The 69,838-nt window shown below is 48.0% G+C and overlaps 3 protein-coding genes across 10 annotated transcripts in view; 2 read left to right on the top strand and 1 right to left on the bottom strand.

The window, feature by feature from the left end:
* The window catches only part of PLCH1 (phospholipase C eta 1), a 55,069-nt gene extending 44,087 nt beyond the window's left edge, over window positions 1-10,982 (top strand). Inside the window, exons 13-24 of one of the 7 annotated variants that reach the window (XM_039713905.1) lie at window positions 1,658-1,752; window positions 2,386-2,486; window positions 3,171-3,350; window positions 3,441-3,548; window positions 4,042-4,166; window positions 4,597-4,681; window positions 5,143-5,289; window positions 5,692-5,771; window positions 6,319-6,378; window positions 6,846-7,206; window positions 7,650-7,678; window positions 7,988-8,127. In XM_039713905.1, the coding sequence (XP_039569839.1) occupies window positions 1,658-1,752; window positions 2,386-2,486; window positions 3,171-3,350; window positions 3,441-3,548; window positions 4,042-4,166; window positions 4,597-4,681; window positions 5,143-5,289; window positions 5,692-5,771; window positions 6,319-6,378; window positions 6,846-7,206; window positions 7,650-7,660 (1,353 nt within the window). In that variant the 3' untranslated portion in view covers window positions 7,661-7,678; window positions 7,988-8,127. Of the gene's footprint in view, window positions 1-1,657; window positions 1,753-2,385; window positions 2,487-3,170; window positions 3,351-3,440; window positions 3,549-4,041; window positions 4,167-4,596; window positions 4,682-5,142; window positions 5,290-5,691; window positions 5,772-6,318; window positions 6,379-6,845; window positions 7,455-7,649; window positions 7,679-7,987 lie in introns of those variants that run through there. The other 6 variants (XM_039713900.1, XM_039713899.1, XM_039713898.1 and 3 more) reach the window with 6 other exon arrangements.
* Window positions 10,983-29,566: 18,584 nt separating this feature from the next.
* Window positions 29,567-33,440, top strand: STRIT1 (small transmembrane regulator of ion transport 1). Its single transcript, XM_039713741.1, has 3 exons — window positions 29,567-29,579; window positions 31,519-31,648; window positions 31,970-33,440. Exons 1-2 carry the CDS (start codon window positions 29,567-29,569, stop codon window positions 31,611-31,613), a joined length of 108 nt encoding a protein of 35 aa, XP_039569675.1. The 3' UTR covers window positions 31,614-31,648; window positions 31,970-33,440.
* A 1,818-nt stretch (window positions 33,441-35,258) lies between these two features.
* MME (membrane metalloendopeptidase) lies at window positions 35,259-65,610 on the bottom strand. Of its 2 annotated transcripts, none has more exons than XM_039713772.1 (23): window positions 65,288-65,610; window positions 61,797-61,966; window positions 60,681-60,716; window positions 56,997-57,158; window positions 56,011-56,091; window positions 55,228-55,323; window positions 55,008-55,126; window positions 54,238-54,303; window positions 51,555-51,689; window positions 50,103-50,204; window positions 48,416-48,552; window positions 48,222-48,315; window positions 47,474-47,602; window positions 46,730-46,828; window positions 46,154-46,234; window positions 45,441-45,544; window positions 45,208-45,266; window positions 43,134-43,253; window positions 42,757-42,890; window positions 41,747-41,812; window positions 39,586-39,681; window positions 39,111-39,187; window positions 35,259-36,602 (listed from the first exon to the last, which is right to left on the bottom strand). In XM_039713772.1, exons 1-23 carry the CDS (start codon window positions 65,392-65,394, stop codon window positions 36,503-36,505), a joined length of 2,370 nt encoding a protein of 789 aa, XP_039569706.1. In that variant the 5' UTR covers window positions 65,395-65,610; the 3' UTR covers window positions 35,259-36,502. The 2 variants fall into 2 exon arrangements, with proteins under 2 accessions (XP_039569706.1, XP_039569707.1); XM_039713773.1 differs by lacking the exon at window positions 65,288-65,610 and adding an exon at window positions 62,182-62,295.
* Between the last annotated feature and the right edge of the window lie 4,228 nt (window positions 65,611-69,838).

Below are 69,838 nucleotides of genomic sequence, written 5' to 3'. Positions count from 1 at the left end.
TTCAAAGAACTTGATCAGTCACCGGTCCACCTGCCCTGAAGCCAGCTAGGAACCATCAAACATTCCCTAGGCAGACAGTACCAGGACTCCTATTCACACTTCAATTCCGTGCTCCCATCCGTTCAAGTGCTCGTGTTTCCCTCAGCACCCCTGGCTCAGTGCACGTTCCCCCCTCAGGGTGGGCTAAGAGCCCTGGGTACCCGTGAGCGTGGGCACTGCCCCTGGCACCCTGTGCTTGCTGCTGGCCACACACGTGCTGGGAATGACATGTCACAGGCAAACGTCAGCCACTGGACTCTGCTGCTTCTGCTGAGGGCTGGAAACTCTGTCAATAATTTAATTACTGCAGCCAGTTATCCTCATGGATGTAGCAGGTTGGAATGCCCATTCATTTCATCTCTGGTGAAAAAAACCCGGGTATATATAGATTAAAAAAAAAAAAAAAGATTGTATTGTAGACTGAGGCAACAGAGACATCCTTAACTGCTCCCTGCTGCCTTTCCAGCTGAAGGGATGCCTGGGAAGACTGGTTACTATTGATCTTTTTGCAGATACAGAATTATCCACCCAACAATATTGACACACGACATTTTCAGCCAGCTCTTGTGTCAAAAGAATAAACTCTTTAAAAACTACTGGGGAGGTACAGAGACACTAAAGCTGGCAATTCCTGAAAATTAACTGCATGGAACATGCTCAGTAGAGACCTTCAGCCTCCAAAGAGACCCATGCAAATGATTTCCAATATAGTCAACTTCATGTCAGCACCAAACACAGCAAAGTGAATTATGTCCAATAGGGTGTATGACAAGAGGAGGAAAGGAATCTGTGCTCAGTGAGCCACATCCAAAAGGATAAGGAGCTCTCAGTTATATTAATTACCTCTTGATGGAAGGGGATTAAATAACTCTCATTTGAAGCTGTGCTTAGCATTACAAAAGATGTAATGTTGAAATTGGAAACTGTTAAATCATAGGTGCTTATGAAAAAAGGGGATTTTGAGGTTAATCTTTTTTATCATAGCTATTTTCTTTATAGTGTAATAATTTAGAATCACTTGAATATTTGTATGTGGCTCAAAATAGAGCAGGAAGATGATGTTTGAACATTTTGCCCAGACTCTGTTTACACCTTCACTAATGAATAATGTTTAATTTTCTAAACTGGGGGAGACACAGGTGGGCAGAAGGAGTGCTCTGTATATTTAGACCCTGCTGTGTGTTGCTCTTTGTTAAACGGGACACAATCCACTGGGACTTCAGCAGGAGCAGTGCCCTGGAGCCAGGGGAGCAGTGTTGTCCTCTGGTGTTGGGAGGGAGCAGGGCAGGTGCAGAGCACAGAGTGGCCTGTGCTGGACAGACCCTTGGCACAAGTAACACCCTGAGGCCTGGCTGGGCTGGCAGCACACACAAATATCCCCTGAGGCCTGGCAGACACAGAAATAATGCTGTGAGACCCAGCAGCACACAGAGCTGGAATCCCTGCCGTGGGGTGCACTGTGCTCTGTGCTGCCTTTCCTTCTGCCCAGCAGGGAAACTCTGCCCAGCCCAGGGGTCAGCTCTGTCCCTGGAGCTGCAGAGGCCAGCTCAGCCTCCTGCCCAGCCCCAGGCACAGCAAGGGAGCCCAGTGACTGACCTGCCTGGCTCTTTCCCCACAGAGAGCCGCGAAGGCAGCAGCCAAGGCTCCCAGTGCCTCGGACGACGAGGACGGCCAGCAGCACCCTCCGGGCAAGGAGCCAGGGCAGCCCCACAGGTGAGCTGGAGCCCCGCAGGTGAGGCAGGGCTGTTCCGTGCCGTCAGGGTGTGGGGCTGTGCCCAGAGCAGTGCTGTGGGGCTGTGTGTCACGTGTGACGCGTCTGTCACACATGACAGCTGTCAGGTGGGTTTGCTGTGAGCCCGGTGTTTTGGCTGTGTCACCTGTCACAGGCTGCAAGCAGCAATTAACTGCAGAGAAGTGTGACAGCACTGCTGCTCATGGAAAGATGCCAGGCCCTATTTCACCTGCTGCAAACAGAGCAAACTGTGCAGGTTAAAGAAGGTGCATCACAGCCCAGGCAACTTTATTGCATCTGAGAATGGGGAAAATGCAATCAAAAAAGTGCCACTGAGAATGTGTCTGCTCTCACTGAAATGCTCCTTGGTTTTGTCTAGAACAGCCATGGTGCAGCTATTTCATTATGTTTTAACTGAAAAATTTTGTTTGTGTGGATGGGCTGTGGAGGCAGAGGCGAGCAGTCATCCCTGAACCCTCTCCAAGGAAGTTTGTTTGCCACACAGGGTCCCCTGCTCACAAGTCTTCATTTCCTTGTTGTTGAAAAGAACAGAAAGGGGCATTGAAATACACCTTCAATCCTGCAAGTGCCTGGTTTTGTTTGCTTTCACCCAGCAGGCTTGCCCGCCGCAGGAAGACAGTGAAGCTGTGCCGGGCCCTGTCTGACCTGGTGGTGTACACCAACTCCGTGGCAGCTCAGGACATCGTGGATGATGGTACGGGGCTGGCACAGGGCTGGCACGTCCCCTGTCACCTGGAGAGGAGGGGGCTGGGTGCTGCTGTCAAGGTGGCACAGGGCTGGCATGTCCCCTGTCACCTGGAGAGGAGGGGGCTGGGTGCTGCTCTCAGAGTGGCACGGGGCTGGCACGTCCCCTGTCACCTGTGAGAGGAGGGGGCTGAGTGCTGCTGTCAGGGTGGCACAGGGCTGGCACGTCCCCTGTCACCTGTGAGAGGACGGGGCTGAATGCTGCTGCCAGGGTGTCACGAGGGCAAAGCCAGAGCCCAGCAGGGCACTCCCTCCCTGGCAGTGACTCCTCTGCCCCTGCTGCCAGCAGAGGATTTTGCTGCAGGTTCCCAGAGCTGCCACGTCTGGGGGTCTCCAGGAGGAAAGGCCCCAGCAGGAGCTCTTGGGCTTGGGCTCTTTAGCTGGAGCTCTCCCTTGGCTTTCCTTTCAAGTCTGCAGACTTGGGGGGAGAACAACAGACCCTCCTGGAAGGGGGAGCTGGTGCCCTGCAGTTACCCAGGGTGCATGATTTGTGTAAGACTAGACAATCTATCCTGGAACACTGGACCAAATCTCACATTGCCCTTGATCAATACCCAGGGAATGAGGGCTGGGCTCAGGCCCCGTGCCCTGGGATGGTTTGTCACCTGTCTCTTGGTTGTTCTGTGGCACACAGGCTCCACAGGGAACGTGCTGTCGTTCAGTGAGACCAGAGCCCACCAGGCAGTGCAGCAGAAGGCTGAGCAGTTCATGCTTTACAACCAGAGGCAGCTGACCCGGGTCTATCCCTCAGCCTACCGCATCGACTCCAGCAACTTCAACCCTGTTCCTTACTGGAACGTGGGCTGCCAGTTAGGTAGGAGCTGCACGAAAGCCCTCCTTCCCTTTTGGTGGGTACGTGCCTAATAATAATATCTTTATTAATGACACCCCACTTCTCCTTCAGTGGCCCTGAACTACCAGTCTGAGGGACGTGTGATGCAGTTAAATGAAGCAAAATTCAGGGTAAATGGCAACTGTGGCTATGTCCTCAAACCTCAGCAGATGTGCAAAGGTAAGGTTCCAGTCTAGTTATCACTGTAGCTGCCAGGCCTTTCACAAAGTGTCCTTCACAGTAAAGGCACAAGAAATCTAGAATCCTCCATGTTTCCATGCACGCATAGCTCTTAGACTTGTACCAGTGTGCAATCTCTTACTGTGATCATACATATATATGTGTATTTTGAGTCTTTCCCTATTAACATGAGTTTAAAAGAAGAAAGAGGGGTCCTAGGATGACCAGCTGCAGGAAGGTAGAGCAAGCTCTGCAGTGCCCCAGAAGCAAGTATCCAGGGCTTGGTCTAACTCTGACTTGGAATCACAAAACCAAGGGGTTCTCCACTTAGAAAAGGTTGTAAGAAAGAGGAGAAATTTAAAATGACTAAGCAGCTGCTCCATACTCATATTTTCTCATTTCTGACTGAATTAGTCTGTCTGTGTGTGTCTTGGGGGGTGATATTTATTATGTGTATCTTCTTCCTTACAATCTCATTCCTGCCATCCTTCAGGCACATTCAACCCCTACTCTGCTGATCCCCTTCCTGCCAGTCCTAAGAAGCAGCTGATTCTGAAGATCATCAGCGGGCAGCAGCTCCCCAAGCCTCCTGACTCAATGCTGGGGGACAGAGGAGAGGTGAGATGCTCTGGTGCCAGCAGACACTTCCAGGGGAGCTCCTGCAGTGACACAGCAGTGTGTGACTCAAACCTTCTCCTTATTCAAATGCAACAGGAAATTTCAGATACTGTCAAGCATTTGGTCACTACATACTATACTTCCCCCAGCCTGTATCCTACTCATGATGTTTAATAACTGATTTGGTTTGTATTTTAAAGGGTGACTTTTATGAAAATGAGTCACTGCTGTCCATAGCTCTTGGTGCAAACCATACATCAATATGGACTTCATGGAACCAATTCCCATGATAATGCTGCTTGAAAATGCATGTCAATCAAAGGGGTTTGAATTCTCATATGAATTTAAATCAACTCCATTAATTTTTAAAAAGTTCACCTTCATTTATATGACTGGCTTGCTTTTAAAATCTTGTGTTTTTGAAAAACAGATTATAGATCCCTTTGTTGAGGTGGAGATTATTGGGTTACCTGTTGACTGCTGTAAAGATCAGACCAGGGTGGTGGACGACAATGGTAAGATAATCTAAGTGATTTCTTTCTTCTTAGAGTAAAATATTAAATAAGTGTAAATGAATTCGTGTCTGTTATTGCTTTCTAAATTGCAAAGCATCTTATCTGATGAAATAAAATTATTGTATTTTAACAAATTATTTCTTCTTCCCAGAGAGAATTTCTGGTGTGGAGTTGTTCCCCACATTGTCTTTTAACCAAATTGTTCTTACATCTCCTTTATGCAGAAGTTCAAATCTATCTGTATCTGTATCTGTATCTCAGTGCTTGCCTGGGTATCCCTGGCAGCTCCCAGGCAGACCCATTTTGTTTTTAAAGCGATCCTAGAGGCAGATCTTTCACATTTAATGACTGACGTGATGGAATTGTCACTGCTGCTGCTGCCTGTGTCCTGCTCCTCCTGGAACTGAGGCAAGCACTGGCTCTGGACTTGTTTCCCAAAGCGTGTCCTGTTTGTCCTGCAGGGTTCAACCCTGTGTGGGAGGAGACCCTCACCTTCACCATCCACATGCCCGAAATTGCCCTGGTGCGCTTCCTGGTCTGGGACCACGATCCCATCGGGAGAGACTTTGTGGGGCAGAGAACTGTGGCCTTCAGCAGCCTGGTGCCTGGTGAGTCCCCCTGTTCTCCTGGGCGTGCAAATCCACCCTCAAACCCACGAAGGACGTTGGCAGCACGAGATGATAGATTTTGTAAACCTTTATCTCTGTGACTTCATGTGAAGCTTGGACAAATCTTCTGTTCTCATAGGGTGCTTTATGCACCATTCCTCAAAGGAGATTGGATGTCTGTGCTTTTAGACATTACTTCTGGTGAGTTTTTTATAACTTGGATGCAATTTGTTCTGGGGCTCGAAAAACCTGTGAGGACACCAGAGAAGTTTTCTAAAGGCATCAGATGGCTTCCTGTGTATATATCACTTTTATAGACAGTCATTGCTAGCTGGGCATAAAATGCAAACTGCTGGTTCTTGGTGGGTTTGTGTGGAAATATTTCTACTTCTGTTTCCCCAGGCTATCGCCACGTGTATTTAGAAGGACTGACAGAAGCTTCCATATTTGTTCATATAATTATTAATGAGACCTATGGAAAGGTAGGTACAGCTGGAAATTTACATCTTCCTTCTGATAAAAATGGATTTAAATGTAGCTCTTGTCCAGATCCTCTCCCAGCTCCACTTCCTTTCTCCTCCCTAATCCCATCGGATCACGGGATGGGATCACATGTATTGGTATGTGCACATCTGGGCATATCTGTGAGGTCACATCCCTTGGGGACGGTTTGCAGGGCCTGTTTGGCTGCTGCCCTTGTAAGAACAAATGTGCTCAATAAAACCAGCAGTGTAACTCCAGAAGGGAGGCAAGGGCAGCAGGAGGGGACACCCGCTGGGACTCCATCTCTGTCCCTGGGTCTGCTCCCCTGGTGCTGCTCTGAATGAATGATGGGCTGCACTGCTGTTTCTCATAGGCTCAGTGAGATCTGCTCAGTTCCTGGGGGACACACATTAGACTAAGAAATAGCTTTAAATGGTTTGCTGTAGAGTGGTTCTGTTTACAGCTGATGTACTGTTACCTTATTTGCTTGTGTGGCAGTCTTGAAAACATTAGCCAAATGGATTTGCATTTCTTTTTGCCTTTCAGTGGAGCCCTTTAATCCTCAATCCCAGTTACACAATAATGCACTTTCTAGGAGCCACAAAGGTAGAGCTCATGAGCATGCACTTTGCACTTGCTGGGCACAGACTTTCCAGTGGTTCCCAATCGCATGATCTGCAACTGCCAGACTGGAACCATTCTCCATGCAGGCTCTGAAACATCTGAATATTGCTTTGATGAAACCCATGCATAGAAAACTCCACGTTAATGTGCAGCCTGTCACTGCCGAGCACTCCCAGAGCCTTGTCAGGTCCCATTAGGAGACTGAGCAAAGCTCTCTGGCAACTGTGGCAGGCTGCCATCCTAATGAGGAGAAAGGCAGGCATGCATGAATCCATGGAGACCCGTGCTGGGAGCTCCTTGCTCAGAGTAGCTGCGAGTGGCTTGGTGTGAATTTTGGCTTTGCTGCGTTTTGAACTTTGTCCTCATCACTCATAAGCACTGTGAGAGCAGCTCCTTGCCTTGCGAGCGAGCGTGAGCTGAGGCCAGGCTGTGCTGTTGTGTCCCTGCAGAGCAAGCAGCTGATGGGGCTGCGAGGGCTGTTCTCCAAGGCGCCCAAGGCGGGCGCGGCCGAGGCCAGCGCGCACCACGCGCGCAAGCGCTCCATCGGCGAGCGCATCCTGCGGCGCACGGCCAGCGCCCCGGCCAAGGGCAGGAAGAAGAGCAAGATGGGCTTCCTGGAGGCTGCTGAGATGAAGGACAGCGCCTCGGAGCCAGCAGACCTGAAGGACAAGGAGGGGGTGGTGCGGCGGCCGAACCGCAGCTCGCAGGCGCGCCCCGCGTCCATGCCCGTGGACAGATTCCTCATGGTAGAGCTGCCCTGCCCAGCAGAGGACACTGCCCAGCAGGCCACGGGAGAGGAAAACACTTCTGGTAAGGTGCTTCCAAAATTACTTTTGGTGAAAGGTCAGGGCTCCCCTCGCTTCTTCCACGAGTACCTGATTTCTAGCAATCATTAAAACCAGTATTTATTACACCAAGTTTGCTTCTATAGTCCCTGCTTCATTAAATCTCCAAAGGAGTGAGTCACAGAGCTCAAATCTGGCATAGAAAGACAAGAGGATTTGTGGAGAAAACATCCACTATGTGTTTTTCGAGGAATTCAAACCCTTGTCCTTGTGAATGCTGCCTGCTGGTAGAAGATCCAAATGAAATCCCTGTACTGTAACACTTTGCAGTAACCACATGTATAAAGCAGTCTGGAGTCCATCTACTCGATGCTTTTGACTCAGCTTGAAGCATGCATCTTGTTTTCAAGTGTTGTGTGTTTTAACAGAGCTGTTTTGTTCTGTCTTTATTGCCACGCTTCTTTATAGTACAAATGTGACTAGGAACACAGCTGAAGGTAATGCCACGTGCAAGCTATGATGTGGTACCTCATTAACATTACTTACAACAAGTATTACATCACCTGCTTGATGTAATAGACATTCCAAGGAAATTTCAATGAAGTGCCTGCAGTTGTGTCTTTCCATTTATCCATGTCACTCAGATAATTTGTACTAAGCCTGCACAACCCCATGATTAAGTTCTGTCACAACTGTACCTAGTTTTGCGTTCTCCATTTGTCTGTCTAAGGACGAAACTGCTGTTGATAAACAGAGCCACTAATATGTTTCTTGTATGCCACTAATATGTTTCTCATTTAATTTAGCCAACAGTGATGACAATACAAATGAGAAGGAAACAAGCTTGAAAGAACTGGGTTTTCCACATTCAGAGCAAAAGTCAAATGCTTCAAATTTAGCATCTCAGTTCAAGAAGGAGAATGACCAGAGGGATTCTACAGCTGACTGTTTAGTGCCACCTCCACAGGAGCAACCTGAACGTTTGGTTTTTGCAAATGGTGTAGCTCAAGCAAATCACCTTGGGGATTACCAGGAGAATAATCTTTCTGATGGAACTGTCCCCCTAATGCAAGACTCTGACTCTGAACTTCTCACAGAAAAATTACACCACAAAAACTGTGCAGACGGTAAAAAGGAAGATGACACAAAAGGATCTAAGGAAGGGAAGATCAGTCTCATGGGGACTTGTGTTTCTCAGAATGCAGAGGTGGAGGATCACAAACATGACACGAAGAAAAGCACTGCAGCACCTCTTTCCCTTTCTTCTCCCGTGTGCTCTGAGGGCCCTGACTGTCACTCCACGGTGGCCCTGCAGGACAGTGACATTTCTCACCTCATTGATGAAGTCTCTCTCTCGACTGAGGGCGAGCTGGACAGCGCTGTGTCCGCTCTCATCGGGCAGCTGGATGGCACAGATGACCCAACTCCCCTTCCCCCTGTCTCCAGCCCCCACGGCAGCAGCAGCCAGACCCCCAGGGTGGGGGCTGCAGGCCCACACGTGTTTGCTGCAGACCTGAGCAGCCCCTGTAGGCACAACTTCACTCCCACAAAATCCAACAAATCCTCTTTATTCTCCGCTCCGGACACAGCCATGTTCCCCAGCCTGGAGGATGCAGAGTATTCCACATACACAATTATCCACGAGGCATCTCCAGCTTCTGAATGTACGAGCCACAGGGCATTCGTTTGCAAGAAAAGATTAAATAGTCTAGAAAGTAACTTGACTGGCTCTTGTTCTTCATCCCTCTCTTTGCTAAATGCAAATCCCAAAAGGAATTGTGCTACAAAATCTGGACCAAGCTGGGAAGCCCCCGAGCCTGCCAGTTCTTTCGGTTCCAACAGCCTCATCTTTGAGGAGGCGCTGGGGCCCCCTGTCCCGGGGGAGCACTCGGCCAGCAGCAGCCTGCTGGAGGTGGATGGGGACTGCCAGGACCTGCTGGTAACGGCCTGTGAGTACCGCCGGGAGGACATGAGCCAGCTGGCTTCTCCTGTGAGCCTCAGGCAGAAGCAGGACCACGGGCACAGGGGTGACAGCACCTCGGGGAGCAGCTCCAGCGCTGCTTGGCACTGCTCCGAGACCCCGGGGGCTGCGGGGAGCCGGCTGGCTTTCCCCGCGTGCGAGAACGCCGGGGTGTGGTGGCAGCAGCCCTCGCAGGGGCACAGCGCTGCGGTGCGTGCCCCCCAGGCCGGCGCAGCCTGCGCCCCGCGCCCGCCGCCTCTGCCGTTCCCCCCACACCCGGCCATCCAGCAGGGCAGCCCCTGCAAGTCCAAGAGTCTGGGAGACCTGACCTCGGAGGACATTTCCTGCAACTTTGAGAGCAAGTACCAGTACATCAGCAGGAGCTTCATCTCCTCGGGCCTGAGGGACAGGAAGGCGGCCATGCAGGGCGTGAGGCCGCACTCGACGGACGCGCTGACGGAGCAGCTGCGGAGGCTGCTGTCCCTGGAGCAGGAGGACAGCCGGGAGCCGCTGTGCCCCAGGCAGCCGGACGAGGACTGCCCGCGGGCCCTGGTGAGGAAGCTGTCGTCCCGCAGCCAGAGCCGGGTGCGGAACATCGCCAGCCGCGCCCGGGAGCGGCAGGAGGCGGCGGGCAAGCCGCGGCCGTGCGGCGGCAGCGCCGTGCCCGGCGTGGTGCTGCGGAGCAAGGCGGCGGGGCCGCCGCACGCCGCCAACCGGCACTCCACCGGCTCCTACATCGGCCGCTACCTGCACGGCTGCCCCGGCGAGCGGCGCGGCGCGCCCGAGGGCGCCTGCTCGGCCCTGCCGCACGGCTGCGGGGAGCTGCCGCTGCCGCCCGGCGCCCCCGAGCAGCCCGAGATCTATTTCCTGCTCCGGCTGTAGGCTGCCGGCCCGCGGGAGGGCTGCAGGAGCTGTGGGGCCTCGGGGTGTGCCTAGACGCGGTGTCGTGCCGGCGAGCCGGTGGTGGTTCGACGTGCCCTTGGTGCCGGGGCCGAGGGAAGCGGGGCCGCCCTCCGTCCCTGAGGGAAGCGGGGCCGCCCTCCGTCCCCGCGGGGCTGAGGAGCCCGCCGCCGTTTGTAGCATTCTGTGTCCGTAATGCCGCGCTCCAAAGCTGACATTGCACTGAAGGCAATACCGCTTTCCTCGTGTCTCGTCCTCCTGCTTGGAAAAACACTTTTGGTGATCACTTTCGGCCTTTTGTGAGGGTTCTCCAAAGCACTGTGGTGTCTGGAATGCTGGACCGGGGCTTGTTCTGCCCAACAGGCAGCAACCCTTCATTAGCATCACTTGTTCTGTATTGTTACTATAAATTTTACATGTTTTCATGTATGAACTGTGATTCTGCAGCAATTGGTTTGTAGAATTAGGGTTAGTCCAGATTTGTGAGTCCTGTGTAGATTTGTCTTCTGCCCTCTCTACAAAGTATGACAACAATTGTCTTCCTTTTTGTTTACTGTGTTCATTTGGGACAGAGTGGAATGTGGGAGTAATTCTGCTTTTATGAATGAAAACATTTATTTTCTGATTATTTTGTTATGTATTTTTGCTGTTGGTCGTGTGAGTAGCTTTGGTACAGTAGATCCACTTTCTGTATATTTGTAATTTTATTGCTAAATTGTCGACAGTCAGTGGAATATTTAAACTGACATGGTAGAGTGACTATTTTGACTGTTCACCTTTTTCTATGAACGCTGAAAGTGAATTGGGTGAAGGAATCTCAGACACCTAAAGCTTCCCTGAAGGGAACAACATAGCTTTATTTTGGTTGGAAGATACTCTTTGCCTTTGCTGTAAGTTTTTCTGATATGTCAAAGACGTACCTTTTACCTCTTTCTTTTGTAATGCAGAGTATTATTATTCTTGAAAATGTCATTAAAATAGATTTTTAAGCACTTGGTTACATGTTTTCGGAACAAATATCCATCCAGATAGATTGGTGCTGAATGCAGCAGCAGTTAGTGGCTGCACACATCTGTCTTGGCAGGAGATGCAAGGAGGATCCTCCATTTCACAGGGTGGTTCTTGGCTGGAGGTGGCAGCTGGGCTCTGCTCTCCCTTCTGGATCAGGAGCCACATTTGAGTTTGTCTGACTGTTCCACTCGGGCTCTTACACACGAGAGTGCCTGTGGGATCACTTGGGAGAGGACAGTGGATTTTCTAAACAAAAAGCATTTTTCCATGGAGGACCAGAACCAGACGCTGGATTAACCCCTTAAGCTTTGGACCTGGATTTCTTTCTCATGGCCAGGATGCAGTCTGGGAGCTGTGACTGAGGCCTAGCAAAAGTGCCTTGTAAGGAAGCAAATGAGAAGATCTCCGTTGTGGGAGGTGAAAAAACTTGCTTTAATTGGAAATAATTTAGAAAAATTGTATGGTGCTTGCAGGAGGTCAGGATAGATTATTGCTGCAGTGTTTTATCACATAATCTCTTATACTCTTATCTTAATTTTAGAAATTAATCCAGATGGGGACAGGTCTTTGTGTGACATGACATTTGGCTAATGGAGCAGGGCAGAGTTTCTGTAGTGCAGCTGAAGCCAAATACACGTCAGCCTGTATATGTATATATATAATATTCACTTTTAGTTTAAACGAGCAAGGTTCATTTTCTTTCATGGAGTGGAAGCAATACAAACAAATGCACGTGCTGCCAATCCAGCTGCTCCAGCTGCTGTGGGGATGTTCCTGCTGTGAAGTGTCCTGGGGCACCTGAAGCACCCTGCTGACCCTCCTGTGCCCAGCTGATGTGGGGTTACTGGTGAGTACTGGGGATGCCAGCCCCGAGCTGGAGTGGGACACTGCCTCAGAAATGTTTGTGTCACTGAATTGGTGCTGCAGCAGTGATTTGGGGTCCCAGAAAATCCAGCCTGGAGGTGACATGCTCTGTGCAGCAACTCCAAAACTCCGTGGGAGTGGGACACTTTGGGAAAACTGCAAATGCCTCCTTCTCCAGCTTTGTGCCCTGGATTGTTAGCTGAAGGGATGCTGAGGTCAGAAATTCGGCACCTCCAGAGCTCAGCCTTGAAACTCTGGGGACAGCTGGTGTGTGGATCCCAGCAGCACTGTGCAGAGCCAGGGGTTTTAGACATCTGGCTGAGACAGACCAGCAATCTGCACTTCAGATGTTAGATAGCCATTCAATTTTATTCCTCTCCCAAAATTAATTAAACTGTCTGAACAAGGCTGCAGCTTGTTGAAAATCCATCTAGTGAAGACTTTTCTGGTGCAGAATCTGCACCAACGCAGAATAAACAATCACTTCAGCCTAGTAAAGGCTAGTGGCTCACATCCTAGCTTAGCAGGCTTAAATTGCTTTGCTAATTCATGACAGAAGGCATAAATTAAGTTGTTCAAGAATCTGCAGAGAACAGATGGGTTTGGAATATTACTTTTGAGAAATTATATATTTTCTAATTTAAAGCCAGGAAGGGTGTCCAGTTACATTTATATGATTGTTTACTGGAATATCAACAGGCCCTGCTTTAAACAGTTGTACAGAATATTCCAGGTGTTGGGAGTCATTCCACATCCCTCACTCCTGCACAGGAGCCCCTGTTCTGACACTCTGGGAGGAGAGCTTTCATCCTGAGTTTTCCATTTGCATCTTAAATAAGATTAAGGTATGAATAAAAGGTAAGAATAAAACATTTTGTGAAAGAACAGCCAGATTTTCACTCAGGAGCATGTTGAGTCAATTTTGTTCTTGGACTGATGCTCATTTGGATTTGTTTTGATAAGATTTTAATGCTGTTCCTTTTCACAACAGGGAAAATCGTGCAGGACCCACAGTCACACACGAGACAGTGGCACAGTGATTACACTGATTACTGATCTGCTTAGACATGCAGGAGGAGAACCAAATTGAATTTCTACCAGAGATTATCTTTTAAAGTCCCGTGTTGGTTGAGACAGAAGGAAATTAAAATGAACAGTGCCTGGCTGGCCTGGTTGAGGTGGGATTTTGTGTGTGCAGAAAGCCAAGAAGTGGAAATACCTTCTTTTGCACGTGACTTTAGTGTAGCTGTGGACCAGCCAGGAGGGTTTGCAGTCGGGGTGCAGCTGAGTTAGCTGGCCTTGTCTGTGCTCCCAGGGCTGGCCTGGCAGATGGGCACGGCTGGGTTTGTGTGTGAGGGGAGGCATGGACGGAGGGCAGCTGCAGTGCAGTGCTGTGTGAGTCCTTGCTTTAGGAACAGCTGGGGGTGTAACACCACACCCTCTGCAGCAGAGCCTTGTCCTGTCCCTGCTGCAGTCCCAGCAGCGTTTGGAGGCTCCAGCTCCAGCCTGAGGAGCTCTGCAGCCTCTCTGCAGGTGGAGCCACTGGATTTGCTGCTCTGGTTCTGTGTGTGTGTGTGTGCAGTGAAAACACAGGAAAGGGATGCTGAAAAGGGATGCTGAGGTTCTGAACAGCCTGAATCTCACTGGTTGCTTGGCTGGGCACTTGCAAATAAAGATAAATCCCATTCTTCCTGGTGGGTGCATTTAAAGGAATGGGAACTGCCATGTTAGACTTCATAATGACACAGTAACAGTTCCTTTATGTTCAAACCAGTCAGGTCTTTTCCAAACCCCACTATTCTCTGATCTCATCCCAGCACACAGGGAATGCAGCCATGTACAAAGTGACACCAGGGTGGCACCTGTGGTGTCTGGCAGCCCAGAACTTTGGGTACACAGCCCTGCAGCTGTGAGGGAGGGCTGTGGCCTCTTTCCTCGAGGAACCACCCCTCTGGGCACACTGCTCTGTGCGGCTCCACGAGGAGCAGCAGACTCCTGGAGCTGGGATGAATGAAGCACTGCTGCACCACGGCTGGGCTTTGCAGTGTCCCTGCAGGACCTGCCCTGGGCACTGAGCTCCCCCAGGCCGGGGTGGCAGGGACTCCCCTGCAGCTCTGCTGCTCTGCTCCAGCCCTGCGCCAGGCATTCCCTGCATGGGCAATCAAAGTGCAGCTGGGGCAGACTGCCGTTCCCCAGGGCAGCCACACAGTATTTATGTGATCCCATTTCAAGGACTAATAGACTTGGGGGAGCACATCTTTAAGGTAACAGATGTCTGGAAGCAGATGATTAATTTGTGCTGAAATTTCAAGCACTCATTTAACTTGCAAGCGCTTTAAAGTGGATTCTTTAATTTAGTGTTTCACATCTTGAACATTTATAGTCAGAATCTTATTTCAGTTAAAGATGTGTTTGTCTAAAGTGATACTTTTAAATTCAGTGGAGTTCTGCAAATGAACACTGCTCAGAGAATGGAATATGGAGAGCTGCAGAGTGCTGCAAGCCATGTTAATTTGACTTTCTTATTTCCAGGGCTGGTAACATTTTTTTGGTAACATGAAAATTCAGCTGCATCCCAGAGGATCCTCTTGCAGTGCAGAGTTCAACAAGATGAGGGAACACAACTGAGTGTTAAATTTGGGTGCTTTAGACAGTTTGAATCCAGTGTAACTGGTGCAGTGGCTGGAGTTTCCCCAGTGTGTGCTGGGGTGGGGTTTGTTTCTTGTCTGCTTGTCCAGGCTTGGTCCATCTAAAGCTGTTCCAAAGGCACCAGAGATGGAAGTTTGGTTTAAAGCAATGTGTCAGGCTTTTTGTACTATTTCATATTTGATTTCCAAACAGAGGTGGTGCTGAGTGAGCAAGATGGTAATTAATGTTCTTGTATTTGTTTTGTCTTGGGACTATGATGTTAAATATTTAGAAGGTGCCTAGCGTTCTAACGGTGAGGGTGCACGTGCTGTTTGAACTAATTTAGACAAGCAGTAGTGATATGGGCCTGAACCCCACTTTTCTGCTGTGGCTTAAGCCCCCTGGATGGATTTGGCCTCTGCAGGAGCTGCTCTGGGCTCTGGCTGCACAGGGTGTGGAAGGGGACTGTCTTTAACTGGGTGCTCGTTAGCTCCCTAAAGCTAATTGAGAGGTGGAGCTGCAGCGTGGAGCTGTGTAGCACTGGGCCCATGCAGCCCTGGTTGCAGTGGGGTCCTTCCCCACCCAAACTGGGAGAGAAAACTGCAGAGGATTTCATCTCTCGGCATTTCCCGAAGCCAACGTGTGCTTTCATGAGAGAAACCAAGATTGACCAATCAATGCAGTTTTTAATTGGAAAGATGAATCCTCAGCAGCTCCTCTGGTCTGTGTTCCAGGCACAGAGCTGAGCCAGCCCTGCACTGCTGGGCTGAGAGCAGCAGTGAGGGAAAAGGGCTGATGCACACGTGTCCAGGAGCTGCCCCTTTGGTTTCCTGGCAGAAAAGCCCTTGTTCTGCCTCACAGGAGGTGTTTCTCTGGCCAGTAACTCAGGCCCATCCATCACCAGAGCAGCCTCTGCTGTAGGTCTGTGCTGGCAGTGGTGCAGAGGGATTCGGTCCAGAGCCAGAGGAATTGGTTCCTCTCTCTGGGGTGCTTTTGGCAGCACCTCCTGCTGCACATAATGGAGATGCCGAAAGCTCAGCAGGAGGAATCCACACAGCAGGCCTGTGCTGCTCTGGTGGGAAGCTTTAAACAAGGAGTAACTCCATGTCTTTGGTTTGAGGTATATAATAATCTACACTAGGCCAAAATTCTGAGTTGGTGGCCAATCACCTCCCATGTATTTTCATTTGTTACCAAGTGGAAGAACTGTGGGGAGTGATGGCAGTCCTGCAGTGCTGATCCACCAGAGCCTTCCCAGGCTCTACAGTCCTGAGGCTGCAGTTGCTGAATGTATTTCTGTTCATTTTTTATTGAAATGGTTTTAGAGTTGGTCAAACTGTTATTGGTTGATTGGTGAGAACTGGAATGTGATATCCAGTTTGGATTTCCCAGACACTTTTCCTGAGGCATCTCCTCTGCAGAGGGACAGGAACACAACCCCTCAGAGCTCACAGTTTTCACCCCCAGCAGAATCCAATGGCAGCCTCCTGCTTCTGCTGAGGAAATCATTCCACCAGCTGTTCTCTCTTGCCCAGCAACTTTCCTTCCACCTCTTAGATGGAGCAGGATAAAGTGTTGTTAGTTTCTTGAAGTTTCTTGAAGTTTCTTTGTTGTTGTTTCCCTTGAAGTTTCTCTAACATTTGTTAGTTTTTCCATTTCATTTCCTCTTCTTCCAAGGAAGTTACTCCAACTTCAGCAGCGATTTTTGTGACCAGTGATCAGGTTAATCTGTTGATTTTAAAAAAAAAAGTTTAAATTGATACCTTCTCAGAGGCTTTCCCTCCACGGCTTTTCCCAGCCATGCTCTGGTGCCTCCTGTCCATATCACTTTGTGGTGATCCAAGCTGTGGATAACATTTGATCTGTGCAGGCTGCAACAAATCCTGTTTTTGTGGGACCAGAGAGACAGAATTTTCACCACCCCAACAGCAGAACAAATCCTGGCTTCTCTCTGGTGGTCAATTATCTTAACTGACTTCTCACTATTTATTAACAGATCTTTAATTAATCTTCCACTCTCACCTTCAGATTTCTCCCCAATCTTTCCCCATGTGTGAGACGAAGTGATTTCTATGCACGAGCTGTGCACTGAACAGATGGATCTGACAGCAATGCCATATTCTCCCACCAAAATTGACAGGATAATAAGTGGAGATCTTGTTAAACTTGGCTGTGTTACCATCAGTGCTTGTTTGCTAATATTTCACAGCGAGGCAGACTGGCTGACAGGCCTTTGCTGAATGCATTGGCAGCAGCCTTTTCTGAAGCTTAAAGCAATAAAGAAGAAAAAAGGAGCAGGGATGGCTGGAGACCTTTCCAAGAGCAATCCAGAATACGATGGGGAAGCTCAGGGGCTGGGGGAGCCCAGGGCTGCCCATCTGACACGGATCTGACCCTCCTGCCAAAGGCTTTCCATCCAGGCAGCTCCTGAGCTACCCAGAATTACACACTGAGCTTTGTTTGGTGAAAGCTGGGAGTCTCTTCAGCAACTGCAGCCTGTCTGCTGAGCTCTGGGCCTGGCACACCTGGGCACACCTGGCACACCTGGGCACACCTGGCACACCTGGCACACCTGGCACGGCTGGGCTGGAGGGCTCAGAGGCGGCAGCAGCAGCAGGGGAGCATTTGACAAAAAACCCGTGGGTTTAACTTGGCCCCCTGAGGCACAAAACACCTGCTGGAGCTGGGCACCAGAACGAACTAGCTGCCAGCCAGACACTCGTTAAAGCTGAATGAATCACTCAGACTCTGAGGTGGATCCGGCTCTGCACGCCCGGGTTCTGTCACTGTCCCGTGTGCTGCCAGTGCTGGCAGGGACCCCGAGTGCCTGCAGAGCAGATGTGGCACAGCCGTGGTGTCACCCTGCTGCCTTGTCAGTGTCTGAGCAACACACAGCTCCTCAGACTGAAAGGATCCTTTGGTTTCCAGAGGGGTTAAACCTCAGGAGTGAGGGAGTGTCCAGCAGGAGTGAGGGCAGTGCCCAGCAGGAACAGGGGCAGTGCCCAGCAGGAGTGAGGGCAGTGCCCAGCAGCAGCTCATGCCCAGGCTGGAGCAGCCCCAGGGGCAGGATGTGCAGGATGTGGGGTCACGCTCCACTGGGCTGTCAGCACGGGGCATCCTGGGCAGGGTTATTTTTTCATGCTGGATGGGAGCATTTAAGGTAAGATTTGATCATTGTTTTTCAACTCCTCTGTAACCATGGAGACCAGGAGCTTCCTAAAGCAAAGCAGGAGCTCTCGAGGTGCAGCTGGAACTCGCTCAGACATTTCTGCCTCTTTTGGCCCCTCGTCAAATCCTTTTGCTTTCGGGAAACTGGAACAAAGAATCAGAGCAGCATCTGCAGAATATTACACTTCAAATTAAAGTTGAATGGGATAAACGTGAGTGGATCTGCATTTGAAAACAAAGGGTAGCTCAAAAGCTCCTCTCCCACAGCCCTGCTCTGGACATGGAGGGTATATGCCAAGAAAATGAGCAGGTACAGCAGATCTCTTCCTTCTCTATAAGACAAAAGCAAGAGGACCTGTACCTGGAAATGACAGAAACTGAGGAGGTGGAAACATATGATGGAAAAATATCTAATTAGTCACATATATTTGAATCTGTAAACTGTTGGACAGGGATAGGAAGGTCTGTGTCATGACTTCCCATGATTAATTATTCCCACTGTGACAGGATTGCATTGTGCCAGGTCCAGCTTGAAGGCAAGAGCTCTGATGATCCGTGCAGTGAAGCCTGACTTTGTTTAGCATTCCTGCATCTTGAGCTAATTACCTGCCTTTGTTTTGTTAGGTGATCAACAACTTTGTTGCCATCCTTAGTTCCTTACACCCATGTTCACAGAGCAGAATTTATTTCCTCAGCATTTGCTTTATTGAATTGCAGTGTGTTTAATCTTAATGGTAGCAGAGAAGAATGCTGGGTGTTTTGTTTCTGTAATTCACAGAAATTTCTGTAATTCACAGCTCAGTTTCGGTGCTGTCTGTGGCTGATGGGTCCCCTCAAGAGCTGGGGTCTGTGCAGTCAGTGATTTCAGTGCCCAGGGCACATCCTGAGGGAGCTGAGCTGCCCTGGCCCAGCTCCCAGCAGGAACTCTCACCTCCAGCAGCCCTGGCTTCCCTCCGTGGGGGGAAGCAAACTGAGGAGAGAATATTTCCTGGATGTGGAGCAGATAGTTCTGTGCAACAGCAATAAAGCCATCCCTTAAGGAGAGCCCTTGGATTCCTGCTCCTTGTCCTTGTCCAGCAAGTGCCTCACTGCTCAGGCTGGGAATGCCCACACCCTTCCCGGGGCCAGCAGGAAATGGGGCATTCCGCAGCAAAGCTGTTTTACTGAATCACAAAAGCCCCAGAATGTGCAGGTCTGGCTGGGGAGAGCAGGGCTGTTCACAGCCCCCGGTGTGTGGCAGCAATCCCTCCCAGCAGGCAGGGAGAGGGGAACCAAAGATGTGATGGGAAATGCATTTGTGGCAATGAAAATTCATTGATTTGTGGTGCAATGAGTTGTCACATGTCACGAGACACGAATAATGGATATGGATGAATTTTAATGGGATTTTTAAAGTTCTCTGGAAACTCCTGAGTCGCACTGCAGTTCTGTGAGATTGCAGCCCACACAATCATCATCTTGTTCAGAGAATTGTTATACATAAAGTTCGAGTAGCTATGGGGGAATTGTTTTCTTTTCTCTGTATTATACAGAAGACTGAATTTAATGACAGGAGAGGAAATGTCAGAACTAAATAAATGACTAATTCCTTGCAGCAGTAGAGCTGGTGCCATAAAACATAAGTTAATAAATGACAACTGTTTAGACAGGCTTGAGCCACCCTTACTCTTCCGGGCATTTTAATGGCACAGGGGGGCTGTGAATGCTTTTCTCTGAAGCCAAGGAGCCATGGCAGAACCAGGAATTACCTTGGGATGCTGCCTGAGGTGTGGGCTGGGTGGGCAGCCTCAGGCGTGGGTTGTGGAGCCTCACAGACAGAGGTGCTGCACCTTCCTCTTCTCCCTGGGGAGCTCTGCCTCACTTCAGACCAAAAAAACCCTCCCTGGCCCTAAGAGGCATTCCAGGCTTTGCAGGCTTTCATTAATCTCTGTTTTCCTCCTTAAAAAATCCATGTGCAGGTGTGGCAGGGAAGCAGTCTGAGGCTCAGGATGGATCCATATCAACATGTGTGGAGGGATCATTCAGCAACAGGCTGTTTAAAAACCCAGAAGACAAGTTGGGAAGGAGATTTAATAAGGAAGGAAATGATCTGTGTTTTGTTTTCCTGGAGCAGCTGCTGTTTATGAAATTGAGGCACACAGTGTGACATCACAGAGGTAAAAGGGTGGAGTAAGCAGAGTTCAGAGGCAGTAGGAGCTTGTATTGGGACATGCTTATGTTGGGATGTTATGTTTAGTGGAAGACAGTCCCATAATTTAAGATCTGTAATTAGTTCAAGATCTATATAGTTAGGAAGATATTTTTCCCAAAAGAGCCAATATGCAGCTTAATTTCAGTGCTAGCATGACTTATTAGAGACTCCTTAATATTTGTTAAAATTGGCAGTGGAGCATCAGAGAGGCTCTCTGTAGTTCTGCTAGCTCCTTCAATGAACCTGGAATCATCTGTCAGCAGCAAATTAGTGAACAGCTGTAATTCTGCTAAAAATATAATGTTGAGAGGATTAAGGCAGGCCAGGAAGAGGCTGGGCAGGGGGGGGCACGAGGCAAGGAGAATGTGCCCAAAGCAGCAGCCACGACCAGGCTCACAGGCAGCAGTGACCCCTGGGCCAGGCCGGGGCTGCAGATCCTTGGATTTCCTGGGAATTTCCCGGGGGCTGCCCTGGGGCTGCAGGGACAGGGACAGTCTGGCATGGCACATGTCCACAGGACACGCCACTGGACAGGCAGGGATGGCCCTCAGGCACGGAGATCTGTGCTCCAGCTCGTTGTTAATGAGTGTGGGGAGCAACGGCAGGGATGGCCCTCAGGCACAGAGATCTGTGCTCCAGCTCGTTGTTAATGAGTGTGGGGAACAACACGGGCCAGGGTCACAGCCCAGTGTCCCCCATGGCCTGGGTCACAGCCCAGTGTCCCTCCCAGTGTGTGTCACAGCCCAGTGTCCCCTCATGGCCAGGGTCACAGCCCAGTGTCCCTTGTGGCCTGGGTCATACCCAGTGTCCAGCCAGGATAACCAAACCTTCAGCCACCTTCAGCCACACCACTGTTTGCCTCCTGCTGCCTTTCCCTGCAGGACCTGAGCTGGAGCCCTCCCCGTGGCAGGGCAGGAGTGGCCAGGTGCAGGTGTCCCCTGGGTCACACCCAGTGTCCCTCATGGCCTGGGTCACAGCCCAGGGTCACAGCCGGGCAGGAGTGGCCAGGTGCAGGTGTCCCCTCCTGCCCCCATGCACTGCCAGCCTCGCTTTGTCCCAGGATCTGTCACAACAAACTGCACCTACAGATGTGGAAAAGCAGCAAAAGAACCAATAAAAAGTGTCCCCAGTAGAAATTCATCAGCAAGGCAATGGAATAGGATCATTCTGACACAAGGGTTATTTATATTTGCCTTTTTAATTTGAAGCACTCAGAACAGTTTGAGAGTTTTGATGTGTAAAATAACCCTGACCTGTTTTCTGCCAAATTGCAATTGTACAGCCTTGGCTTAGCAGTATATTGCCAGCTGGAGCTGGGGCAAAGTAAATCCACATACATTATATAACTTGAATTGGTTTATACAAGGAGAAAGGGATATATCTTAAGCCTTTTAAATAAGGGATAAGTGCAATACTGGGAATTTGTCAATATTATCTCATGCTAAATTTTAAAGTGCATTTCCAGGTGCAGCATTGAAAGGTGAGGATGTTTAAGTGATGGGATCACTGGCTTCCCTGTGCCTGGGAGCTGTCCCTGCAGGGATGGGATTGTGTTGTGCTGTGGTGAGGTAAGTGGGGAGGAGCTTGGTGGACATACCTGGATGGGCAGGAAGAGCTTTCCTCACAGCCAGAAAAGCAAGGAGATCAATAATTTGTCAGAGAGAATAGAAATAGTTGTGGTTTAAGGCCCAGGCACTCCTGTAGTGTTTGTCAGTCATTGAAGAGCTCAAAAGCAGCTCCTTCTGTCAGTATTATTGACCAACCTGGAGAGAACCATCCAAAACTTTTAATTCTAGTAGGAGAAAATTAACTTATTGACATTTTAGGACATATTGACTACTTTGGGGAGGCTAGAGGATGATACTTTGAAATATCTCCATTGTGTAGGTGTTTTATGTCATCATTCCAGGGTCAGAGCTTAGGGCAGAGCACAAAGAGACCAAAGCTGTGATCTTAGGGACTCCCATGTGCACCAATATATAATATATTATATATGGCTAACTTCATGCTTCTGGAGTGGCTGGAGGGCGAGGTGCAGTGGGACAGGGGTGGGCACTGCACTGGGAAATGCAGTCAGGGATCTTGCAGCAGCAAGTGCAGTACAGACAGCAAATTAAAAATAAATCAGCTAAGAATAGCGTGTGCATGGACAAGCCTGGGACTGGACACGCTGCCAGTCAGCTGTCCCAGAAGAGCCCAGGTGCCCACAGTGAGGGGAGGGAGCAGCAGTGCTCAGCTGTGCTCCCCAAATGCCAGCTGGGAATTGTTTCCATGTGAGGGCAGGGCTGCTTTGGGAGAGCCGGTGTCACAAAGCCCTGTCTCTCTAGCTGCCAGGGGACAGTCGTCAGGCATGGACAGAGGCCAAAGAATGGCCTTTTAAGAGTGTTTTACTCTGTTTTCAGTGGGTTCTGTAATGCTGTCATTGCCGTGAGTGTTGGAGGTTGTGATGGGATTTGACTAAACCTGAACATTGAGGTTTGAACATTGAGGTTTGTGCTTCTTCCCCCATGGAGAACAGGGACCAATTCCTTCCCAACACCCCACCTAGCCCTGCCTGTGGCAGTGGGAGCCATTCCCCCCTGTCCTGTCCCTCCAGCTCCCGGTCTTCCCTGGGTTCCCTGTGCCCTTTCCTGAGCCCTGCTGCTCTGGAGGTGTGGGAAGGACAGGGGTGGCACCCCTGTGACAGCCCCAAACTCCTGGAAGGACTCACAGAAGGGATGACCTAGAGGTTCCTTCCAGCTGTGTGAAGGACAGTGTTTTAAATGAGGTTCTCTGGCATCAGTTTTAACTCACCTGAGCTTATTTCAGGAGGACAGAGCCATGGCACCAAACCCTGCAGTGGCCTGCAAACCTGCCCCGGGTCACCTGTGGGCTGAGGGCAGCTGGCACTGGCAGTGGCACAGTCAGTGCTCAGGGAGCAGCACAAACAGAGCTCAAGGACATGGTCAGTGCAGCACAGCTCCTTCATTTAATAACTGTGCACCATTAAGAATTATATGCTAATGTGTCAGTGCAGAAAGACATGACACTGAATATTAACTGTCTCCATTTGAATGTCGCTTAATGCATCCAGAATTTAAGGTCAATGTGATTACCTTTGCTACCAATTTAATTAGCATTCATTTAGAAGAAAACATCCTTTGGCATTTGACAGCATTTAGACTTTATGTTGCTTGTTCAGAAATAACTCCCCAAGGAAAAAAGTCACCTAGGGAATGTCTGAAAAAATCCTAAACTATTTGGAAATTAAACTGTTGCTTTACTTCCCTTCCCATGTGTCTGCTCATACAGAAATAAGCCTTGGGGTTTGAGAATCCTCAATTTGCACGAGGGAATGTATCAGATAATAATAACAATAGTAATATTCACTGAGGATATTTGTATCAGTTACCAGCAACATCAATTTCTCTGGAGAGAGGAACTAAGTGATTTTTGTGCTTCTTTTGGGGATTTTGTATATTCTAAACTATTACTGCTGCTTGATGATGGTGGTAACTGTTCATGTAACACATGGAATATTTTGACTTCAGTATTTTTGGGGCTTTTTGTAGCCTAGAAAACTCGATGACAGTTCACAGCACCTGCTGAAGTGGCAAAGGCTGGTGCTCAGGTAAAAATCCATGAGACTTCTGACACACATTTAGAAAACAAGAAGATCTTGCTATCTGCTGATAAGATGATTGTGCAGAGATTATCACATACCCAGGAGGGTGATTTGCCTCCATTTTTGCTTTAAATCCAAACTCCAAGATAACTAAAACTATTTTTAGAGATGATATCCCTATAAAAATCTTCAAAACTATCTTCTCCCCCCAGCCCTGAGGCTTTTGTGCCTGTGCTTTTACTGGCAGCGTGATCGTAAGGCTCTTAAGTCCTTACAGAAGATAACATGCTCTTGATGAGGTTTAAAGATAGCTTATTTCAGATTAATTTAAATGGAGCCAGAATAAACTGACTCTGAGGAAAGCCTTTTACTGAAATAAGAATTTCAGTATTTTTGCAGCAATTAACTTAAAAGTGGAGTAATTAAAGTGGTAAATTTCTGTGTGCGGGGAAGGGCCTGGAAAAGGGACCACTGAGCTTTCATCTTTTGAAGGAGGACTTTATAAACCCATTATTCTTCAAATATAACACCAATTTGGGGAAATGCCACTTGTGACCTCTTCTGTCACTTGCGGAGCATTGCAGAACTCGCTGATTTTTGAGGAGAGACAGGTGAGTTCAGGCATTGCTCTTTGCTCCCTGAAAACAAGAGGAGGGGTGGAGAGGTGGGTAGCAGAAATGTGGATTAGGGAAATGTTTGCCAGGGCAGGGCTGCTGCAGGAGGAGCTCCCTTCCCTTCCCAGCGCTGGTCTTCTGTCCCGTGGTGGTTATTAAATAATTTCCTGGTGGCTGTGAGTGTCACAGGGGGCTGAGGGAAGGGCAGAGCTGCCTCGCTGTCTTCTCTCTGTAGGTTCTGCATCCCAGGAGGAGGGGTTGGCACCCAGAAATCCAAGGCAATGTAACATTTATCCTATGCAAACATTATGCAGTGCAATGAATTCTAGAAATGCTCCGTTATTTTCATGCTTTCACCGTGCAGAAGGCTTTCCCCAGGCGCTGAGGCAGCGGCTGGCCCGGCTCTGCGGGCAGGGATTGCCATCTGCTGGCAGCCAGCCCTGCCTGGAGCAGGGACCTTCCAGGGGGCATTGCCGCTGCCCGGCTCCCGGGGGGCTGCTGGGGGCCCGCCGGCTCCCTCCGAGCCGGGCAGCGACAAAACCCGCGGGTCCGGGTGCCACAGTGCCCGGGGGCACAGCCTGAGCCGGGCAGGGCTGGGGGGTACCAGACCAGAGTGTGCCAGGAGCCAGAGGGCACTGCTGGCTGTGACTGGCACAGCTGGCACTCAGGGACACTGCAGGGGTGTGACAGAGCAGTGCTGTGACTGGCACAGCTGGCACTCAGGGACACTGCAGGGGTGTGACAGAGCAGTGCTGTGACTGGCACAGCTGGCACTCAGGAGGGACACTGCAGGGGTGTGACAGAGCAGTGCTGTGACTGGCACAGCTGGCACTCAGGGACACTCTGCAAACATTAAAGGGTTGGACAGGGTTTGTTGTGTCCTGGGCTGTGGAGGGTGTCCCTGCCCATGGCAGGGGTGGGACAGGAGAGCCTTTAAGGTCCCTCCCAACCCAAACCAGGACTGGCTTCCAAAAGCCAAGCCCATTCAGTGCTGGGAGCTTGGTTTGGGGTGAAATACAGTGAAATACCTGGAGACACGAGAGGGGCAGGGAGCGCTGATGGCAAGCAAGCAGCCAGGGCTCTGTTCCTGCCTGCAGTGCTGCCCCTGTTGCTCAGGGGCTCTGATCAGTGCCCGTGCCTGTCACCATGGGCATCCTGGCCCATGCCAGAGGCACCTCAGGGAGGGAGGGGCAGCAGGTGCTTCTCTGCCTCCAGCTGTTGGGGGATTAATGTGAGCACAGGCAAAGGCACCCCAGGGTGGGGAAACTCCTTTTCCAAAGCCCCCAGGAGTGAATACATCTTCCCCGAGGGATGTTTCAGGTTTAGTTTGTCCAGAGTGCCCAACCCACACCTGTGTGTGCACAGAGCTGCAGTGGCTCTGCTGACTGAACCGCCTGGCTCCCTGCAAATGGGAATTGCTCTGGCTGTCACAAGAGGGAACTGCAGCACCAGTTTGGAGCTGCTGCTCTTCACACACCTTTTCTCACAGCACTCGGTGGTTGCAGTCTTCCTCCTCCTAAAACTGCTGCCTTCTTACCAATAAGATTGGCTTTTAATTTGTGCATGAAACTGACTGTTTTTATGGCTTTTGAGAACTTTATTTCTGGTCAGGTAAAACTTGGTAATATCTTCACAGCTTTTCAAGGCTTGCAAAGCTTTTCTGAATTAACTGATTTTCCAAGGTAAATTTAAAAGTGCATTTTTCCCAGCATGGAAGGTTCATTTAAAAAGGAATATATAAGCTATAGGAAAAGCAAGGACAAGGATCCCTCTCATGTTCTCCTTCAGGTGGATGGGCTGCTAATGGGGGTATGGAATCAGAGAAGCTGAAGGCAGAATCCCCTGGAAGAGGAAAGAGAAGGTGAGCTGGCTGGGTGTCTGCAGGATGAGTGGAAGCGAGGCAGCCCCTCCAGGAGCACCCAGGGTGCAGCTGGCATTCCTGGGCTGAGCCTGCAGCGTGTGGAGCTCCCTGGCACTCCCAGGAACTGCTGGGGGCTCCCTGCACCCGGGTATGGCTTGGATTTATCAGAGGTTTTCTTCTGATCTTGAGTTTTGCCCCAACCTTGCTGTTCCCAGTTTTTAAACCCAGAGAGTCCTCGCGTGAGCAGATGGGAGCAGGATATGTGCAGATCTCTGCTGGGGAAGGTGACTCTGGGGACTGGCCCAGCCATGGCACGGCTCATGGAGATCTCTGCACCGTGCTGCTCTTTCCCCACAATATCTGCTGCTGGGTTTTGCAGGTATCTCAGCACTCAGCTGAGTGATGCCTCTCTCTGCCAGCAGAAATCATGTGTAGACCCAGAGCCCTAGGAAGCAGCATGTGGAATTAATTATTTAGTAGCTTAATACATGGATTTTTTCAGGTCTTCGGTTGCATAGTTATCAAATAAATCAGCCTTTATTTTCATGATGGAAATGTGAGTAGAAGTAATGTCTAGCCATTTTTAAGAGAGCTTTCAAATGCTAAGATTAGTGTGACTAATAAAATACATTTCATTAAATCTGCAGCGTGTGGAGCTCCCTGGCACTCCCAGGAACTGCTGGGGGCTCCCTGCACCCAGGTACGGCTTGGATTTATCAGAGGTTTTCTTCTGATCTTGAGTTTTGCCCCAACCTTGCTGTTCCCAGTTTTTAAACCCAGGGAGTCCTCGCGTGAGCAGGATATGTGCAGATCTCTGCTGGGGAAGGTGACTCTGGGGACTGGTCCAGCCATGGCACGGCTCATGGAGATCTCTGCACCGTGCTGCTCTTTCCCCACAATATCTGCTGCTGGGTTTTGCAGGTATCTCAGCACTCAGCTGAGTGATGCCTCTCTCTGCCAGCAGAAATCATGTGTAGACCCAGAGCCCTAGGAAGCAGCATGTGGAATTAATTATTTAGTAGCTTAATACATGGATTTTTTCAGGTCTTCGGTTGCATAGTTATCAAATAAATCAGCCTTATTTTCATGATGGAAATGTGAGTAGAAGTAATGTCTAGCCATTTTTAAGGGAGCTTTCAAATGCTAAGATTAGTGTGACTAATAAAATACATTTCATTAAACAATTTTTCCACACATAAACCTATTTTGTAAATGCAATAATCTGATATTCTTATATGTTAGTCTGCAGGTCACAAAAGAGTATGGGAAAGTCATAAAATAATTCAAGACTTATAAACTTGGCTTTTGGTTTGCTAGTAAATCAGGGTTTTCTCTTAAAGGAAAAAAGATCAATTGAAAGAAATATGATTTAAAAATTAATACCAATATTACAAAGCCATAATGATTTTATTACTTGGAGCATTCTCTTTGTGAAGATGAGTTGGTCTGTCCTTCTAGTCTCCTCTAAAGCAGTGTAGGCTGCAGTTATTTATAGGGATCATATAGAATTTGTAAAACAAAACATTTCTTTGCCAGCCTCCTGCAAATGAGTTCAGATTCCCAAAGGTTACAAGTACAGCAACAAAGACAGAAATGTGACATTCCAGTATTTGATCTCTGGCTACTGATGCAGTGATGAAGACTGGGATGTGCTCTAAACATAGTGGGTGTTTTAACACTAAAAATGGCCAATTTGCTTTGCAAAGTGGGGGGAGGTCAGTGAGGTTCTGACAGCTCCTCCCAAACACCAGGCACTAAAGGGATTTTTCCCCTAAAATCTCTTCTCTCCCAAAAAGCCTTGCAGCCCTGCTGCCTTACCCTGTTCCTCCTCCTGATTTTGGCCCTAACTCCCTCGAAGCACTGTAGCCACTTAAAGCATTTGAAGGGATTCCCAGCTTTGAGCAGTTAATGGCAGTGAAGTCCTGGATGCTGCCCCAAAGGCTGCCCTGAGACCAACCTGTGTGAGCACCTCAGTGAGCTGGAGGCTGAAAAGGAGTCTCATTTCTGAGCCCAGCTGCCCATCCAAGGGTAACTCTGGAGATTGAGTAGCTCAGTGTCCCAGCACAGAGGGGGGAAACATAAACCAAGATCACGTAGCTGGGCACACAAATAGAAATGAGGGAATTGTTGTTCTTGTGGATTGTTCTTCAGCAGCAAAGCAGTAGCTGCGTTTTGCCACAGATCATTCTGAGTGTTTTCTTAAGCCTTGTGTCCTCTCCTTGTTCTTGTATTTTGAAACTGTCCCTCTGCTTTTTTTTTTTTTTTGGGCTGTTGGACTGAGGTCTATTGTAGAATTGATGTCTGCAGTTCATTCCTCAGCTCCCAACACGAGGGAATTGTTCTTGTGGATTGTTCTTCAGCAGCAAAGCAGTAGCTGCGTTTTGCCACAGATCATTCTGAGTGTTTTCTTAAGCCTTGTGTCCTCTCCTTGTTCTTGTATTTTGAAACTGTCCCTCTGCTTTTTTTTTTTTTTTGGGGCTGTTGGACTGAGGTCTGTTGTAGAATTGATGTCTGCAGTTCATTCCTCAGCTCCCAACAGAAGATGTGTTGTTTAAAATGATGTCTATACTGTTACTGTCTTCTCTGCTGCAGTTAGAGCTTTGATCTCCTCCCAGTCCAGCTGTGGACGTGCAGGGCAGCACTCACTGGGGAGCATTACCCAAACTGCTGTGAGCAGCAGTGACTCGCTGCCCTTGCTTGTGGCAACTGGGCCTGGAAGGATCCCAATCCCTGAAGGTCAGATGGTCTTGTCAGGAATACATGATTCCTGCTGGAAATTATTTCCACGAGATCAGATGGATAGATATAATTAGCAGAACCAAGCCAGATAGGATTCTTACAGGAACAGCTGTGCTGCCAACAAAGTTATTGTATCAGAGATTTTTTTCCCCCAATAAATATTTTACACAGAGTCATATTTCTTTTCACAACAAACTGGATCTTATCCCAAAAGAATTTGCTTTGTGGCAAAGGCAGACAAAGAAAGTGAAGCTCATGGTTTATTCCCGTGTCTCAAATGTTGTGATAGGCTGAACAGCGCATGGCACGATGAGTGTTACACAGGCTGAGTTTTACTGCAAGGCTGCTCCCATTTTGGAGAAGCAGTAATGCAATGCCCCTCCTGAGGGGTGCAGGGGGAGGGCTGTCCCTCCCAGCCGTGCTGCAGGTGAGATGCAGGACATGCTCAGGGATGAGAGAAGCTTGGGTGGCTCAGAACACAGCAGGTCCCTGTCATGCTGCAGGAACAGGGGTGCTCCTGAGTGTTGGCTGCATTCACCACGGGGGCTTCATGGCTGTAAGGGGACCATAAAGCAGTTTTCACCCTTGTTTCCCTCCCCTTCAAGAAACCCCTCTTTAGTCAGACTGCTCTGAAACAGAGGTGCAGTTGGAGGAACGGGCAGAGTAACCTTGATCCCCCGAGTTCCTGCCTTTTTAGACAATTGAATGCTCCTAGCCAAGCCCTGGCACCAGCGAGCCAGGCAGCTGCAGCACATTCCAAATATTGCTCTATTTAAAGCATCCCAGGGCTCCCAGAGCAACTGCAGAGGCAAACCTTCACCTGCCATTGAACGAGCAGAGGGGGAATGGCAGAACCAGGTAAGAGGCACAATTACACGGAGTGTAATAATATACTGAAATTAACAGATCTGAGCAATGCAGTGTGAATACACCCAGCTACCTGTATTCTTGTCTGATACACTATATATATTTTACTTTTCAGTTAGAAAGTGTAATCTCTTTAAAAGCTAATTCCATTAACAGCTTGGGTTCCTCCTGCATTTTTGAATCCTACCAGTTTTGTTTTCATTATGTTTTGTAGTTGTCATTCCAGGTTAGCTGACACAATAGGACAGTGTGTAAAATGAGTTATATTTGGCAGCATTTTTGTTATACTGTGTGGAGCTGAGCTCCAAGTGTAGTGCCAAGTGAACACACAATAATTTGGATTTTAACCCCACAAAGCTCAAGTGGCAAAGCAAAATAAAATTTTAATAATGACCTTTCCATTGTAAGCACACTTCACTTTCTCCAAGGAAAAAAGGCAGTTTATAAAAATGTGTTTTATATCTATTGTAAATTTTTATTTATTTCACTTAAATTTACAACTGTAGCTGTGGTGCACAGTTACTCAGGTAACACTTGTGAAGGGAGCTTTTTAATACATCTTCATAGCTACATTCAGAGTTTTTAAAGACTTTTCTCCTGGTTTTTTTGCACCATTGACTCTGATATCTAGGGAGAGTGAATTTCTGCTAAGGTACAAAAGGACACTGAACACTATTTATGTGAGTTTTCATTGATAGCCATTGCCCTGATACTGGTTAAAAATGGAGCTCCCCTAACAAAGCCCCCAGTCAGCAGCGTCAGCAGAGCTCTGACAAACCCCTCTGTGCCCCCCAGCAGGACCCAGCCCTGCCTTGGTGATTCGACCTTCAGAGAAAGTGCAAAAAGAGAAAGTGCCTTCAGAGAAAGTGCAGGGAACCGTGCCAGCAGCTTCACCTGGTGTCACAGCAGTGAAGGTCTCCACATGAAACAGCTGGGGGGCAGAAGGACAGCTGGGTTCAGGGCAGGGTTTGGTCATGTGTTTGTGTTTAATATTTCCATGGCAGCACGTGCAGTTCTGTCCCTCTGGCAGGCACACTGTGCAGTGTCTTGGTGGGACAGGTGTGCTGTGCAGAGCTTTAGAAGAACAACGTGGCAATCCTTGAATTAGTGAGCATCCCTCTGAGTCTGCCTGCTTGATCCGAACCGTGCAAGGCGTTGTGGATAGTTTTACATAATTTATTAATCCCCTCAGAACCCTGTAATTCTGTTAACTGTGTAAAGATGTGCTCTAAGAGGCTGTAGTATACTGGTAAGTAATAGGGTCTCAAAGGTTGTTATTCTGCTTTCTGGCAAGGGTGTGCTGCTCGCACACACCGACAGAGGGTCCATGAAATTCTGCTCTTGTAGGGAGATGCAAAGGCAGCCTGTCGTGGTGGATGCTCCAAGGGTGGGGACACGAGGCTTGACTCTATTTTTCTCAGAAGGCTGATTTATTATGTTATATATTATATTAAAATACTACATTAAAACTATACTAGAAGAACAGAGAGAGAAAAAAGATCAGAAGGCTACAAAGAACAAGAATAGAATAGAATACATAACAAAATCCTGTGACTGCTCACAGCCCTGGCCCAGGTGGCTGTGATTGGTCACCAATTGAAAACAATCCACATTAACTAATAGAAAATGCACCTGTGGCATCCCACAGCAGCACACAGTTATTGTTTGCATTTCTGTCCTGAGGCTCTCAGCTCCCAGGAGGGGAAAAATCCTAGCAGAGGGTTTTTCATCAAATATCACAGCTACAGCAGCCCTGCTTCCCGTGTGCTCTGCAGAGAACCTGGGCCTGCCTGGGCCCCTCTGAGCGGGCCTGCTCCTGCTGAGCAGCTGAGCCATGGCCAGCAGCGGGGACGTGCCACCCGCAGGGCTGGCCTTGGTGGCACGGCTCAGGAGCTCCCCACGGTGCCACTGACCCTGTGCTCTGTGCCAGCCCAGGCCCCGCTGTCCCGCCTGCTCGTCCCCCTGCTGCTGGCACTGGGCTGGATCGTGGGCTGTGCCCTCATGGTGTACATTGTCTTCTCCTGACCACGGAGGGATGGCAGTGCCACACAGCGCCTGCGGTGAGTGACAGCGGTGACACACAGAGCCTTGTGGTGAGTGACGGTGACACACAGAGCCTTGTGGTGAGTGATGATGACACACAGAGCCCTGCGGTGAGTGAGGGTGGCACACAGAGCACCCTGCAGTGAGGGCAGTGCCACACACAGCCCTGCAGTGACAGCAGTGTCACACACACAGCCCTGCAGTGACAGCAGTGTCACACACAGCCCTGCAGTGACGGCAGTGTCACACACAGCCCTGCAGTGACAGCAGTGTCACACACAGCTCCCCTGCCCTGCTTGGCACTGCCACCCTTTAAAATGCTATTTTCTGTCTTACAGGTGAGAAGAACCTACAATGATGATGGGAAGAACACAGAAGTTCAGTTCCGATTTCTAATGACTAAAATACATATAAAATGAGTTATTTTTAATATCAGCTATGTAAATGTCATGCACACTTTTTATCCGTTAGGAAGAATCACCAAACTAACTTCTCTGTTCTCAGATTATTTGCAATTTAGGGAGTGATTTTTGGAATCTTGTGGTAGGTCAGATCCTGCCTGCTTGCTGAACAGCAAATTTTAGCAGCTAAGGAACTTCAAGCTTGGTAGAAACAGGCAAGGGTTAATTTCTCATGGGGCCTGGGCAAGTATTTTTAGCCTTATTACAGGGAAAATCTCTTGGACTCTATTGTTATGAAACAAACCTTGCATGTCCCTGGAAAAGAAAAGCCCAGGCTTGCTCAGGGCTGGGAGGGTTGCACAGCTGAGTGTGTCTGAACCTCGGGCTCACCAGGGCCCTCAGTGTCTTGTACTGGGGGTTTGCCTTTTTAATTAGAATTAGAGATAATTATATGCCTCCAGTCAATAATAAGCCATGTGAACTTCCAGTGACTCTGCCATTTAAATCACAACTGAGCATCAGATCACTGCATTTTCACTGACAGCTTTGGGCTTTTGAGCATGAAGATTTTTCTGCTGAGGAGCTGCAGTTCTGAGAAGATGAAATCATTAATAATTCAATCCTCAGTTAAAGCAGAGAATTGATTGTGAGAGGCATGCCTGGAAGATCCCAGCAAGATGCATGTTTAAGGGAATGTGAGAAAACTCCTAACAACCCCTGATGGGGTTAAATGGAGAAAGAAACTAATTTATTTACTCCTGCTCACATAATCTGTATAATTTTGAGAATGTGAGGAAGGCACATCAGTCAGACATCCTGTCTCCATCTGTGGGCACTGTCTGTTGAGCTTTAGGAATGGAAACACAAACAGATTTGGCCGTGGTGCAGCCAGGAACATTCCTGGGCCACTCCAGCAGTCAGCAGGAGCGCTGGAGTGTGACATTCCGTTTGGGAATTGTCCTAGCACCGGTTTCTTCACCTGGGAAGGAGCTGAGGGCAGGGGGATCCGGTCTCATCAGATGTGCTGAAGGAGAGGGGCTGAACCCCGGAGATGGCGGTGCCCGCAGGGCTGCTGTGTGCTGTGACACCTGAGCAGCACCTGCAGGTGGGACCATCCTCCTCCTCCCCGAGCAGACACTCGCTCTCACCTTCAGTTCCTCCTCAGTGTCCCAGCCCACCCAGCCCGACCCAGCTGTGACTCCACACTGACCACGTCCGTGTTTTTACAACTCACTTCGTTTACCAGGCACAGAGGGAAACAGTTCTGAAAGGTCCCGCTGGCCCAAACAGCTCTTTGGGTGTCTCACAACGCTGGAAATCGAATGTTTCCAATTAAAACGTTACAGAGATAAAATGTAAACACTACAATCTGGTTTAGCTTTACCTGATTTTTGAGATTTGATTTGGCAGAGCAAACCAAAATAACTTTCTAGGCTGGCGTCAATATCATCGAGCTGACTTGCTGTACACAAAGCAGAAGTTCCTGCCAGTTTTATGGGGTAATAAAGAGAGGATTATTCCAAGAAAATATGCATCCCCCACGCTGTTGGAAGATCATTGAGCACTCTGCAGTGACCTTTTGTAACCACCTTCAGACAACCCACTCGGGTGTCTGCTTGTGGTGCAGCTGCACAGCATGAAGCTCTCCTCACACGTGGGGGTAAAAGGGGTACCAAAGGGTTTGGGGTTCTTCATTCCTGAAAAACAAAATGAGTGATTGAGAGCCAGGTGCTTTTCTCTCACAGAGGTGCTGGTGATTGAGGGAGAAAAAGCCATGCACATTCACATTTCTTGGAAAATGCTGGTGCTACACTATTAAAGCGAGGCAACAACCTCAGTGTCAGGCCACCACAATACTGTTACAGTAGGATGCCAAGCTTGCCCCTGCCTGGCTTTCCCTGTGTCCCCTGGACAGCTCTTGGAGTAAACCAGGTAGAGGAGTGTCCGTCCCCCTGTCCTGGGATGCTGCATGTGGCATCCTGCAAACCTCCAGGCTCATGTTCATATTCCTGCAGTGCTCGTCATCCCATTTGAGGGTGCTGGTGTGCACAGAGCATGACTGCTGCACAGCAGAGCTGTGGGGACAACACCTGCCTGTGCACCAGAGCTGGTGTGGGACAGGGATAACAGCTGCCTGTGAACCAGAGTTTGGGCAGGACAGGGATAACAGCTGCCTGTGAACCCGAGCTTGGGGCGGGATGTTCCCTGTCCCACGCCGAGGACAGTGGCTCCAGGGTGCTTTGCCCACCTGCTGCGTCTCTCCTGCCCCAGGGGCTGGCACCAGCCCAGGGAAGAGGCTCACCTGCTCCTGGCTGTTCCCGCAGCGCCTCACACACCCGGCCATACCTGTGCCCGTGAGCCCGTGATGCCCCCAAACCTCCCCGGCGGGGCTGAGCGCCCTGCCTTGCTCAGGGTGGCGGCGCAAAGGGAACGGTGGGTCCCGGTCCAGTCCGGTCCTGTCCGGTCCGGTCCTGTCCTGTCCGGTCCTGTCCTGTCCTGTCCTGTCCGGTCCGGTCCGGTCCGGTCCCGGTGGGGCGGGGGCGCGCCAGGTGCGCTCCGCCAGGGGGCGCTGTCTCACCTGCCCCCGCCCTCAGAGCCCCCGGCCCCGCTCCGCTGTGAGCCCCGGGACCCTCAGAGCCCCCGGCCCCGCTCCGCTGTGAGCCCCGGGACCCCCGGAGCCCCCGGCCCCGCTCCGCTGTGGACCCCGAGCCCCGGATCTGCGCGCACCTGGAGCCCCGCACGGCCCGGCCCGGCCCGCGGCGGGCACGGCTCAGGTAAGAGCCCCGGCTCAGGCAGGAGCCCGGGCGGGGTGAGTGGCGGGTGGGCCCGTCAGAGCCCCCCGGGCCCATCGCAGCCCCCCGGGCCCATGGCAGCCCCCGGCCCGGGGCGCAGCGCAGGCGAGGGCGCTCCCGCCCCTCCGCAGGGCCCGCCTGCCTCTGCTCTCCGTCTGCAGCCCCGTCCCGGCTCCCTCCGAGCGCTGGAGGCTTTTTTGGGTCCTTGTTCTGCGCAAAGCTGTGCGGAGTGCTGGTTCCTGTGTGAAATGTTGGTTTCCGTGTGAAAACAGACGCTTTGGGTTTCCCCTCTCCGAGAGGCTCGCTCCTGAGCCGATCCCGGGAGCTGTGACACGGATTTCTTCGTCGTGGTCTGTGGGGCTCAGGGGCAAGCACAGACATCTATTTGCAGAGAATTTGTATTTTCATAATTCCTGTGAAGAACACACACTGCATTTGGCTCATAATTTCAGTTTATTATCAAAATGTTTTGATCAGATGACAAACTCAGCTAAAAGGACATAGGTTTTTAAATAGACCTATTGTAGCAGTCATCTGAGGTATCTGGTACTTGGTTTGGAAATTGCTTTGATAAACAAAGCAGTAAGTTCCTTTGCAATCTGCATGAGGATGTTTAATACATATCATTGCAGATTTAAAGCCTTTTACCCTCTTACTTAAAGCTCCTTCAGACTCTTGCAATCAACTGTGCAGCTTTCCTGATGTGGGGACTGACATTGGTCAGAACACGTACAAGTAATGTGCAGGATCAGAGCCTAAGCACTGACAGTCAGCCTGAAAACTCCAATGTCTGTGCCCTCCATTGGAGAACTCAGTTTTGTAGGCTTTATCTTATTGCCCGATACCATGCTTTAGTCCAATTTCCCAGTTCTATGCAGCCACTGATAAAGTATGTTACAATACTTCAAGTCAAAAGTGTAGCTCAAGATTTAAATATAAAAACTATGATTTATACATTACTAGAAACTTTAAAAAAGAGAAATTTTAGAGAAAGCAAGATAAAGCTTAGAAAATGGTGAAAGGGTCTCTGATCACAATCTTACAGATTATAGGTACAGAAATTAATAAATTACCTATGATTTCAGTTGGGCTGGAAAGCTGTAAATTAACTGTTGTTAATAGGGACTTCAGGTAATACACGCTGGAGTAATTAGTGAGAAGTTACTTAAGTACAGCAGGTCTTTGGACTCCTCTTGTGTAAATGGTTTCAAGTAAAATTGAAAGCATTTGGTAGAACAGATTTCCCGCAACAGCAGAGGGTACAGAGCCTGACCCTGGGATATGAACTGTTGTCTCTCTGTCGTGTTATGACGGCTAAAATGTGTGTCACTGAGTCCTTCCTGATGAGAAACCTGCGTTCACCGGCCCGGGGGGGATGGTGTGTTACACTCTGCGTTCAGAATGAACCCCAAAAGCCGCTGGCTGTGGGGCAGGGCTACAGCTGCAGTCAGGGCTGGCTGTGCCCTGCCAGGGGAGCTGGGTCCTGCGGGGAGCAGCAGCCAGCCAGGCTGCCTCCGGCGCTGCCACGGGCCATGATTTGGGGTTTGCATGTTTACCAAGATTACAGCCATGTCTCCAGCATATTCCACTCAGCTTGCTTCCCTCCTCCCCTTCTCAAAGTCAGCTGCAAAGGTCTCTTTTCCTGGAAAGCTCCTTGAGATGTGAGGTTTGCAGCCCGTCACCAAACGCGGCACTTCTTGGCAGGATCCATGTTGTCTCTCGTGGTGCATGAAAAGGCTTCTGAAAACTCCGGGGAGTTCTGCAGTGACCCCAGGACCCTTTAAAACAAAGCAACACGCTGTCATTGCTGCTCGCCTGGGTTTGAAACAAACAACATGACCCGTATTTTGTAACTTGTTTTGTTGTGTCACCTCAGTGTAGTGTGGGGAACGCCTTGTTGCTGAGCTCTGACTTGCTTCATTTCACCTCAAGGCTGTTGTTTTCTTCTGCAGTTCATATTGCCCCTGTTGCAACCCCAAAAATACAGGACCTGTCCCCTCCTCGTGGCTGGCTCTCACAAGCCAGTTCTTTCCCCTAGAACAGATTTCTCACTTGTCAGTAGTTTTCACTGAGGGTTTTTTAGCTACGTTTTGCTGACAAGTTTCTTGGTGAAGGGAAAACAAGACCCTGAGGTCAAGGGCTGTGGTGGTAACTCGTCAGTGAATGTTCATTTACATTTTTACACCAACCAGGTTTCAACTGAGATCATGCTGCTGCTCTGGGCGTTCTGCACAGATTTTCCAGTGAATGAGTTTTCTGGCAAAAAGTCTCATACAAACAATGGCTTTCAACTCAACATGGGAAGTGAGTACGAGGCCATTCCAGCTAAGGCTGCTTTTATATGTGTAATTGTGAACATGTGTGAATAGAGTCACTGTTCCTTCAGGACTGGGAATCCAACAGCACACACCTATGCAGGGAGACAGGTCAAATACAGATACTGATGGACATTGATTATGGTCCAGAAGTTCTTTAAAGAACTGTTTCTTTGAGTAATTAATGATTATTCTGAGAATTGTGTTCCTCTTTAGAACCAGGGTGTGCCCACAGAAGCTGAGGTGAAGTTCAGCACTGACACTTGCAATACTTCAATTGTTCTAGAAGGCCAAAAGTGACTCCCTGGTCTTGGGGGCCAGCAGTGGAACAGGAGATGGCACAGAAAAGGGGTTATCAGAAACCTCATGCATTTTGGTGATCTAGCTGTGCTTCACTGCTCCAATGAACAAGGACTGCTAAAATGGGATGCACTGCAATTAACAATTTTTATGAGGAACTGCCTGTCCTACTTGTGAGGAGAAGCAGCCCACGGTCAGTGTAGCAGGTATTGAAAAGGCTCATTGCACTCCCCAGATAATAATCAAAAAAGGCACCTTGGGAGCCTTCGTGACACTTGTGTAGTATGTTATTAGGTGTTAATTTTGTGGGTATGTCTCATGAAATGTTTTCTATTTTCGAGCTCTTAGGGGGCCTCATCCTGTAAATGACTGCCCATTCTGAGGCTGTTGTCTGGTCTCTCACGAACACTTGTATCATTGCATGTGAAGTTTATAGCCTGTCCTACCGAGGTACAGACAGCACAGCACGATGCGATGTGTCCAGGGTGCACACAAACACAGCTTGTGGCACTGAGATGCTGAACTAGTCAGCTTCAAAGGCCTTGTACCTCGTCCAGATCAGATGTGCTGAGGTTCTGAAGGGCCTCTGGAGCCTCATTAGCACTGAGACCAGACAGGAATGACTGTAGGAGCTGGTGCACAAAGTGCCTCTGGGAGAGATCCCAGATAGCACAACCCACCCGCAGTGAAGGCAGGCGAGAACAGGGAGGGAACAGTCGCTGCTTTCACTAAATATCTGAGTGGGGCAGACAAACAAGAGTTGGTGAAAAGCCGTTGAAAGAAAGATAGTGGAATTAATGTAGTGGATTGTAACAGCACTGAACTTGGCTATTGTGGACATGGAGCCTGGAGATGACTCAGCCTTCCAGCAGATGCTGTGATGGCTGCACTACCACTGATACCGTGGCATTGGACCAAACAGGTTTATTAGAGCACATTGTTACACTGCTGATGAATAGGCTGCTCTGACTTCAGATAAAAAGAAAAGCTCCTAGTCTGGCTCAAAGGCTCGCACCCTGAGCAGCCACGTTTCCTGCATGGCTCTACTGAACTGAGCCCAGCTGATCTTGGGAAGGCTGGCTGAGCACCCCAGACACAGAATGCACATCTGCTGTTGTACCTCAGCACATGCGTTTGTTTAGAGGGGCAGTGATCCCCCACTGATTCTAGCTGTGACCTCAGTGGAGGATGAAAGTTCATCCGTGCTGTTGGTGTACAAGAACCCTATCAGGAGCTATTGCAGGAGCCAGGGAGCTGTGGATGAGCCCTGGCTTCCAGACACAGCACTGGGACTCTGCAGTAACAGTGACAGCCAGGGGAAGGTGTGTGTGTCCTGTGGTGGAGACTGTTCAGAGCTGCTCCACAGTGTGGACAGAATGAAGCTGGATCTTCTCAAGGATGAGACAACAATCCCACATCCTTGCTTTGCCCGTGGAGCTGCCTGGGAAGGGCTTTGCCCGTTTGGGCAGTGCTGGGCTGGAAGGGACAGGGACAGCCCAGCCTTTCTCCTAAGCAGCCCCAGCGTGCTCTGCCTGCAGATGTGTGCATGTTAAAGCTCCCCTGGGAAGGCAGCCCAGCCCTTGGGCAGGGTCTCTTCAGTTCCCCCACAAAGAGCCCTGCTGCTGAGGTGCTACACCCTGGGGCTGCACTGGGGGTGCTGGCTCTGCTGACCTGAATCTGCCTGGGCTGTGCACGTCTGTCTTGATGGAGTTCACTGCATATTCTGGTCTGTACGTCCCACACCACACCTGCACAGGGAACAAAGAGAAGCATCGTTAGCCTAAGATTTTACAGGAAGAGACCTGCTGTCATTTAACTGTGAAACACCTAATGTTCATGAGAATAAATTCCACATTAGCACATAGAGAAAAAAGGGTGTATTTTGTTAAGAAAATACATCATTGTCCTCAGACAAAGGCACCTGGGCACAAGGCACCTCATACCAGGCTTATAAGTGGCTGAATTAATTAATCTTTAAGAAAGATAAAAGTCACCTAACAAGGCTTTATTTTCACTGTTGTGTAGTGAACACTGCTCAGCTCTACAGCTCTGCCAGCTCTTAGCCCACGGGAGTCAGCCTGCTCTGACTTGCTGTTAAACTGTAACATCAAGTTTTCAAAGCCCTCAGGCACAAAGTAAAGGATACCTGTGCGAAGTTCAGAAAAAACAGCTGTTTGTGGTTCATGTCGAGACCAGGAAGAAGTTTTTCTTTTCCGTGTTTTCTCTCAAAGTTTTCATAAGCCTGTAGAATGAAGTGAGCAGAAATGTTACGACTTCCAGCATTTTTCCAGTCAAAATGAAATGATGACAAGGAGGAACATGGATTCTTTGACATAATTAATCGTTGCCTCCCTTGGCCATCCATCCCACATGTGCCACCTTGAAGCAGAAGACAACAGGGCCATTTCTTAGTACTGTGCTATCAATTACCTAATGCTGCATTATGAAAAAAGATTTTTTCCACTGTAGGTTTTTTGGGGGTTTGGTTTTTTAAAGTGAATTGCAGAAGGCTTTAAAACCGTGCCACAGTAAGAACAGCTGCTTTCGTGTTTCCTATGGAGACGTGTCAAACGATGTGTTGTTAGTGTATCATCACTGATGAAAGATGCTGCAGAAATGTTCTGCCTGAAGTCAGTGCCAAAGCAACACGAGTAAAGCCCATCAACTGCCCGAGTGCAGCTGAGGAATGAGCAGATAGCAGGTCCATGGAAAAGGCTCTGGGAGCTTCCATGGATAACAGCTGAGCGAGAGCCAACAGTGCCACAGCACTGCAGAAGAGGCCAGTGTTGTACTGGGATGTGTAAACAGGAGTGGCTTATATGAAATACATGAAGTAATCCTTCTACTCCGCTCGGCGCTGGCCAGGGCTCAGCTGGAGTGCTCTGTCCAGTTTTGGGCACTGCCCTTCAAGAAAGATGTGGACCAACTGGAGAGAGTCCAGAAGAAAGCAGCAAGAATGAGCAGAGGTCCAGCAAACATGACCTATGAGGAAAGATCGAAAGAATTGGGTTTGTTTAGTCTAAAGGAGAGAAGTCTGGGCCTTGAAGCATGTAAGTCTTCAAATATGTGAAAGGTCACAGGAGAGAAAGGAGCAGATTGTTGTGTTTGCACTGCTGGAGGCAGAGCCATGGTGGCACTGGGAGTGCCAGGAGGAGGCAGCGGGAATGCTCCTCTGGAAGGATGCAGAAGGGCTTGATTCTACCTGCATGGGGAGGGCAGTGGGATGCTGACCTCTCAAGATTCCTTCTGGACCTTTTTTTACTGTTTATATGATGTCATAATAATTTTTAAAACTTCTGACCTAATTTTTCTGGCTACTCCCATTCCTTTCAGAAAGCGTATCCCCTTTCATGGCTTTGTACTTTGCACAAATATTCCAGTAACCGAAGATCAGACTAATCTAATAAGCCTGATGCCTCTTTTAGGCTTCCAAACCATTCCTTAAACTCGCATTAATAATTGTCTTTGCCCTCAAACATGTCCATTTCCAGTGAGAGCTTGGAGAAGCGTGCGTTGGCCCAGAGGCTCTTTGCTGAGCAGTGACAGCACTCAGTTGTCAAGTGCTGAGTATTTTGCCACAGAAGAAGGTGTTCAGGGAAGGAGAAGGAGGATCATGTTGCTGAGGCTTGCAGCCATCAGATTTGTGAACAACAAGGCAAGCTGACAGAGAAGCTGACTCGCTACTCTCTTCCAGACCACGCTCACAAAAAGAACCTGTGTCTCTCTGACTCTCAGTCTCAACCATGGCCAATCTAGGGAGTCCAGCAGCTGTTTGGGGAACAGAAGGAAAGCAAAGCCAAAAAGCATCCAGCTCCCACGGAAGGCTTAGTGCAGGGAGTTCAGTGTCTCTGACATCTTGGGATACCAGTACAGAGGGCCCAAGTCACCTGCACAAGATGAAAAGCAAAGTGTTTATGTCTCTGGGTCAGAAGAAAGTCATCCTGCCCCTCCTTCCTGACATGAAAAACCTGGTGAAACAGCCAGAGACAGACAGCTGCTGGTATCAGCACTTTCTTTAGGTCATGGTCCAAGTGTGAGCCAGTAAATGTTTCCATTCCACACATTCCTTATTCACAAAGGGGAAAAAAATTGAAAAAGAGTTCCCTAGAAACAGGTAATCTACAGCCTGACACGATTAACAGGATGAGAGAAATACCAGAGCTGGCCAGTAGCTTTAATCCAGGCCTTGATGGTGCAGTAGGTCTTGTCCCTAACACAGAAATTGTGTTTCCTCTTCCAAGACTCTGAAACTGATTTTCTTAATCTCTGACAGTTTCAGCTAAAATAGAGAAATGGATATTTCTTACCTTGTATGCTTGTCTCACACCCCCATTATCAGCAATGTTTTCTCCTAGTGTGTTGATTCCGCTCAGCTGTAAAATAGAAAGGAAAAGTATTGGTTTCTGGGAATAAAGCTCATCCTGGACCTGTAACACCAAACTTTGTGCATTTTCCAGTTTCTAACGGCAAGAATTACCTTAAAATCTGAAGGTTTAGTAGAAGATTATGTTAAAATCTCTGAAAAGTCTTTATGTCCCTTGTCTCAAAATCCATGTTTTAAAATAATATTGTTTTTCTAATCCTCTTTCTTCCCTTCCAGGCAACTTCCTCAGCTCTGTATCTTACCCAGATTTTCTGCTACTTAGTCATTGTTCATTTATTCTTCCTCTTTTCTCCTTGTCTTTAATCCTCAGTTTCTTACCACAGTTCCAGTTAGAGGAAGTGGACAGAATGTAGTCTGTAGAACAAGTCAAAATTCAAACTCCAAACTGCTGAAATTGTCTGTTAACAGACATCAGCAAATCTGCTAGAAGGTATTTTTCTGTGTGGTAAGCGAGTTCAGAAGCTTCTTAGTAGCCAGATACGTAGAAGATCTCTATTTAGCAGGTATTCCTTAGTCAGTCACATAGCACCAAAGATGATGAAGCTTTGATAATGGGAAATCTCTAATTCTATTTTTAAAAAATCCTTATTTTAACCTTTAGTCCATCATATTGATTAACAATAGTCAAAGCTGCAAAATCTAGAATCATCCTTTGATTGAATTTAGTGTGTGAATAAAAGGGCAGCAAAATATGTTGAGATTTTCTTCTCTATTTTTACTGGCCTCTCTCTGAGTTCCCATACTTCAACACATGTTCTGGGAAAACCTCAGGGCTGGGAGTTTTATCTTTTCCCTATCCTGTGTGATGGAATATATTGTCAGGCTGTAAAAAGCCAGCCAGTGGAATTGAGAGGAATAACTTCTTGTGCCTTCCATGTGGCACTGGGAGCAGGGCTGTCTGGTCAGACCAGGAGCTCCTCAAACAGGACCTACATTCTGTCCACCTGCCAGGTCCCACGAGAAGTTCCCATACTGGTACACCATGCACTGGGACAGCTCCTTGAAATTCCGTGCTGATTCTTCAGTCCACCAGTCCACGAGGTCTCCGTCCTCATTAAAATTCCTGCCTGTAACAGTATGTTAAACAGAATTATTTATACAAGAAAAGAGGGTTTGGTGCAGCGAGGGGGCAGCGAGCAAGACTTTGGACTGTGCTTTTGGGAGAGCAGGACTGCAATGCCTCAGAAATCCAGCCTTCATCTCACGTGTGGAAATCCATGTCCCTCTCCCGTGCTCCCTGGAAGGATTAAGCAGCACAGCATGTCAAACAGCCTGTGCAGGAGTGCTGTCCCCAGCAGCTCAGTGCTCACCGTTGTCGTCAAAGCCGTGCGTGATCTCGTGCCCGATGACCATTCCTATGCCGCCGTAATTCAGAGACTTGGGCTGGGAGGCACTGAAGAAAGGGGGCTGCAAAATGCCCGCAGGGAAGACTGCAAAAGAAGCCACAGCACATTAAGGCCCTGCCCTGTTACCCTGCAGGTACAGTGGGGACAGACACTTATGGGCTTCAGCCAAAGCCACCCTGTTCCCTCAGATCTCCCAGCAGCAACAAGTGACTGACACATGGGCATGCTGTAGGACAGGAGCAACAGAGCAGCAAGACCAGCCCCCTCTTCAGACACTTCCACAGTCATGACCAGCTTTTGCTTTGTTACTCTTTTGCTCTGCAGGAAAAAGCAGTTTGTTCCAATTTACATCACTTAGCATTCACAGATTCAGTCTCATCATTAAACAAACCTCACAACATTGTGAGAAGTGGGAGGGTGTCCCCCAGGAAGAATAGATTATTTGATCATTCCATCACAAATCAATCTCAGAGACAGGAATTTATTCTTCCCTTGAAAATACAAGTAACTCCCACTGGAATCAATAAAAATAGGCCAAGCTGTCAATAAAAGAACTGGAACAAAGCAGTTCCATTTACCCACTTCTCTGCTCATTTTTCTAGGCTTCTTCTACAAAACAATTCATTTAAAAGGAAACCATGTTGCAATTCTGATCTTTTTATAATTTAAGAATAATAAAATGCTATGAAATATTCAGTTCCACTTAGTATCTTGAAGGCCTTTTCCTGTCTCCCTGCTGCCGCTGCAATATGAAGTTTTAATTCTCCCTGGGAAGGAGGTGGATGTAGCTCTACACAACTTAGACCAAAGGAATTGTGTGACAGTTCTCACACAGCAAAATAAAGAAGATTCATACATCTTGCATTTCAGTATAAATCCAGTTCAGTCCTAGGGCTTTCTTTCAGGATGAGAAAGAGCCATGGGAAAACCAGAAAATAACAACCAGGTTAGCAACGAGCCAGTTGTGCTGCATGTGCAAGCTGCTGCCACAGCAGCCCCAGTGCAGTGCTGCTTTGCTGTGGGATGGATGCCCCACTGTTTACCCTGTTATCAGGAGCACGGATGGTGTCAGCAGGGTGAGGAGCCACCTCTGGAGCTCTGCCCCAGGAGGGGACAGGGCTGTGCAGCCCCAGCCAGCTGCTCCTGGGGGAGCCCACCGGGGCCGCCTGGCCAGCAGCAGCTCAGCTGCACTTCGGGAGCTCAGGGGGCTCCTCTTGGTCTGAACTCCTGATGGGGCAGAGCAGCTCAGACCGTACCCAGATGGGAGTGACAGAGCGCCAGGCTCCTTACACATCATGCACAGAACTGCGCTTTGGAGGGTTTTTAAAGTCTAGTTCTCAGCTAATTCAGACATCACTCTAAAGATCAGACTGCTTTAATTATCCTGTGCATGCCATAGTTAAAGGATGAGGTAAGAATTTATGACTCACATTAACTGCCAGTCACCAGTTTCAGTCTTACACATCATGATTCCTTTCCTACAAATTACTGAACAAAGCTATTTTGAACAAAGCCTTCTGGAAGTTTTTGTGTTAACTGTTCAGTCAAGAGCTAAATGCTCACATCAAGAAATAATCTTGTTTCATTTCTGTGCAGAGCCCTGCAGGACAAGGTTTTTCCATTTTTTTAGTCTTGTTTTCAGGAATTACAGGTGGATCACAGCACCTCACTGATGGCCTAGAAAGGACACTGCAGTCTGTGACATTTGGATGACTAAAATTTAAACACTGTTTTCAGAATGGACGTGACAGAAATATTGAGAAGCATAATTAATGTTGTGAAATGTTTCGTGACTCTTGTGAGCCTTGCAGCACTGTGAAGGGAGCTGGGATGGTTCACAAGATGAGAAGCCCTGGGGCCTCCATGTGGTTCTAATCTTTAGCCAGAATGGACAGGGCTTTTTATTTCCATGGATGGTTTTGGGTAGGCTGACCTTAGGAATCTTTATACTCAAACTTGTTGTAACAAGATAGTTTCACTTCCTTTGTAAAAGTACATACGTACATACGTACATAAAAAATAAATAGGTAAACCTTACCTATCTGATTCCTGCTTGCTGAGTAAAAAGCATTGACAACAGCAGCTCCACTTATCCACCTGGTAACACCAGAGGAATAAACGTTAGTATTTCAATTGTTAATGGCAAAGTTAATGATTGCTAGAATAAGCCTAGAAACCGTGTAACTGAATCACAGAATATTTGAAGTTGGAAGATACCTTCTCCTGTGCAAACTGGATAAAAGACTAGACAGAGTATTATTAAATACTTACTCCTCTTTGTCCACCTTTTCTCTAAGCTTTTTCAACCTTTTCTTCTGGGTAAATACTAAATTTTGAATAATGTTTTCAAAGTATTCTTTTTCTTTGTAGTTCAACTAAAAAGAAAGGGGGAAGAGGAGTTAGTGGTGGTGTTACTGATTTGGGATAAAAGACACACGGATCAGGAACATCTAGTCTTAAGCACGATGAGCTAAGCAACACATTTCTAAGAATGTTTTTTGATCTACAATTAGACCTTGGTTTGTGGAGCTCTGCTACATCACAGAGTTGATATTGTAGCTGCATCTCTCTGAGCTGGGTACTTTTCCCAGAGCTCTTCATTCTCTCTTTCTAGAGATATTTTGAGTGGAGTTCAGCAATTGTTGGTGTTGCCCTTAACCTCTGGAGCTGCCTGCTGCAAACCAGCCAGTTTGGAAGGAGCAGTTCCACCTCAGACAAAACACCAGTCAGCTCCTGCCCCCAGTGCTGGGCCAGCCTGTGCCAGGTGGAATGCTGCACTGAACACCACTGGCTCCACGCTTGCCCTCACATAATCCCAGCAGAATGTGGGCATGTCCTTGGAATGCCACCAGAGCCAGGCACATCTGCGGGTCACACCTCCTCCCTTCCCCCTGCAGCTGGGCTCGGTGGGGCAAGGAAAGCCAATGACCCTTTTCTTCTCTGGAAACCCGTTTCTAATTCTCCTGCCTGTTGTGCAAACTTACCTCCTGGTACTCACTGTTGAGCTTGTCGTTATCTGTCACGATCTCATCCGGATAACCAATCCTCTCTCTAATTGCTCTTGCCTAGGGACAAGGGAATTTGATATCCATAGCAAATCCAACCATGTTTTTAAATAATAAATTATATAAAAAAGGCAATACGGAAGCCACCACAGAAACCACAGGATGTTAATGTTTGTTTGAATTTTTTATTCTTTGAAAGCACAAGTTTATGGGTTTTATCCTGTTCCTCCTAATAGCTGGTCAAATCACCAGAAATCATTCCTTCGCATTTTCAGTATTGTTTTCCTGTAGATATTCATTGTCTAGCTCCTTAATCACTGATTTGCCTGAAAGGTCTTAATCTTGTATACAGATTCTTCCCATTGTGTGTGTGCCTACCTCCAGAGGCCCCCTCCCCTGGAATCCTCAACTGCTGTGCCTATATAAGCACAACTATAAATGTGTTTGTATTATGATATAGTGATAGAAGTTACTACTTATTTTTTGTCAGGACAAACAATTGAAATACCGATTTTTATAGAACTACACATTACCAATATTTCAGACAGAACTTACTTTTTGTTCTGCTCTCTTTTTGGTCTCTGCATCCATCCAGGTAAGTTCATCTAAGGTTTTTATAAAAACATCACGTATATCTGCAATCATTTCTTCAACCTGGAGAAAACATCAGAATGTTACAAACCCCCAGAGTAAGATGGTGGGCAATGCAGTTCAGTCATGCAGGTTACCAAAACCTAACAGACATTGCCCTGCTGGATGTTGTGCATCTGAGGGAATCGTTGTGTTTGTGCCAACCCCAAAAATGGGTGGTTTCACACCAGGATTCCAGAGGTGATGGCACTCAATGAAGGCTTCACTTCAGGTCCATTTTCAGGAGCTTTCTGTGTGGCTGGAGGTGAACAGAAATAACCAATTGCCCCTGTGCTCAGTGGTGGCAGGATGTGAACTGGTGTCAGTCTCAAAGAACAGCAGTGGTGCTGGTGCCAGCGAGTGCTGCTCCTGGGGTGTGAGGGTTGGCTCGTGCACAGCTCCCTATGGACCTGGCTCAGAGAGCAGGCAGGGGCTTTCTCCCTCCAGCTGTGCACCTGCAAGCCTCACATTTCACACCGTACTCTGATAAAAACTGGCATTTTTAAACCTTTGTAATAACCGTTAACCTTTGTTCAATAAAAACTCGCAAATTGAGCCCACTTTGACTGGGCTGCAATGAATAGTGCAATGAAAGCTGTGTCAGGGAGCACGTGGCGGTGATGCAGTGCCCCTCTGGTGGCACTCAGGCTGAGGGGCTGAGGGCTTTACCACGTGCTTGCTGTCCCCAGCAAAGGCCTCCTCCACGTAGAGCCGGCCCACGGCGCTCTCCATGTTCCCGTTGACGTAGTTGGCGCAGCGGCGCCACACGGCAGTCTCGGACGTGGTGCCATAAAGGGCCTGTGGGACACACAGCAGGGCAGAGGGGCTGCAGGGGGGCTCCTCCACCTCCGTGCACACACCCCATGCACACCCGTCTGGGGCGCTGAGCTGGGCTCTCTCTCCAGCGGGAGGATCACTAGGAAAACTCTAAGGTAAGGTTGCACAACTCTTACTGGAAATACACAGAACTTCCGTGTCCAGTTGCTGAAATTGCTCAGCATTTCCTTAAAAGCACTAAGCTATCAGCAGGATCAAATGACTGAAAACCAGGATTGGGGCCATAATGGTTGCCTCTGAATATATCCCTTTGGATGGTGAAGAGTTTCTAACAAGTCAGTCAGAACTGAAATCCCTTGCAAATAAATGTGACTGTTCTGATACCAAAATGGGGATTAATTTAGATTCAGAAAAACAAGAGACCAGGTATCAAAGCAGTGCTTTCAAATCCACTCAGCTATCAGGCATAAATCCCATAAATTATAGATACACTCCAGCAGAGGCTCAGCAAACACATCTGGCTGTTGTGTGCAAAATCCAAAGTACATTAAATATTTATATACTACACCTACATAAAAAACTATGTTTTGTGGCTCACAAAAGCCATCATTAAAACGTAGGGAGAGATGAATTTCTGCACCTTACGGAAAGCATTCCTCGTGTCCTTGTAGTCCCGGCTGAGGCTGTTGACAAGATCCATGACAAATCGCCAGGCCATGTAATTCTGAAGGTCTCTGTTTAACAAAACAACAATAATAAGCTGGTGAGGTGATGTTTTGAGGCTTTTCAGGTTTGCTGGAAAGAAGATACAAGTAGCACACTTAACACACCTACCTGGAAGAGTATTTTACGAGAATAGACCTGAGCTTGAGAAGGTAGTCAGGGTCATAAACAATGACATGTTCCGTGTTGTCAACGTTGATTTGCACAGTTGACATGATGGCATTTATGAATTCTGACCAGTTGAACACCTGGAAAATCAGTATGCATTATGATATGGTTCGACCATAAACAATTTAAATATGTTTGCATGACACAGCTGCTCTGCCTTTAGTTTCCCTAATATCTGCACTACTTATAAATGGGGTCATTGTAATAATAGCTGGCCTGAGACCATTTATAGCTCTAAAAATGTTGTTAGCATAGGGGGGTATTTGGCAGAAAGAGTAGAGAAATTGCTTTGATTTCAAAGTAACACTTTTTTTAATTTTTAAAGTTTCTGTTCTGCCTATTACTTTAAAATGTGTTGGTGATTTTTCCCTGCCTGTGTCTTTGGAAAGGTTTATTGGAAGAGGTAATGTCTTCCACCAGACAAGTGGAAGTAGCTGAGGAGAGCACATAAGCTTTAAGGAACAGTCACTGCAGGTCTGGGAGAGAAGCAGCAAACTTCAGGCTAATCTTGGGAATAATTGCTGTTCTATCCTTAGACATTACAACACTACCAACTCCCATCAAGTGTCTTTTGAGCATTTTGGAATAAATTTAAATTAGTGCTGATCTGCAGCACCCCCCAGGAACTAATAATAACCAGGGCAATGCCATTCTATGACAGGAGTTGTTGTTTTCTGACAGGATGACTGTAATGGTAACCAACTACACCTGTGGGAGACAGTGAATTATGAAACCAATTAAACCAGGCAGGAGGGAACTGTCAGAGAATTAAAGTCAATAAAATTGCAGTGAATATGAAAAAGTGCCAGGAATAACAGTGTTTCATTGCACCTTACTGGCCTCAGAAACCTCAATAAAAGTCATGAGAATGAAAACTACCCATGTTCAGGATGACATTATGTTCCTGAGGAGACAGAGCTGTGTTAGCAAAGCTTGGGCTGCTTTTCAGCTGCACTCTGGTGCCATGAGGTAAAGGCTGTCCTGCACAAACAGCACATGGCTCAGGGTGAGAGCAGAGCTGACACATCCCGGGGGAGCAGCAGTGGGAGGGATGTGGAGAACTGTCCTGATTCATGGGCCTGACAGCCTGGCTCCTTTCTGCTTGCCCTGGGAGCAGTAATTACAGAGGCAATGTTGGACAAACTGGATTTTTGTTCTGAATCTGCAGCTCTGGATAAACAGAGTGGGGCTGAAGAGTCCACTAAACATCCCTGAACCAGCTGTGGCTACAGGCTGGACTTGTGTCCTGGGCCCTGAACCCATGAGGATAAGGAACAGGATCAGAGAACCACAGAATGGTCTGGCTTTGAAGTGATCTTAAAGATCATCTGTCCACCCCCCTGCCATGGGCAGAGACACCTCCCACTGGAATTTTTTTTTCCTTTGTACTTTTCCATCTTTTTTATGTTGAGGCAAATGGGAAGATGTGCCTTCGGGTCAGGAGAAACAGTGGGTACAGAATGTGCCTACAGGTCAGTGTCATCAGAAGAGCAGGTAGGACTGTGCACATCAGGGATCCTGTTCAATCGCAAATAAGTCATGTCTTTAACAGGAAAACAATCCAGCCTTCATTGTTTAATCCCACCAGTGATAAATTAGAGGTTAAAATACCAGGTTGTTGATCACTCACCTTATGATTGATTTCCAGTGAGAAGTTGTTTTGGAGTTGTGCCAAGGTCATTTTATTGTACAGCAGAAGTGGATCATTTCTGTCTTCAGATTTTGTTGTTGCCTGTCAGAGTTAATCAGGAGAAAATGACTGAGTATATTGAGTCAGTTCCCAGGAGTTTTGGTTCTGATCAGGGTGCACTGCTGCCCTGTGTGTTCTTTGTGACCCACAGCACTGCTGGGAAGGCAGAGCCCCCAGCTCACACAGCTCTGTGCTGCTCTGGGCACTGGCAGTTTGCACTGCTGAGTTCAACATCTGCATCCACAGCAGCAGATGTTACCCTTTTGAAGTGCTTTGAAAAATCAGTTATGCCAAACCTCCTTTTATCCTTCTCTTCCGTTTCCTCTTTCCTATTTTATTGTGCATTCAGTGGGGTTTTTTCTGTGTTTTTTTAAACAAATTCCCAAGAGCACAATGCCAGCTCTCTTCAGTCACATTCAGGCTGATACTAAGTTTTGGATGAAAGGTTAAAATCCCAGGCAGTGGCAGGTTCCCCAGCACCAGCTGGACTCCACCAGCAGCACTGCTGCAGGGACACTGCAGGCGTGAGTTCCTCTCAGTCTCCTCTTTAGAGCCTTTCTTCAGTGAATTCCCTTTTTGATAATAATTGCCCATCTCTGAGCCAAGCCCAGAGGTGTGTTTCTCATGAAAATGAAGAAAATCCAAATCAGACAGTTTTAGTGCATATAAATGGTTTTCCCAAGTATGTGACCTTACTATCAGGGTAACTTCAAAAATAGCTGAAGCTATAAAATATGTATTCAGCCTGTTTCATGGTCATCCTCAGCTTCAGGTCCTGCTGCAATGGTTAATAATAATAAGCCATGGTTTGCTCATGAAGGCCTTCGGTTTTCTCCATGCACATTCAAACCCTCACTATTCCTCCAAAGTCATATTCATGATATTATTTTTCCTTTGTCCTTTTCTTTTAAGGGAGAACAGTGTTTGTTAAAAATGCCCTTGGAACAATCAGCATTGTGGAGCAGCTTGTGCAGCACAAGCATGACTTTGTGTTCACAGCAGGCCATGGGCTGGGAATCTGCTGCTCTGGGATCCAAACAGCCCACAGGGAAACAGGACAAAGGGAGGAGAGGCCCCAAAGCATCTCCCAAAACTCACGCTCTAAACCACATTAACCAAATCCCAAGTCTGTCTCTCTCTGCTCTTGCAGGGCTTCTGTGAGCAGATCAGGATAACACACTTTGTTGTTTGGAAAACAGCTGCCTCAAATACTTTCCCTTGCTCCTCCCAGGACACAGCTGTTCCTTCAGGTGTAACACGCTCCGTACGTTTCTGCTCCCACCAAGCAGCAGCAGCAGCAAGGAAGTTAACCACTCACTTTGCAGTCAGCTCTCTTAGGTATTATGAAAAAAGTCAGTTATTTAAAGGATAGTTTAAAGAAGTTTTTCTTACATTGGCAATCTCTTTCTCCAGGTCCATAACTCTTCTCATTTGCGCAGAAATCTCACTCTCATTGATAGAAATACCTCTTTCTTGTAGGATTAATTTAGCTACAGAAATCATGAAATCGACATAGGCAGAACATGCCTGCAGGAAAAAACAGGAACAGTTTAAAGACAAAACTCTTCCAAGGAGAGCATACCTTGATTATGTTCAAAATTTCATCTTCATTTTTATGAACTCCAGCTCTTCATTCCTTATTTAAACAGGTCAATTTTATCGGAAATGCTGTTAGGTCACAACTAGAAATGAACTGTGCACATTCCCTCATGGAGCACTGCTGGGTAACTGGAGCACTGTTCAAAGCTGAGCACTCCCAACGACTGCACTGTTTTCATTATTTAGAATGAGACATTTGTATGTCCATATTTAAACCATCACCCATGTTTTTTCTAGCTCACTTTAATTACAACTTCCAAAAATACCACTTCCAAAGAGCTGTGTTCCCAGGAACATAAACCGAGGGAATTGGCTTTGTGGGAAAAGCACTCCCAGAAGCTGTGAACCTCCTCCAGTGCTTCTTGGGGCAGTCAGAACTCATGTTGCTGTATGCAAAGTTAGGTATACTACAGACAATTTATATGAAATCTATCATTAAAGAGTTCAGTAATGATAAGAATGTGAATACAGCAGCAAATTCTCTGAAATGTCACATGGCCAAATATCTCAAGGTGTCATTATATTTTATGGAACCTGTTTTATTGTAATTCCATTATTATTTGTAATTCTAATTCCTCATTGGTAAGTCACACACATTTTTCCATCAACAGAAATGTTGTTTTCCTTTTCCATGCAAATAAAAAACCATACATAGTGCTGGATCAGCTATCAAATAATAAATCTGGTTTATGCAATGTAACCTACCAACCACTGATTAAACCTAGGATTAATAAGGTGTGCATGTCATCAGCTCTATTGATGCAGTATTTTGGTACATTCAGCTCCTAAGGCAGGGCACACACCTCTTTAATGAGTGCTCCACGTGCGCAGCCATTCCCTGTCCCCTCCTGGGCACCCTCCCTGCCAGGCTGTGCCCACCTGGGGCTGTGGCACCGCAGCCTGCACAGAGCTGCACAGGGACAGGGACAGGGACAGGGACAGCGACAGGGACAGGGCTCAGCAGCACAAAGGGCTCAACTCCCAGTGCCAGTTACAAGCAGGAAAGATCATTTCGGAAAGAGAAAAGCCCATGAAACCACTGACAGCTACAAGAAGTCACAAAAGACAGCGCATACCAGCACTGTAAAAACCGTCATAAAATTCAATGTAGCCATTACCTCAAACCAGTAAGCTAACAGAGATTTTTAGGTACCAATCAATGACGTTACTCTTCTGCTAAGTGCACCTCTGAAGTCAGGTAGCAAAGAACTAAGGTAATTTCATCTGGACTGTATAAATAGTCTCAGCAGTTTCAGTGGAAACTTAAGGCATGCAGAGCCGCCCTGTATGTTACAAGAGAAAAAGATCTTAAAAATGTCTAATTGGCAGGTTCCACCTGTAGCTCTGGGGTGGTCAGTGCTGCTGGGGGCAGAGGCCTGGAAGGGGCAGGGGCAGAGGTGATTTTGCTGTGTGCATGGAATAACAGCAGGAAGCAGAGCCAAGGGCAGGAGAGCGGGGCTGGGAGGGAGCAGCCCTGCTTGGGAGGACACTGGGGACCCGCCTGCCCTGATAAAGCTGCCTTTTAACAGTACTTCCTCCTCTGCTTTCCAGCAGTGCAGAGCTGATACTCAGGTAGGTCAGAGGACAGGAGCTGTCCCTCAGTGCTGCAGTTAACACAACACATGGAAGGTGCAGACTGTGCAATGTGAGTCAGCTCCTAAAGGCCATCTCCCACGGACCTGGGCAGTTCAGATGGCAATGACTGTCTTTATGAGCATGTGACCTGTAATTAAATGTAGTCACTGTTAACTGTTGCACACCAACAAAATACCTACAAAGCCCAAATGGCCTGTACACTTTCTCATTGCTTCTGCATTTAATTCCACAGAAGGAATGTGGTTAATTAAAGGTCACTGTGGTAGCAGTTTCAGCTCCATGACTTCAGCACAGACACCCATCAGCTCTCAAGGACTTAAAGCACATCCAAGATTAGCAACAGGGATACAGTGTCAGTGCTAACAGGTTAATGAGACCCGCAGAAGTAATGAGTAAACAAGAATTAAAGGAGACCATGCGAGGTTTCAGGTATCTGAGCCATTTCTATGGTATCACATCCTTTTGCTGCTGTGTGTGTGCTCAGCAGTTGATGTAGGAGATGGTGATCTTTTCAGATCTTTCATGCAGCAAAGTGTCTCTTTGGTTCTGAAAGTTCTGTTTTTCTTTCCAAGCCTATTCCTGGTAGAAGTAGTTCACCTGCAGCATTTGCCAGTTGCTGTCAGTCGGTCACAGAAGTGACCTGCTTTTTGCAGTGACAGAACAGGGCTGATCGTGACCACTTGTATTCTGTTTAAATACAACTCTGACAGCCAGGGGATAGCTCTTGATCCAGCTGTGAAGCTGTGAGGCTCTATAACAAAGCTAAATTGTTTCATGTTTATCTCCTAACAAAAAGTCTTAAGCTACAAAAAGTAGCTGCCTTGAAAATAGAGGCTAAAACATGAGAACTGTCACCAGTGGTGTGTCAGCTCCCCCTCACCTCCTGGTATGCACCAGTGCACTCGTAGTAGTCCCGAGAAGGCAGGCCCAGCCCAGGCTGATCGATCTGTAAGTGCAAATAAAAATGGAGAAGAGCTTAAGGGGAAATGGCAGAGCATTGTACTGTTCTTTTGGTAACTACAGGTGCTGATGCTTCACTGGCCAGATTATTTTCTGGCCACAGGGGTGTTCCTCTCTCATCCTGTTGCCCACCTTTCACTATTTTCATTCTTGTTAAACTTTTTGTTTTTCTTTTCAATCTTTTTTTCTCCTGCTGCTGAACACTGGCACTGGTAGCCAGTGTGGAAACAGGTGAGCCACAGATGACAGAAGAGCCCAGAGAGAAGCTAGGCAGCCCCTGCATCTCTGACACCCCAGCACGTGAGGTGCTCGTGGCTCCATCCACCACTGACAGGAGAGACTGGCCCTCTGCTCCTCTGAGTGCTGCATCCCAGCAGTCAGCAGACCTTCTCCTGCCTCGTCTGCACGTTCAGGTTTCAGAGATGACCTTTCTGTCTCTGTCATTCCTGTGTCACTGGCAGTGACAGTGTATGAGTGCACAGAACAAAGATGTCAGCTTGGAGATCAGACAGGGAACTGTGGAACCCAGAGTCTCAGCTGAAAACTACATTAATTCACAAATTCCTCTACTAAGCACTCAGGTCAAATTCAGATCACTGATGTCTCTCCTTGCTAACATTTATGTCTTTGCTTACAGTTATTTGCTGCTCTTTTATGATCAACGAGGCCACGGCACCCAGGCAGACTTACGTGAATGATATGTGCTGTGGAATTTTTATCGTCCGTGCCAACAAAAAAATTAATAAGGACCTTTTTTCCATATCTGGAGTTGAGCTGTGCAATAGCTGTCTCAGCTGTCCAAGCAGTACCTAAGCAAACGGAAGGTATAGTCAGTCTCTATTTTTAGTTAGCAATAAATTAAATAATTTAGATATTTTAATTAAAAGGAAATAAGCACAGGTTATCTTACCATAGGAAGCATCCCAGTCAGTTGTTGCTACAGGCCACTCAGACACATTTGGCAATAAACTAATTAGAGGTCTTCCACCTCGCATATCAATGGCAGCTTTTGGAAAAAATAAAATGAGTTACCATGACATTTTAAACCCCACAAATGTTATATATTATAATATATATTATGAGTTTAGGACAATGAAGCTGAGAACTGCGTTTCCCCCATCACCACAACAGCAGTTTGCTCTGATGTATGACTGTGCTTTAACATTTCATGTAAAAATATTCCAGTTACAAACAGCATATGCAGATCCTTGAGAACATGACCTTGAAGTACTGTCTTTTTCTTTCCTCTCTCTGCAGATAGCTTGAAATAATAGTTTGAAAAGTATTCATACGATTACAGAAACAAGAAAATATTATTTAAGAAGCACTGCAAACTGTTTTACTGCTCTTTGTTCTAGTGGCAGAGCCTGGTGTGTCAGGTAGCTTTCACCTCACCCCTGCTGGTTTCTACAAAAGAAGTTAACTCCCATTTAACTGAAAGGATTTGAGTTTATACATCTGCAGCACATTAGTAACTGAAGAGTTACCTAAAATTCCTAAGGTAGTAAAGCAGGAGGTACAATACCAGTTTTATGCTGAGGTTCTGATTGGACTCTACAGAATAGACACACTTCAGTTTTCACAAAGGATAGCTGAGAAATGATGCACAGAACAGGACACAGGTGCAGCTGCCTGAGGCTGCCCTTGGGTGCTGCTGAGGTATCTGTAGGCAGTGGCCCCAGGGGACACTTACTTTCATTTATGCAGGACCTGTACAGGGTTTTTGCCTTCTGCACCGCTGGGATGTCGTTGGTGCTGGGGGTGTCGAGGACATCTGAAACACACAGCGAGGCATGGTCATTCCTGGCCTCATGGTCATTCCTGACCTCATGGTCATTCTCACCTGCCAGGTGCTTCCTGCTCTGTCCTGCAGGTTCTGAGCAGCAGGGCTGGGCCGGGGGAGCTCGTGTCCAGCCCCAGGGAGGCTCTGCCTTTCAGCAGCGGAGGGGAAAGCTCTGCAGGGGAAGTGCCCTGCAGTGGCTGCAGCCTGTGCTGGGGTGTGGAACGTAACGGAGCCAGCAGATAACTCTGTAGGATCCCTGCGTGACAGACAAATGCTCTGACTTCTCAGGGACACGTTTTAAGCAACCAGACTATTGTGTGAAGACACAGCTGGCAAAACCAGGAGATAGGCAAAGTAAAAAAACCAGGATATTTAGCCAGGAGAGAATGAGTTGGAGAGTGTTACATGAGTACAGACTGCCTTCTTGGGCTCTGTTATTTTCACCTGAAGAAAGGGATGGTGAAGAATTTGATACTGTTGATATGACAGATAGGGAAATAGCTTGCATGCTCTTTGGGTTTTCTGATGGAACACAGATAGTCAGGGCATGGACTGCCAGAGAGCAGCTTCCAGCATTTCAGCTGATGTAGACACAGACCTCCCCCTCCCCCTCCTCCTCCTTCACCTGCCAGGTGCTGTCGCTGGGGCAGGCTCAGGGTGGGAACTGCAGCTGGTCTGATCTGCAGATAGCAGCTCAGCTCTGCCCCGGTGTCAGACACAGCAGCACGCTCCCAGAGCCCTCTCCCAGCAAACAGTTTGGGGCAGATTCGTCCTGAACCAAACACAAAAACCTGAAATATCTGGTAGTATTTTAAGCTTTGCTAGAAAACCACAACTTCTTAGGATAACACGTAAGGCAACGAAGAAACTTTATTTAGTCCCCAAACTCCACTGACCTTTTAAAACAACTTCTAGTTCGTCTCTCAAAATGTCAAAGTTGCTATAACGGGAGCTGGTCTCGGGGATGACGTTCCTCTTGAGCCACCCCCCGCAGGCGTACTGGTAGAAGTCCTGGCAGGGCCGGGCACTGGGGTCCATGTTCTCCAGGATCCGGGCAGCTGCAGCACACAGACACGCTTTGCACACACATGCACTACACTCCTTTGCTCTCAAGAGGGAAGTCATAAATGTATTTCGTTTAGGATAGGCTTGGCTTACTTGGTTCTAGACCAAACAAAGTTCTCATCTGTGAACAAGGAATTACTATTCCTGTGCTGACCACAACTCCCATCCTTTCCAGTTGGCTGTGTTTACTGGTGGTAAACTGACAGATGTTCCTGCTCCCTGCGAGTGGTCACTCAGTTCTAAATAAAATGTAGCATGTTTCATTTACCCTTCACTTACCCTTCTTTGTACTGGAACGTGGTGAAAAGGGACATTGAAAGCACAAGACATAGCAGAGGTTAAGCATCCACTGTAATCTAATTTTGGTAATGAAGTATGATTTAGACTCAACTGAATCCTGTCTATTTCAATCAAATACTGACTTTGTTGGACTATTTCAGTTCTTGTCAGGAAAGGTTTTTCTATTAATGCCTTCTGGAAGCTGCACTCATTATTAGACCTGCTCCACGTGTTACTCTAGAGCTGATACTGCTCTTGCTGTGCCTTTGACTCCCTGGAGTGGCTTGTCCAAGACTGGCCAGTCACTGACCAGCTGTGACAGGGATTCTCAGTGAAATCCAATTCCTTGATGACAGCTTCCCAGCCGCTGTCCAGAAACCCTCTGGGCTTCTCCCTGTACCTATTCCTACTCCATCCAGACTGCTTCTACCACCAGTATGCCAGAACAGAGTCTCTCACTGAAAAGAGAGATCATGGGAGTCAGGCAAGAGCTAGGGATACCTCTGAATTTCCCAGGATACTGAATATTCTTCCCATTTTTCTGACATTATTTTTAGTAAATTATGAGGCTTGTGATTTCAAGTGTTCATTCCTCCACATGGGCAAGTCAAATATTTATAGTTATTTTTCCAGTACTTTCAATATTTTCCATGTCTCTTGTGCTGGTGGAAATGGAGAGACAGTCTGTGGTGTTTGTGTTGATTTGCCTGCCCCCATTTTTCTGCTGGCTCAGGAGTGTTACATTCTAGGCCAACATCTGATGGTTTTACAGTGTTCCAGTGCCTGCAAGATGGAAATAGCCATGGACAGGTGCATTTTCAACCTCAGACTGCTTCTGTAGCATAAAACCCACTGTGGAAATATATGCAAAGCCTCCTGGCTGATGGTTTCCCTTCTGAAGTCAATGGCTTCAGGGTGACTTCTATTTGAAGGGACACAGGATCATGCCAACAGCCAGAGACTGGGAAATTCAGTCATATTTTTACTAACTGTGACACTGCAGCCCCGAGTGCTCTGGGATTGTGGAAGCTCTGCTGCTGGTTTCTGTCTTTTTTGCCCTGCTTCAGTCAGGGAAGGGGAGTGTTTTGAATGCTGCAGTTTATTCCTGTCCTAACTCCACCTATTTTCTGTGAAAGAGGAAAGCTGTAACTACTCCTAACATCTCCTGTTTTAAGGGTTTCCCTCTGAATGTCTCTGCCAGACTGGGAGCACCCAAAGGGCATCACTGTCCCTTGGGTGACCTTGGCACGTGTCAGTCCAGCAGCACAGATTTCCTAGCCAGGAGTGGACACCCAGCCCTGCCAATCAGCAACAGTAGGACAGACACATCTTCTGACACCAAGAAAAGATGGCCCTTATCCACTGACCTGTCCCTTTGGGAAAAACCTCACAACAAAAGCCAGGAGAAATTTAATATCTTGCTTAAATCTGAGAAATCATTAACAGTGTAATATCAAACCTGGCTTGAACTGTGCAGTCGGGTTGCTCTGCTTGGAGTCAGCACCTGGTAATCCTCTGTGCCTGCCTTGCCACACAGAAATAATCATCTCTCTCCTGCTCCCAGGTCCAGCCCAGCCAATATCAGCTATTCAACTTTTATCAGAGCCTAAATACTGCAAAACTACCAGGAAGAGCTCAGCTGTGGTCTTCTGGGCACTGTGGCCTTTCATTTAGGGCTGCATGTGAAGTACATACAGTAAGTATGACCATGCAGAATACTCTCCTCAAGAGTGCTGTTTGCACACCTGAGCCCCAAGATAACCATTCATTATTTGGCTGATACCACAGATACATTATAATCAAGAGAAAGTGATTATGTTACAAATATTTTATTATTTTATCTCTAATCCAGGTGAATTTATACCTGTACAAATACAGACTATGCACTACACAGTTCCTACTTGGCACCAAGAATGTAGAGCTTCAAATCAATTACTTGTAATGATTAATCTTACTGTAGTACTCCTGATTGCCAGTTGCTGCTTTAATAGCTTACAAATAAAGTAATATAAGCTGGCAAAGCAACCAGTGACCTGGGGAGGATTCAGGAGCAAAACAATATGCTTACCTAGGTAAGGAACAGAGACCAAAATCCCCTGTTCCATCAGGCTGTGCTGACTGAGCTCAGGGGAGTCATCAGAGTGTATCAGCTTATCCAAAAAATGCTCAAAAGTACAAACTGCAGTGTATCTTCCTGTGCCACACTGCAGTGGCCTCACAAATCCATGGATAACAGTGCCATGCAGTTACTGGTATTTACCCTGGGCTAACCAATGAATTCTCATTACATTTTTTCTTCATTATTTGTTCATTATTTATTTTACTACTTTTTTTTTCTTCTGCTCATTTATTTGCAGCTCTTCTTTCAAAATGAACAATCAGTTCTGTCAGTATCTTCACTTTATCCCTTTCCAGTGGTTAAATGCTCTTAAAGCATTTAACAGAAGCATAAAAGAGCAAAATTGTTCTGATTAATTACTTTAGGCTCTTCTTGCTACATTGTGCCTCATTTCTCCAAACTTTTCCTGCTTTTCCTTTTGGAGTTCATTCACCATCACATAGTCTGTCTGAACTCCCTTGTAGCAATGTGTATTCAGCTGAAAATGAGCAGCATCAGAGATTAACAATCTGCTAGAGAACTCATTGGATCACTTTCCAAAGCACAGCATGAGCTTTCATGCTGGGAGAGAACACCTTGGAGGTGGGATGAACAGGCAGCAATGGCCGCCTGGAACAAACCTGATGTGTGACCTGTGCTGATGGCAACCTGCAGCTCCTGGGATGAGGGGCTGCCCTGGGCCTTTCCCTGCAGGACCCAGCTGCCAAAAGGCCTGAACCCATGGGAATAAGGAAACCAATACAGCGACTTTCCTGTGCTGTTCTGCTGTATCTGCAGGTCTGACTGGTGCCTGTGAGTCAGCACCTTTGGGAGCCTCCAGGGGTGCACTGTGCCTGGGATTCTTTAACAACTGCTCTTGTTACTGAGGGATGAGGCAGCCTGTCAGACCGTGACGTGCAGAATCGTTTGGACATGGAGGATGACTTTGTGAGATTGACAATATCACAGCATGACAGTCTACTTTTTCAGAAGAACTATGCTACGAAAATCATGTGGGGTAACAGACCCACACTTTTATCTGCCATACTTGTCTGCAGTTAGATGGGAGAATTCTGTGGTAGTAATTTTGTTTAAAAACACATAAATTAATTTAAAACATATGTATTTTCATTCTTACCTGATTTGATACAGTCTGGTGTCTTGCAAATGCCATCTAAAAGAGAATACAATTATATTCTTAATTTTATTCAATGTCAATATTAAAAAAATCTACTGTAAATATTTCCATTGACAGTCAATTTAATTGCAGTGTACAGTAAGATAATACGAATGGACACCTTACAGTCAGTAGGGGAATATTTATAGGATCAGGCTCTAAAAATATCATCATCTTCAACCCTTTAGGGTCATTCAGTGCTAGTCATTCATCATGTGGAATTTTTGTAGTCATCAGAGGAAAATGTCCCATCAATTGGAGGTGGGCAAAATACTATTTTTATAACAAAGAAGCAATTTAGAGAAAAATAGCTCAAGGACTGGAAAGAATGACAAAGCCAGTTTGAATTTAGCAATACTTTACAATGACAAAAGGATTTTCAAGGAATTATATGAAAATTCTGAGACATTCACTCTGAAGTCTTCTGAACAAAATACAGGATTCAGGAATATGAAAATATTTCCTTTTGAGGCTTTGAAAATAAAACTTTTTTCCCCCACAATGGTATTTTTCCATCCCATAATTGAACTATATTCAATAAAAAGCTTAAACAAAACTATTAATTACTTCAAAATTTTAAAAAGCACTTAATTCTCAGTATAAGGAAAAATTCTAGATGACCCTTGATGGAAATTTTAACTTCTCTGTATTATCTTTTCCAAAAATTACCAATGTATTTCCCCCTGAATGAAATTGTTTTGCTCTGGCTACAGAAGCACAAAACCTCTCAGGATGACTACACTCACTGAGAGTCCTTGCTGCAACAGCCTGAAAAAGGAAAAAATAGGATTTTCATCCATCTCCAGGAACACAAAGGGAGCCCTGGAGTTTGGTTTTCTTCAGCAATGTTGTAGTTTGTTGAGATCTTTCCTCACTGAAGCATTAATTACAAACAGAAGTATTCCTAAGTCAGAACAAGCAGATGGTTTGTGTTTACCACAACTTTGCAGGAACAAACGAATTTACCGAGTCCCAGTTGGAAAGACGCAGTTTGTGAGTTTTTCCAGCGACAAGACACGTGGATGCAGCTTTACATTTGAGGCAGCACCCAGCCCACCCCGTGCCCCGCGTGCTCACCGTCGTACGTGGCGTACAGGGCGATCATGGTGATGGCCACGATGGCCAGCACCACCACCACCACTGCCAGCCCTATTTCCAGGCCACTCCATCCCAGTCTCTTCTTTGGTTTTGGAGTATTCATCTCAGTTATATCCATCTGGCTTTCCGACTTGCCCATAACCCAGCGTCTGGAATGGAAAAGGGAATATTCACTGAGTACTTACCCTGAGTCACAGCCTCGAAACCGGCTCCTCAATTGCGCAGTAACAAAGGTGTTTTCTAGGTGAGTTTTCCAATTGTTTTAATACTACTGGGCTGTCAGTCAGGAGATGAAGAATCCTGCCCTCTGCCAGGCCTGTGCACACAGGCACTCACACTCACACACACACTCACACACACTCACCACACACTTTGTGTCATGGATCGAGAGCAGAAGAGTGGAGTTCCTTCACGTGGAGGAGCTTCCTTCACACCACACAGAAAAGGAAGGCCAGCAAACCAAAACCTATTTTTAAAATGTACCCGTGGGGTTTAATCTTGTGTGAAGGTACAGGAGTTCACAAGCAGTAAAAAGCAAGTCTCTTTGCTTGAATAAAAATTAACTTAACCTGCCAATTACTTATCTAATGCCAAAGGTCAAAATATGCCATTGTGCTTCGCTGTCACTTCTAAAATATTATGTAAGCAGTTCTTGACTACAGCTTTACAGCTGGCTCTAAAAATAGAAAAAAAAATCAGGCTCTGCTGGGAGCCTGTCAAACTCACACTGAAGACAGTGAGTGTTCACAGCAATTTTTAAAGAACAGTGAGCAGGCCTGTCTTTGGAGGTTAGAGCAGTGCACACAGGAGTCACGCAACGCCGCTGGCAGTGAGCTCACGCTCACTCGTGCAGCCCTTGCAGGTTTGGAGATCCTCTTTCTCGTGCTCTTCAAGGTAACTGGGCCACCTTTGCAGTGCTGCTGGTGGCAGCTCTGTGCTCTCCCTTCACCTGCTCCTACTTATCCTCCACCAACTGAGATTCCAGTCCCTACACACACAGCAATGTATTTCTCAGTATTTCACAATGAAAATCCCTGCCAGCATTTCCTGGGGCTCTTTACATCCACAGACAGTACACACCCTTTCCATTCAATGGGAAAGAATACGAGAATTTCACTGGGATAAATAATGGCAACAGTACATTCACCAGATCCCTCACACAAAGGTCAACCTTCCTTGCACCCTCTCCCCATAAGTCAGTGAGGGATCCTTCTCAGGCTCTGCATCCAGTCAAGTCTAAGACTCAGAACTTCATAATTTTAAACTGGCTTGGCTGTATTTCTGCCTTGTGTTCATCCCAACACCAAACTCTCCTCAAACTGCTGCAATCTCTCACATCTCCAGTCTTTGCTTTTCACTGGACCTCCTGCCTGATTCACATTCCTTAGTTTCCAATAATCTCTTCCTTCCTCTGATGTCCACCTCCCCTAGAATGATGCTTCTCTGCTGCAGAAACAGGTCCCTAAAGTGTATGTTTATTAATAAACTAAAGATGGCAAATAGCCCCTTACTACAGATGTAAGTAAGAGATATTTCATGTTCCATGGGTTGGCCAGTGTTATAGATATAACAACCAGCACCTGTCTCAGTGGCTCACTGGGCATTCTCACACTGTTCCTCTCCATAAATGAGGAACATTTTATTTCTGTGTGTCTCATCTGCCCTTCTGTCACTGCTCCTGGGACATCACGCTGCAGGAGGTGACTGGCAGTGCCAGAACTGCAGCTCTTCCATGGCTCAGGAGGCTGGCATCCTGAGGTCTGCCCAGCCTCTGTCTGCACCTACAGGGACCAGCACGACTACTTTCCTGTGCCTCATGAGCTGCTGTTTTTCTCTGAAGAACAGGATTTTTGGTCAAATGAGCCAGTGGTCTCTGAGGCACAGGACTGAAAGCTCACTGAAACATGCAAAGGAGTGAGAAATCTGCCCTGCATTAACTATGAGCAAGAAGTTCATAGGTAATAAAAAAAGAAATTAACCATTATCCCCTTCTCACCTCCAGTCATATTAAGCACAAAAAAAGAGTGGACTAAATACTGCCGAGTCTCCGGAATCCTCTGGGTACTTGGAGCCTCGCTGAAGCAATGATGCTTATCTCCTGACTCTGGTGGTGACTTTGAGCACTGAAAATACAGTTCCGTAGAGCAGCAGGAAATACTGCACCTTTCATGTGTAAATATGTTCTTTGCCGTCATTTAAGTTTTCCAAGCGAGCTAATCTTCCTGTTCCTGCAGGAGAGCTCCTCGCATCTAAAGGCATCTGACTAATTTTTACTTCTAGTTATTTAGAGTTGAACCCATCTGCATTAAGGACCACTAGGTAGAAGCTGCTTTATGTGCTTCTGCAAGCACAGCGAAACTGTAGGAATAATTTAAACAGACACAAGCCTCGGTATTCTGGTTTTCTGACACTTCTCCTGGTGCTTATGTGATCCCCTCTGCTCTGCCTACCGAAGCTGGGACACCACAGAGAGCTGAGGATGTTTCGACTGATCCTGATTTAATGGCACAAGGAGTTAATGAATGCATTTGGTTTTGGGATGGGTTTGTTAAAATCGGTTTGTGGGTTACTTGATTCCCAGCGTCGCCTCCACAGAAAATGTAGCACATCTCTGGAATCTACTGTGTTTTCATTAACTTGTGCAGCCTGTCCGTGCCAGCCGGGCAGTGCCATGGGGCATCGCCGGACAGCCTGCGGGAGCTGCTCCTCTTCTGCCGCACGGAGCCGGGCACATCCCGGAGCCGGGCACGTCCTGGAACCGGGTACAGCCCCGGAGCCGGGCAAATCCTGGAACCGGGCACATCCCCGGAGCCGGGCATAGCCCCGGAGCCGGGCATATCCCGGAGCCGGGCACACCCCAGAGCCCGGCACATCCCCGGAGCCGGGCACAGCCCGGAGCCAGGCACATCCCCGGAGCCGGGCACATCCCGGAGCCGGGCACACCCCGGAGCCGGGCATAACCCCGGAGCCGGGCACAGCCCCGGAGCCGGGCACATCCCGGAGCCGGGCACACCCCGGAGCCGGGCACATCCTGGAACCGGGCACATCCCCAGAGCCGGGCACAGCCCGGAGCCAGGCACAGCTCCAGAGCCCGGCACATCCCCGGAGCTCTGCACATCCCAGGAGCTCTGCACATCCCCAGAGCCCTCCGAGCGCGGCTCCGGCCCCCGGGGAGGCGCCTAAGGCCGGGCCGGGCCGCCCCGGGCGGGGAGGGCGCTCGGCTCTGCCGCAGCCGCTGCCCGGGACGGTCCCGGTCCCCCGAGGGTGGCTCGGGGCGCTGCTCCCGGGGTGCGACCCCCGGCCCGCGGCCCCCCGAGGGTGAGCTGGCTCCAGACCCAGCGTCCCGGCTCAGGGAGCACCGCTGCCGGCTGGCAGCTCCCGGCTTGGGGAGCCGCGCGGGGCCCCGTCCGTCTGTCCGTCCGCCCGTCCGTCCGTGCCGCCCCGCTCCCGCAGCCGCGTCCCGCACTCACCCGCTGGTGCTCGCAGGGCTCCGGCCGCGGAGCCGCCTCGCACATCCCCGGGCGGCGCCGGGCGGAGGCGGCGGGGACGCCCCGAGGCGTCCGCATGGCCGGGACATCGGAGCCCGGGCGCTCCCCGCCGCCGATCAAAGCAGCCCTTGTCCGCCGGCCGCCGGGCCAGCAGTTCTCCGGCTGACCTGAAGGCTTCTTCCTCTTCGCGATCATAAAAATGGGATGGGGCAGGAAACAAACAAACAAGCCCCCCCGCCCGGCGAAGCGCGCTGCGCTCCGGCCGAGCCTCCCCCGGCGGGGCCGGGCAGGGGGCAGTGGGCAGGGGCAGCGGGCAGCGGCGGGACCCGGAGCGCCCTGCACCTGCCCGCTCCGCGCTGCCCCCGGGCGCTGCAGGAGGAGGAGGAGGAGGGGATGCACGGGGAGGGTTAGCGGCTGCATGTCTGCGGCTCCGTGCCTGCTTCCATGCACACTCATCGCCTTTGTCAAATTAATGCAGGCACATACGCTCTGCAAGATCTTGCGTCCTCATTCACCGAGTGATTTCTCCTCGGGAGGGAGATAGCTGTGACTTCTTGCACGGAGAGGCAGCTCTGAGCTCTGTCAAAAGATTTCTCAGCCACCTGAGTATCAAAGATATTTGTTTCATTCTTACAAAGTTTCATTTTCATTAAGTTTCATTTTTACTAGGAGACTGACAAACATCAACGGCAGCAATATGAGTTGCAGTCATTCCTCTCATTCAAACCAGACACCACGCTGCTTTCTGCTGCGTTCCTTTAGAGGTTTATTACCTCTGAGGCAGACATGGCTGGAATTTCTGAAATCTTTTATTACCAGCTACACACACTAAAATGTCTGCGGCTTGAGAGGGGTAACTTCCTTCTGCCAAGAAAGGTGGAAACTGAATTCCCATTTCTTTATGGGACTGCCCAGTGAGTGATCTGCAGGGCAAATGCAATGAAGAGGGGAAGATGAGCATTAGCTGTACAAATGAAGCACTTTTGGAAAATGAACTTCTGAAGAAGGAGGTTTTATTCCCCACAAAAGCAATAGAAGTGTCAAAAATGGGCAAGAAAAAAAATTTCAAAAGGTCTAGAGAACAAGAATACTGCAGTTTCCTACAGAGGGGAGTGGGGAAAATACTGATTATATGCTTTCCCGAATCAGTGTTCAAATTATTGTAAATATCTCACGTTCACCCTTTCCTGCAGTTATTCTTACAGAGTTCCAGTCCGATTCCTGGGACAAGCCATGTGCTCCTGCAGGTCACTCCTGTCATTACCTGATGCCTGAAACAGTAGCAAATTTCACCAAGCCATGTAAGAATGGAGGAGGCATTAAAAATACATGTGATTTTGCAACCAGGTGCCCATTGCACAGCCTCCACTGCAACAAAGCTTGGGAAGCACGGGGTGATGTGCGAACAGACTGAACTAACATGGCAAAACAAAAGACTTGTTTCAAAAATTTTAGGTGAACAAAAAAAAGTAGAACTGCCTAATTAACCGCAAGGAGAGAGCAAAGGAAGAAACTGGTCTGGCAATCTGTAAATAGCCCAAAGAGGACTAACATACCTGACACGCAGGGAGAGAGTTTCCACTCTTGTAGAGCCCCGTGCTTGGAAAGAGAGAGCAGCTGTGGGTGACACGGGCTGGGAGAGGTGTGATCTGTGAGTCAGGCACTGAGATTCCTGCTTGGGCCTTTCCTAGGGAAAACTCCCAGCAAGTCAACAGTGTGATCTGCTTCTTACGGACAATGTTATCACTGCTGCTGTGGGAGAGGTGAGGTTTGCAGTGGGAGACAGCACTGAGGTGGGTCTTCTTCTCCCAGATAACGAGTGATAGGACAAAAGGAAATGCCCTCAGGTTCTGCTGGGAGAGGTTTCGTGTGCATATCAGAGAGAATTTCTTCCCAGAAATGGTTGTCCAGCCCTGGCACAGCTGCCCAGGGCAGTGGTGGAGTCCCCATGCCGGGAGGAATTTAAAAGTTGTGTGGATGTGGCACTTGGAGACATTGGTGGCCTTGGAGTTCTGGGGGAATGGACAGAGGGCTTTTCTAACCCCATCATTTTAGGGATGATGGACAGGCCCTGCAGATTCCTGAGGGCAAGCCCCCAGTGCCAGGATGACCCAAGGAGCAGGTGACCCTTGTATGTGTTTACTTCCCTCTTACTCACCTTCCTCTGCTAGGACTGTGATCTCATCAAGGTAAGAAACAAAAAGGCAGACCAACAACAGAAAGTTCACCCCACAATTGAAAGAAACAATGGAATCCTCGAATTTAGAGATAAGAGTAAATATTTTTCCTTAACACCTTGCTGAGGTGTGCTGCTCTGATCTTGCTGCTGCAGTGAGAAGAGCAGGAGGAAGAGTCTGCAGCTTCATCCTTTAGGCACGAGTTTGGAGGGGTCTGGCACTGCTGCTCACAGACTCCTCGGGACTTCTGATGGACAAACACCAGGTTGAAACAAATACATGGTAAATTTATAGAAGCAAATAACACTCAGCATACCATTTAGAGTCAGAAAATGAACAAAAGGGAGTTAATATGGAAGAGCACACTGTTGTTAAATCCATGACCTTGAAAAACAAAGATTTCTGCTCACTGCTGATTTGAGAAGAGATAGCAATACTTAGCAGCAGTATCCCTCAAAAATCTGGCTAGGGAAGGAAGCTGCTCCAAAATCTGGGCCCACAAGTAGTTCAGAACAACATACAAAAATGGATTCACTGTCCAGCCTTCAGAAAAATGAACTGTATCCAATAGGTCAACTGGAATTCAGTGACCCATTCAATATTGTGTTCTCCTGTTGGTCCAAACGACCACAGCATGACCTCATTCCCCATATGACCTTTGGGTGACATTAGAACTCATTCACACGACTGTGAAACAACATTATGGATACTTGTATGTATTTCCTTTTGGAAAAGCTCACTTTTCAAAGCAGCAAAGCCAGGGTTCAAGGAGCAAACAACGTGAATGCTGCCTGTGTGAGTCTGACCACCCCTCTCAACCCTGCTGATCCCTTCCCCATCATGTCCTCCGCCAGAGGAGAGGAAAATGGGGAACCTCCTGCCTTCCCTGCTTAGCCCTGTGCGTGTTCAGTGCAGCTGGACTGTGAGAATTTAGGTGGTAAAGTCTTACCACACTGAGTATTTCCTCCTTTGGTTCTGGTTTTGTTTCTCAGCAGGTTTGTAATGAATCCAAGCCTGGGCAATTTCTCATTCAGGAAAGCAAACAGTCTTGGTCTCAAAATATTTGTTTCAATGCCTAAATTATTCAGGTCTAATTGTACTGTATTACAAAGCTTTGTCTTTGTTAGGCGACAGGCTTTGCTGTGCAAGTGATTTGCAGGTGTCTGCAAGCCTGATAAAACACTTGGCTGAAAAGGCTGAAAAGCTTACTTTTTTTTTTTTTAATCCCCCCTCCCCGTGTTTTGCTTGTTTGTTTGTTAGTGTTTTTGTTTTGTTTTGGCTGGTTTGGAGCTTGCCTAGGAGCCACACACATTGCTGCAGTTAGCTCTGGCTAAAGGGCTCCTTGGGGTCCTGAATCTCTGCAGCCTACCAGGACCATGTGTCAAATGTTATTGGGACAATAGTGGGTGATTTCGTGGAAGAAGCAGGTCAAAACAGGGGATGTAAAACTGCCTGTGTCGTATGCAGATGGAGTGAAAACTGATAGTGGTGTAAACACAGAAGAAAAAGAGAGCAGAGAATTGAGATCCGTTAACCACAGGTTTCCTGTGCAGTGCTAATACAGTTGTGAAGGCTCAGTCACACTTTTCTGGTTAACTTTAAAACCACAGCTCCGGGGAAAAAAGAGCAGAAGCACAGAGAGGCCTTCACTCCAGCAAGAACTGGAGCAGGAGCTGCTATGGACACACAGAAGGCAAGGAGTGAACACCCTGCTGTGTCTCCAGGCAGCTCTCTGCACCGGGGCTCTGCAGCACTGGGAATCCCTCACTCCTGGGACCCCCAAACACTGGGGTGCCTGAGGTGGGGCTGAGGGAGCCCCAGAGCCCACACGGGGCTGTTGGAGCCCTCGGGAATGCTGCCCTGGCAGTGCCCACCTGTGGCCAGGCGGTGCTGAGGGGCAGGGGCTGCAGCTCATCCCACCTCAGCAGGACACAGCTCCTGAAGTGTGTGTGCCCTCAGCAGGCTGCAAGGACGTCCAGCCTGGTAGAGCCTCTAATCAGGTTATCCCTGCCAAGGGCTGTGATTGCTTTCGGTGTCAGAGTCTGTCACAGCAGCGAGCCCCTGGTGGGCTGCGGGGCTGATCAACACACTCAGCACCACAGGCTCTCTCTGCTGCAGTCTGGAGTACAGTCAAGCAGATTGTCAAGGCTGGGAGGTATTCAAAAGAGAGGAAAGAAACGTTTAAATGTAGGATGACAGATTAAAAATATTCGTGAGTAATGTCTAGGTCACTGGAAGACAATCGGCCATAACCTGACAAAGCAGTGGGCAGTGACACCTTGCCTGGCCTCGTGGCAAGTCCCATTTTGCTGTTCTTTCTTGCTGCTGGCATCCTGGATGAGAGTTTCTTTTCACC

This window comes from Passer montanus, unplaced genomic scaffold (genome assembly GCF_014805655.1).
Source record: "Passer montanus isolate IOZ18808 unplaced genomic scaffold, ASM1480565v1 scaffold29, whole genome shotgun sequence".
In the NCBI taxonomy this organism is placed as follows: Eukaryota; Metazoa; Chordata; class Aves; order Passeriformes; family Passeridae; genus Passer; species Passer montanus.
Note: the sequence above shows the minus strand (reverse complement) of the source record. Positions and strands in the feature narration are given on the sequence as shown.

Excerpts from the sequence above, each read along its gene's own strand:
- MME (XM_039713772.1), bottom strand. The coding sequence starts at position 65,394 with ATGTCCCGGCCATGCGGACGCCTCGGGGCGTCCCCGCCGCCTCCGCCC. Across the intron at positions 45,545-46,153 it reads TCAACAGTGAGTACCAGGAG|TTGAACTACAAAGAAAAAGA; the intron begins GTAAGTTTGCAC and ends CTTTCTTTTTAG. Across the intron at positions 43,254-45,207 it reads AGCAAGCAGGAATCAGATAG|TCTTCCCTGCGGGCATTTTG; the intron begins GTAAGGTTTACC and ends CTTCTTTTGCAG.